The sequence below is a fragment of the Dendronephthya gigantea genome, unplaced genomic scaffold (assembly GCF_004324835.1).
Source record: "Dendronephthya gigantea isolate DGI-Jeju-01 unplaced genomic scaffold, DenGig_1.0 000352F, whole genome shotgun sequence".
Lineage (NCBI taxonomy): Eukaryota > Metazoa > Cnidaria > Anthozoa > Malacalcyonacea > Nephtheidae > Dendronephthya > Dendronephthya gigantea.
Window position 1 is genome coordinate 30,841 of NW_021163362.1, and position 72,089 is coordinate 102,929.

The 72,089-nt window shown below is 37.4% G+C and overlaps 1 protein-coding gene and 3 long non-coding RNA genes across 4 annotated transcripts; 1 reads left to right on the forward strand and 3 right to left on the reverse strand.

Moving 5' to 3' along the window:
- Positions 1–21,728: 21,728 nt before the first annotated feature.
- On the reverse strand, positions 21,729–28,671 carry LOC114542453. The gene is made up of 4 exons (XR_003689646.1): positions 28,612–28,671; positions 28,136–28,188; positions 22,812–22,887; positions 21,729–22,047 (listed from the first exon to the last, which is right to left on the reverse strand). It is a non-coding gene; the product is annotated as an uncharacterized LOC114542453 (long non-coding RNA).
- Positions 28,672–29,034: 363 nt separating this feature from the next.
- On the forward strand, positions 29,035–33,134 carry LOC114542452. Its single transcript, XM_028561994.1, has 3 exons — positions 29,035–29,080; positions 32,037–32,146; positions 32,772–33,134. Exons 1-3 carry the CDS (start codon positions 29,050–29,052, stop codon positions 33,132–33,134), a joined length of 504 nt encoding a protein of 167 aa, XP_028417795.1. The 5' UTR covers positions 29,035–29,049.
- Positions 33,135–62,680: 29,546 nt separating this feature from the next.
- LOC114542454 lies at positions 62,681–63,932 on the reverse strand. Its single transcript, XR_003689647.1, has 3 exons — positions 63,893–63,932; positions 63,343–63,476; positions 62,681–62,692 (listed from the first exon to the last, which is right to left on the reverse strand). It is a non-coding gene; the product is annotated as an uncharacterized LOC114542454 (long non-coding RNA).
- A 5,615-nt stretch (positions 63,933–69,547) lies between these two features.
- Positions 69,548–70,039, reverse strand: LOC114542451. The gene is made up of 3 exons (XR_003689645.1): positions 69,997–70,039; positions 69,764–69,924; positions 69,548–69,605 (listed from the first exon to the last, which is right to left on the reverse strand). It is a non-coding gene; the product is annotated as an uncharacterized LOC114542451 (long non-coding RNA).
- Positions 70,040–72,089: the final 2,050 nt, after the last annotated feature.

The window sequence follows — 72,089 nt, forward strand, 5'->3', positions numbered from 1 at the left end:
CAGACTAGTGGCTAAGACAACTGTCTCCTAAGTAGTAAATCGATGTTTCGAATCCTGCCAAAACCATTTTTCATTATGAACTTCATGAAAAGAATGAAGTAAACTAAATAACCATGGGCATCCAGCACAAGACCTTTTGGTCTAGTGGCGAAGACGATGGTCTCCCATGTGTTAAATCGATGGTTCGAATCCTACCATAACCGTTTTTTCATTATGATCTTCGTGAAAACGATAAAGTAGATCAAATAAACATAGCTGTTCCCCGAAGAACTTGTGGTCTAGTGGCCAAGACAATTTTCTCCAAAGTTTTAAATCGATGTTTGGAATCCTGCCAAAACTATTTTTTATTGTGAACTTCGTAAAAGGATAAAGTAAACTAAATAACCATGGCCATCCAGCACAAGATCTTGCAGTCTAGTGGCGAGGACAATGGTCTCAGAAGTGGTAAATCGATGGTTCGAAACCTACCACAACCGTTTTTCATTATGAACTTCGTACAAAGGGTAAGGTAAACTAAATAACCATAGCCATCCAGCACAAGACCTTTTGGTCTAATGGCGAAGGCGATGGTCTCCCAACTGTTAAATCGATGGTTCGAATCCTACCATAATCTTTTTTCATTATGAATTTCGTGAAAGCGATAAAGATCAAATAAACATAGCCGTTCACGCAAAGAACTCGTGGTCTGGTGGCTAAGACAATTTTCTCCCAAGTGCATGTTAAATCGATGTTTTGAATCCTGCCAAAACTATTTTTTATTATGAACTTCGTGAAAGGATAAAGCAGACTAAATAACCAGGGTCATCCAGCACAAGACCTTACGGTCTAGTGGCGAAGACGATGGTCTCCCAAGTGTTAAATCGATGGGACGAATCCTACCATAACCGTTTTTCATTATGAACTTCGTGAAAAGGATAAAGTAAATTAAATAACCATAACCGTGCAGCACAAGACCTTGTGGCCTAGTGGCGAAGACGATTTTCTCCCAAGAGTTAAATCGATAGTTCGAATCCTACCATAACCGTTTTTCATTATGAACTTCGTAAGAACGGTAAAATAGATCAAATAAACATAGCCGTTCACCCGAAGAACTTGTGGTCTTGTGGCAAAGACAATTTCTCCCAAGTGTTAAATCGATGTTTCGAATCCCGCCAAAATATTTTTTATGATGAACTTCGTGAAAGGATAAAGTAGACTAAATAACCAGGGTCATCCAGCACAAGACCTTGCGGTCTAGTGGCGAAGACGATGGTCTCCCAAGTGTTAAATCGATGGTTCGAATCCTACCATAACCGTTTTCATTATGAACTTCGTTAAAAGGATAAAGTAAATAAATAACCATAACCGTTCAGCACAAGATCTTGCTGTCTAGTGGCGAGGGCGATGGTCTCCCAAGTGGTAAATCGATGGTTCGAATCCTACCATAACCGTTTTTCATTATGAACTTCGTGGAAAGGGTAAAGTAAACTAAATAACCATGGTCATCTAGCACAAGACCTTGCGGTCTAGAGGCGAAGACGATGGTCTCCCAAGTGTTAAATCGATGGTTCGAATCGTACCATAACCGTTTTCATTATGAACTTCGTAAAAGGATAAAGTAAACTAAATAACCATGGCCATCCAGCACAAGATCTTGCGTCTAGTGGCGAGGACAATGGTGTCATAAGTGGTAAATCGATGGTTCGAATCCTACCATAACCGTTTTTCATTATGAACTTCGTAAGAACGGTAAAATAGATCAAATAAACATAGCCGTTCACCCGAAGAACTTGTGGTCTTGTGGCAAAGACAATTTCTCCCAAGTGTTAAATCGATGTTTCGAATCCCGCCAAAATATTTTTATTATGAACTTCGTGAAAGGATAAAGTAGACTAAATAACCAGGGTCATCCAGCACAAGACTTGCGTCTAGTGGCGAAGACATGGTCTCCCAAGTGTTAAATCGATGGTTCGAATCCTACCATAACCGTTTTCATTATGAACTTCGTAAAAGGATAAAGTAAATAAATAACCATACCGTTCAGCACAAGACTTGCTGTCTAGTGGCGAGCAATGGTCCCAAGTGTAAATCGATGGTTCGAATCCTACCATAACCGTTTTTCATTATGAACTTCGTGAAAGGTAAAGTAAACTAAATAACCATGGTCATCAGCACAAGACCTTGCGTCTAAGGCGAAGACGATGGTCTCCCAAGTGTTAAATCGATGGTTCGAATCCTACCATAACCGTTTTCATTATGAACTTCGTAAAAGGATAAAGTAAACTAAATAACCATGGCCATCCAACACAAGATTTGCGTCTAGTGGCGAACAGGTGTCAAAGTGTAAATCGATGGTTCGAATCCTACCATAACCGTTTTCATTATGAACTTCGTAAGAAGGTAAAGTAAATAAATAACCATGCCGTTACCCAAACTTGTGTCTAGTGGCAAAGACAATTCTCCCAAGTGTTAAATCGATGGTTCGAATCGCCACCAAACTTTTTTATTATGAACTTCGTGAAAAGGAAAAGTAGACTAAATAACCAGGCATCAGCACAAGACCTTGCGTCTAGTGGCGAAGACGATGTCTCCCAAGTGTTAAATCGATGGTTCGAATCCTACCATAACCGTTTTCATTATGAACTTCGTGAAAAGGATAAAGTAAACTAAATAACCATGCCATCCAGCACAAGATTTGCGTCTAGTGGCGAGACAATGGTCTCATAAGTGGTTAAATCGATGTTCGAATCCTACCATAACCTTTTTCATTATGAACTTCGTGAAAGGTAAATAGATCAAATAACATAGCAGTTCACGCAAGACTTGTGGTAGTGGCAAGACAATGGTCTCCCAAGTGTTAAATCGATGTTTCGAATCCCCAAACCGTTTTTTTATGAACTTCGTGAAAGGATAAAGTAAACTAAATAACCAGGTCAACCAGCACAAGACTTGTGGTCTAGTGGCGAAGACGATGGTCTCCCAAGTGTTAAATCGATGGTTCGAATCCTACCATAACCGTTTTTCATTATGAACTTCGTGAAAAGAATAAAGTAAGTAAATAACCATGGCCGTTCAGCACAAGATCTTGCATCTAGTGGCAAGACAATGTCTCCCAAGTGGTAAATCGATGGTTCGAATCCTGCCATACCTTTTTCATTATGAACTTCGTGAAAAGGAATAAAGTAGATAAATAACCATGGCCATCAGCACAAGACTTGTGTCTAGTGCGAAGACATTGTCTCCCAAGTGTAAATCGATGGTTCGAATCTGACACGACCTTTTCATTATGAACTTCGTGAAAAGAATAAAGTAAATAAATAACCATACCATTCAGCAGAAGACTTGCAGTCTAGTGGCGAACAATGTCTAAGTGGTAAATCGATGGTTCGAATCCTACCAAACCTTTTTATTATGAACTTCGTGAAAGGGTAAAGTAAACTAAATAACCATGGCCATCAGCACAAGACCTTTTGGTCTAGTGGCGAAGGCGATGGTCTCCCAACTGTTAAATCGATGGTTCGAATCCTACCATAACCGTTTTCATTATGAACTTCGTGAAAAGGATAAAGTAAATTAAATAACCATAACCGTTCAGCACAAGAACTTGCAGTCTAGTGCGAAGACAATTCTCCCAAGTGTAAATCGATGGTTCGAATCTGCCATGACCTTTTCATTATGAACTTCGTGAAAAGAATAAAGTAATTAAATAACCATACCGTTCAGCACAAGACCTTGCAGTCTAATGGTAAGACAACTGTCTCCCAAGTGGTAAATCGATGTTTCGAATCCTGCCAAAACTATTTTTATTATGAACTTCGTGAAAGGATAAAGTAGACTAATAACAAGGGTCATCCAGCACAAGACCTTGTGGTCTAGTGGCGAAGACGATTCTCCCAAGTGTTAAATCGATGGTTCGAATCGTGCCATAACCTTTTTCATTATGAACTTCGTGAAAAGATAAAGTAGATTAAATAACCATGGCCATTCAGCACAAGACTTGCGTTAGTGGCGAGACAATGGTCTCAAAGTGGTAAATCGATGGTTCGAATCCTACCATAACCGTTTTTCATTATGAACTTCGTGAAAGGTAAAGTAAACTAAATAACCATAGCCATCCAGCACAAGACCTTGTGGTCTAGTGGCGAAGACGATGGTCTCCCAAGTGTTAAATCGATGGTTCAATCCTACCATAACCGTTTTCATTATGAACTTCGTGAAAAGGATAAAGTAAATTAAATAACCATACTCTTCAGCAGAAGACCTTGTGTCTAGTGGCGAAGACAATGGTCTCCCAAGTGTTAAATCGATGGTTCGAATCCTACGATAACAGTTTTCATTATGAACTTCTTGAAAAGATAAAGTAGAAAAATAACCATAGCCGTTCTCCAAGAACTTGTGGTCTAGTGGCTAAGGAAATTTCTCCCAAGTGTTAAATCGATGTTTCGAATCCTGCCAAAACCATTTTTATTATGAACTTCGTGAAAGGATAAAGTAAATTAAATAACCATGGTCATCCAGCAAAGACCTTGCGGTCTAGTGGTGAAGACGATGGTCTCCCAAGTGTTAAATCGATGGAGAATCCTACCATAACCGTTTTTCATTATGAACTTCGTGAAAAGGATAAAGTAAATTAAATAACCATAACCGTGCAGCACAAGACTTGTGGCTAGTGGCGAGACAATGGTCTCCCAAGTGTTAAATCGATGTTCGAATCCTGCTAAAAGCTTTCTTTTTTATTATGAACTTCGTAAAAGGAGAAGTAAACTAAATAACCATGGCCATCCAGCACAAGACCTTGTAGTCGAGTGGCGAGGAGGATGGTCTCCCAAGTGGTAAATCGATAGTTCGAATCCTACCATAACTGTTTTTCATTATGAACTTCGTGAAAGGAATAAAGTAAATAAATAACCATGGCTGTTCAGCACAAGATCTTGCATTCTAGTGGCTAAGTCAATGTCTCCCAAGTGTTAAATCGATGATTCGAATCCTACCATAACCTTTTTCATTATGAACTTCGTGAAAAGGATAAAGCAAATTAAATAACCATAACCGCTCAGCAAAAGATCTTGCAGCTACTGGCGAAGACAATCGTCTCCCAAGTGTAAATTGATGGTTAGAATCCTGCCATGACTTTTTCATTATGAACTTCGTAAAAAGAATAAAGTAAATTAAATAGCCATCGCCGTTCAGCACAAGACCTTGCAGTCTAATGGCTAATACAACTGTCTTTTAAGTGGAAAATCGATGTCTCGAATCCTGCCAAAACCATTTTTTATTATGAACTTCGTAAAAGGGTAAAGTAAACTAAATTACAATGGCCGTCAAGTACAAGACCTTGTGGTCTAGTGGCGAAGACGATGGTCTCCCAAGTGTTAAATAAATGGCTCGAATCCTACCATAACCGTTTTCATTATGAACTTCGTGAAAAGGATAAATAAATTAAATAACCATAACCGTTCAGCACAAGACCTTGCAGTCTATGGTTAAGACAACTGTCTCTTAAGTGGTAAATCGATGTTTCGAATCCTGCTAAAACTATTTTTATTATGAACTTCGTGAAAGGATAAAGTAGACTAAATAACCATGGTCATCCAGCACAAGACCTTGCGGTCTAGTGGCGAAGACGAAGGTCTCCCAAGTGTTAAATCGATGGTTCGAATCGTACCATAACCGTTTTCATTATGAACTTCGTAAAAGGTTAAGGTAAACTAAATAACCATGGCCATCCAGCACAAGATCTTGCGTCTAGTGGCGAGGACAATGGTCTCATAAGTGGCAAATCGATGGTTCGAATCCTACCATAACCGTTTTTCATTATGAACTTCGTGAGAACGGTAAAATAGATCAAATAAACATAGCCGTTCACCCGAAGAACTTGTGGTCTTGTGGCTAAGAAAATTTTCCCCTAAGTGTTAAATCGATGTTTCGGATCCTGCCAAAACCATTTTTTATTATGAACTTCGTGAAAGGATAAAGTAAACTAAATAACCATGGTCATCCAGCACAAGACCTTGCAGTCTAGAGGCGAAGATGATGGTCTCCCAAGTCTTAAATCGATGGTTCGAATCCTACCATAACCGTTTTCATTATGAACTTCGTTAAAAGGATAAAGTAATTAAATAATTATAACCGTTCAGCACAAGATCTTGCTGTCTAGTGGCGAGGGCGATGGTCTCCCAAGTGGTAAATCGATGGTTCGAATCCTACATAACAGTTTTCATTATGAACTTCGTGGAAAGGGTAAAGTAAACTAAATAACCATGGTCATCTAGCACAAGACCTTGCGGTCTAGAGGCGAAGACGATGGTCTCCCAAGTGTTAAATCGATGGTTCGAATCGTACCATAACCGTTTTCATTATGAACTTCGTAAAAGGATAAAGTAAACTAAATAACCATGGCCATCCAGCACAAGATCTTGCGTCTAGTGGCGAGGACAATGGTGTCATAGTGGTAAATCGATGGTTCGAATCCTACCATAACCGTTTTTCATTATGAACTTCGTAAGAACGGTAAAATAGATCAAATAAACATAGCCGTTCACCAAGAACTTGTGGTCTTGTGGCAAAGACAAATTTCTCCCAAGTGTTAAATCAATGTTTCGAATCCCGCCAAAATTATTTTTTATGATGAACTTCGTGAAAGGATAAAGTAGACTAAATAACCAGGGTCATCCAGCACAAGACCTTGCGGTCTAGTAGCGAAGACGATGGTCTCCCAAGTGTTAAATCGATGGTTCGAATCCTACCATAACCGTTTTCATTATGAACTTCGTTAAAAGGATAAAGTAAATTAAATAACCATAACCGTTCAGCACAAGATCTTGCTGTCTAGTGGCGAGGGCGATGGTCTCCCAAGTAGTAAATCGATGGTTCGAATCCTACCATAACCGTTTTTCATTATGAACTTCGTGGAAAGGGTAAAGTAAAATAAATAACCATGGTCATCTAGCACAAGACCTTGCGGTCTAGAAGCGAAGACGATGGTCTCCCAAGTGTTAAATCGATGGTTCGAATCGTACCATAACCGTTTTCATTACGAACTTCGTAAAAGGATAAAGTAAACTAAATAACCATGCCATCCAGCACAAGATCTTGCGTCTAGTGGGCAGGACAATGGTCATAAGTGGTAAATCGATGGTTCGAATCCACCATAACCGTTTTCATAATGAACTTCGTAAGAACGGTAAAATAGATCAAATAAACATAGCCGTTCACCCGAAGAACTTGTGGTCTTGTGGCAAAGACAATTTTCTCCCAAGTGTTAAATCGATGGTTCGAATCCTACCATAACCGTTTTTCATTATGAACTTCGTGAAAAGAATAAAGTAAGTTAAATAACCATGGCCGTTCAGCACAAGATCTTGCAATCTAGTGGGTAAGACAATTGTCTCCCAAGTGGTAAATCGATGGTTCGAATCGTGCCATGACCTTTTTCATTATGAACTTCGTGAAAAGAATAAAGTAGATTAAATAACCATGGCCATTCAGCACAAAATCTTGTAGTCTAGTGGCTAAGACAATTGTCTCCTAAGTGCTAAATCGATGGTTCGAATCCTGACATGACCTTCTTCATTATGAACTTCGTGAAAAGAATAAAGTAAACTAAATAACCATGGCCATTCAGCAGAAGACCTTGCAGTCTAATGGCTAATACAACTGTCTTTTAAGTGGTAAATCGATGTTTCGAATCCTGCCAAAACCATTTTTTATTATGAACTTCGTAAAAGGATAAAGTAAACTAAATAACCATGGCCATCAAGCACAAGATCTTGCAGTCTAGTGGCGAGGACAATGGTCTCAGAAGTGGTAAATCGATGGTTCGAATCCTACCATAACCATTTTTTATTATGAGCTTCGTGAAAGGATGAAGTAAACTAAATAACCATGGTCATCCAGCACAAGACCTTGCGGTCTAGAGGCGAAGACGATGGTCTCCCAAGCGTTAAATCGATGGTTCGAACCCTACCTTAACCTTTTCTCATTATGAACTTCGTGAAAACGATAAAGTAGATCAAATAAACATAGCCGTTCCCCCGAAGAACTTGTGGTCTAGTAGCTAAGAAAATTTTCCCCCAAGTGTTAAATCGATGTTTCCCAAGTGCGATGGTCTCCAAAGTGGTAAATCGTTGGTTCTAATCCTACCATAACCGTTTTTCATTATGAACTTCGTGGAAAGGGTAAAGTAAACTAAATAACCATGGTCATCCAGCAAAAGACCTTGCGGTCTAGAGGCGAAGATGATGGTCTCCCAAGTGTTAAATCGATGGTTCGAATCGTTTTCATTATGAACTTCGTAAAAGGATAAAGTAAACTAAATAACCATGGCCATCCAGCAAAAGATCTTGCAGTCTAGTGGCGAGGACAATGGTCTCCGAAGTGGTAAATCGATGGTTTGAATCCTACCATAACCATTTTTTATTATGAGCTTCGTGAAAGGATAAAGTAAACTAAATAACCATGGTCATCCAGCACAAGACTTTGCGGTCTAGAGGCGAAGACGATGGTCTCCCAAGTGTTAAATCAATGGTTCGAATCCTACCTTAACAGTTTTCATTATGAACTTCGTTAAAAGGATAAAATAAATTAAATGACCATTACCGTTCAGCACAAGATCTTGCTGTCTAGTGGCGAGGGAGATGGTCTCCCAAGTGGTAAATCGATGGTTCGAATCCTCCATAACCTTTTTCATTATGAACTCGTTAAAACAGTAAAGTAGATCAAATAAACATAGCCGTTCACCCAAAGAACTTGTGGTCAAGTGGCTAAGACAATTTTCTCCCAAGTGTTAAAATGATGTTTCGAATCCTGCCAAAACTATTTTTTATTATGAACTTCGTGAAAGGATAAGGTAGACTAAATAACCAGGGTCATTCAGCACAAGACCTTGCGGTCTAGTGGCGAAGACGATGGTCTCCCAAGTGTTAAATTGATGGGTCGAATCCTGCCAAAAGCTTTTTTTATTATGAACTTCGTAAAAGGATAAAGAAAACTAAATAACCAAAGGCATCCAGCACAAGACCTTGTAGTCGAGTGGCGAGGAGGATGGTCTTCCAAGTGGTAAATCGATGGTGCGAATCCTAACCATAACCGTTTTTCAATATGAACTTCGTGAAAAGGATAAAGTAAATTAAATAACCATAACCGTTCAGCACAAGACCTTGTGGTCTAGTGGCGAAAACAATGGTCTCCGATGTGTTAAATCGATGGTTCGAATCCTACCACAACCGTTTTTCATTATGAACTTTGTGAAAAGAATAAAGTAAATTAAATGACCATGGGCGTTCAGCTCCAGATCTTGTAGTCTATGTGATATATATATTGAATATTTAATTAGGCTGTAAGGTATAAATATGCATGCGTAATAGCAGCGTTGTTGGCTTGCTGGATGATGCTGTAACATAGAATAAAACAGAGAATAAAACATTTTTATGAAGACTAGATCAATCTGTATCATCCGTATCAGAGACAAGGCATATACACTACAATTGGGCTCACTGAGGAGAAAGTCAGGGCTGTGGTGAATGCTACGGAGCCGAAAACAGCCTCTGAAGTTCGGAGTTTTATTGGCCGGTAAATTTTCTGTAGTCTGTTCATTCCAGATTTAGCTATAACGGCTGAACCCTGCGGAAGTTAACCAGGACAACTACACCTTTAGTTTGTGGAAATGAACAGAATAAGGTGTTTCAAGAGCTTAAGAATACGATGTCTACCGCTGATTCATGGCTTTTTTTGATAAAGATGCAGAAACGTCGAAATCTCAGATGCTAGTCCTGTTGGTCTTGGTGCAGTGCTTGTGCAAAAGCAACAAAACGTAATGAAGGTTGTGGCATATGCTAGTAGATGTCTTCTGACATGGAAAGGCGGTATTCTCAGACGCAGAAAGAAAGCATTAAGTATAGTATGGGCTTGTGAGCGTTTTCATGTGTATTTGTTCGGGATTCACTTTGAGGTTTTGACAGACCATAAACCATTAGAAGTGATTTATTCCAAAACCCATAGGCCCTCTGCACGAGTCGAAACGTGGGTTCTGAAGATTGCAGAATTATGATTTTACTGTTAAGTATCTTCCGGGTCAAGAAAACATGCGGACACGTTGTCTCGGAAACAGTTGTTGAAGAAATCGAGTCCAGCGGTCGTGACTGTGAAGTTTCGCGTCAAACGGATAGCTATGGCCTAAACCAAGAAGGCAGTGTTGGCCTCCTAAACGTTTGGTGATATTTACTATATAAGTAATTCGTAGTACTTTATGATACCTTATAGTACTATATAATAATATAAATATATATATGAAGTTTTAGAAACAGTAGAATTAAGCGAACATTATCATGTATAAAAAGTGCGAAAACTATGGAAAAATCATTTAAAATCTGTTTCTAAAAAGTGTTTGCAACATTTCTCCATAGCATGTTACTAGCCCTATTGTGCCACTGGTTATATGTAAATGTTAAATATGAACTGATTTAATGAATATTTAAACAGTAAACATATACTCTATAGATATGTAAATATATAATCTAGTAAAGGTAATCAAAAAAACAACTTATCTCCAATATTAAACATACAACGAGTAAATCCTCTTGGCATAAATTTAAGTTCCAAAAACAACAATGGTATGTGCAGTTGCAAGCAAACTGCGTGTTGCACCGACTATAACCATCATGTGAATGATTGTACAGTTAATATAAAACAAATATTTACGAAGGAAATAAGAAATTATGTAATGTGATTTATAAATAGACTATTAAGGCAAGGTGTTCCCCCAAGGGGATACGCCTTGCCGACGATAATTAAAAATCCTTATATTATGGGCTTTGCGTCCTATCTAAAAGACCGACAGGTAATGGATGGCACGCAATATGGGAAAGGTGTCAATGGCCAGCAGCAAATCGAAAACTAACAAAGACCGAATACCCAAACCATAAACGGTCAGTTTAAGCGTGACATCGCGAAAGACAGATCTCCTTTAAAGTTGAAAGGTATTTACAGAAGTGTTCTACTTGTTTTTCTATATATTTATATATTGATATACATATAGATAGTAGCTACGAATACACAATGGTACCCCCAAAAGTTTTGGTCCTGGGAAACTCATTTGTTCGTCGCCTACAGTGCGACCTGAAACATAAACGGGATATTCGCATGTGCCCAACCTTTAAACTCAATGGCACAGCGAGAGTTTCTCTACACGGTATAGGGGTAGAACAGTGAAGAAGATTCGCAAATTTGATTTAGGCGTAGTTTCTCGGTGTGCCCCAGATATTGTTATTCTGGAGATAGGCACGAACGATTTGTCCTCCTTAAGGCCCGAAACAGTCGGGTCACGCATTGACGACTTGGTTGCTTTATTGCTGGATCAATATCACGTAAAATTGGTATGCGCATGCATGATTTCCCGCGAAAGAACAACCCTCTTTTGAAAAGCAGCGTTTAATGCTGAAACAATTAACTACAGGTAGTTTTAGAGAAAGTCCCGAGAGTGTTTTATGGACACACCATGGCTTTATTGACCTTCCGTGACGCCATTTCTACCTGACGGGGTCCATTTTAATCGAATCGGGCAATATAAATTATACCGAAGTTATCGGGGGGCCATTCTTCAAGAAATTAAAATGTTATAAAATTCTCTATCTATATATATATATATAAGCTGTCGTACATTACATTTACTTTTATAATATAACCTTGACATTTGACAAACTTTACTCGTGATTACTTCTTAAATACCGCTTTAGCGCCTTTATCTATTATATCTTTATCTTTTATCCATATGAGAGTTCTCACACTGTTTGTGAGTTTTGTTGGCCATATGATGAACGGTGCGGCGATCTTCTGATCTGCCATGTTCATCCTGCTGACGTTTGATTTTGTCTTTATCTCTCATCTATATGAGAGGTCTCAAACTTTTTGTGAGTTTTTTGTTGGCCATAGGGTGAATGGTGCGGCGATCTTCGGATCTGCCATGTTCATCCTGCTGACGTTTGATTTTGTCTTTATCTCTCATCTGTATGAGAGTTCTCACACTTTTTGTGAGTTTTGTTGGCCACAGGGTGAACGGTGCGGCGATCTTCGGATCTGCCATGTTCATCCTGCTGACGTTTGATTTTCTAATCATTCTTTCACAAGTTCCAATTTTCAATTACGACAAATAACGGACGAATCCTCACTATTGAATGTTCGCCATTACGGGGGATAGTTTTATTTCTCGCACAACGACAAAATTTGGGTGCGGTTGCTTTACTATCTAAAAACTCATTACGCCATAAGTATCTATTTCTGCTTTTAAAGTTTTGTTTCTTAGAATGCCACCCGTACGTCGTTCTAAGCGTGTCGCCGCTCCATCAGCCTTTTTTGCGAGAGTCTGTTCAGAACCAACCAACAACATCTCGTCGAACTCGAAGTTCGTCCAATGCTGTATCTGTTGGTGCCGCCCCGTCAACGCCAACTGTGCCCGTGAGTCAAGTGACTTTGCCCTCTCTTTCGAGTGAGCTTGTCTCAACGCAGGTGTCTTTGGTTACCGAGGCAGTCACGCAAAAGCTAGCTGGTTTCTTACCAACCTCTGCGTCTTCCACATCCACAATGGCGTCGCCCCAACGGATTCTACCTCCGGAATCAAAATCTCAAACCAGGGTCCCAATGCAGATTCTCTGGTCAACGACGCGCACACGTCCATACAAGAAAACCTTACAGGTCAGACCACTCCTTTTTCTCTTCAATGTTCAAGTGCCCCGGGTCCACGGGAATCGTTCCACTCTGCCGCTTTGCCTCTTGATTCGCGGATTCCGGATAAATAAAGCTTAAAATATGGAATGAGGAGTTTGTCGATATAAGTACTTTGTCAGGTGGCCCAGACGCGGCCGCTAAATACGAGATTAGTGTACGTACCTCTGACAACGGTCAACCTGCCTCTCTTCTCCTTGAGTTGACTGCGAAATCCAAAAGGGTCAAAACTATTAGCGATTGTCTTCGTTCGTTTCATATTTTTGTTTCCATTTATACACAACGGTACCCCCATAAGTCCCCCGCGCTCATGAAATATTGTCAAATTGTTATAAGTTTCTTTAATTGATACGCGAGGTAGGAGATCTTTACAATGGTTTTAACTAAAGTTCGCTAATGTTCTCTTCTTTCTCCGTTGTTCTCTTCTCTTCTGATTATTCGTCCTTTCGGATCTCGTTGTTTTCTGTTCTTGTCTTCTTCGTCAGTTCTGTCGTTGAGCTTCCTAACGTTTCATCAGTTAATCTTTACTCCGTCAGTCCACTGAAGGTTCAGGTGCTGTGCACGCCCTTTTATAATGAGGGTTCAGTGACTCTTGCATACGTCATCAACCATAGTGGGCTGATCCTTATCCAGCCAATCAGCGTTGTACATGTAACCAGTGGGTTGAGCTTAGAAGCTCGTTCCAGCTCTCATATCTTGTTTATTTAAGGTGTTGTCGCACTAGTCGAGTTGGTCTTCTGCTCAATCGATCAATACTTAAAATGTTCACAACTTAAAATATTCATCATCAACAACTAGTAAAATATACCAACAATACGTCTGTGAACAATATCTTTCAACTTAAACTATTTTCACTCTTATTTTATCGAACTGAACTTTTGATGACGTAATCTATTACATGCTTGACCGAGCAACATTTTTACCACAATTGATTGACATAAGAACTTGAATGGCCTACAGCACGCACACTTTTTTAAAGAATGCGACCATTTAGATAAGTGAAGACTTAAGACTGTTTATCCAGGTATTAGTTCTGAGAGGATTATAAATATTTTCACCTTATTACTTATTTAATCGAACGATATGTCATACATGAAAGAGAAAGGTGATTAATGTTTGCTAATGGCCGAAAATTATATTTACTCAGGCGTCTTGTGGCAAAAATCATTCACTAATCCCTGTCATGCTCTTGACATTCCTATTTTTGCAGCTATTTTTATACTATTTTTGTATGCATATAACTAAACATAATAAAGCCTTGCGTAACAAAATCATCCAGGATTTGGCCAATAGGGGTCATAATTGGTTTTACTACGATGAGAATTTTCGATTTTTGCGCCAAACACAAGCCACGCGCGTTCCCTGGGCGACTGTTCACTGGGAGTTATGGTTGAAATGTCAATATCCCACTACTTCTAAGCCGAACACGCAAGGCAGCAATCATACGCGCCACCCTTCAAAAGTGTCTGTTCCTCGGGGATATTGTTTTAAGTTTCATCGCGGAACGTTTTGTGCCGGTTGTGATTTCAAGCACATTTGTTTTAAATGCAACGGATCGCACCAGGCCGTGAATTGTAATTTTCGTGCCAACAACAGACCATCTCCCACTGATCGATCGCCTAGGCCTATTTCAACAACGTCCGTTGCCAACACCCGTAAAACTTCATAATTTACAAATATTGTTAGAAGGTTATAATCCAAGTATTGTTGATACACTAATTTCCGGATTTACTTCGGTTTTCGCATTCATTTCTCTGGCACAGAACAGTCGTTTGAAGCAATAAATTTACGGTCTGCTCTTGACAAACCAGAAGCGGTTGACCAAAAATTAACGAAAGAGTTAGAGGCATCTCGCATTGCTGGGCCATTTAATTATCCGCCCTTTCCAAATTTTCGTGTTTCGCCTTTGGGCCTGGTTCCTAAAAAACAACCGGGTGATTTTCGCATGATTCATCATTTATCGTTTCCAAAGGGAGCATCGGTTAATGATGGTATACCCGATTTCGAAACATCTGTGCGGTACGCTATCGTTGACGACGCTATTCAACTTATTAAAAAAGCGGCCGGGGTTGTTTCCTGGCGAAAACAGATATAAAAATGCTTTTCGAATCATTCCTATCAGCCCAGCGGATTATCACCTCTTAGGCATAAAATGGCGGAGTTTGTATTATTACGACCGGGCAATGCCAATGGGTTGCTCCAGTTCGTGTCGCACTTTTGAGATTTTTAGTACGGCTATCGAATGGATCGCTAGGGAAAGGCTTAACATCGGCAAACTCCTTCATTTGCTCGACGACTTCCTGTTTGTTGCACCGGATTATTCTGCTTGTAAAACAAACTTACAAGTATTCATTGCTCTTTGTGATTTCATTGGCGTGCCTATAGCACCGGGAAAAACCATGGGTCCCTCAACAACCTTAACGTTCGCTGGGATTGAATTAGATACAATACAATTCCAGGCCCGACTGCCGATGGATAAAATCGAGAAATGTGTTCAATCTATCGCAGGCTTTTTAATTCGTAAAAAGGTTACACTCAAAGAACTTCAGTCCTTAATTGGATTACTTAATTTCGCATGTTCCGTCATTATGCCAGGTCGCGCATTCCTGCGACGCTTAATTGATCTAACGCGTGGCATTTCACACCCTCATTTCTTTATTCGCTTAGCGCAAAGTGTGAAACATGATCTTCGTGTCTGGCAAACGTTTCTGTCGAATTTCAACGGCAAATCATTCTTTTTGCACAACCATTGGCGTAATAACTCCCATTTGAATTTATATACTGACGCTTCGGGTAGTATTGGTTTTGGTGCCCTGTTTGGTTGCGACTGGTGCTATGGCGCATGGCCAACTGATTGGCGGAGTTAAAATATTGCCGTTCTAGAGCTATATCCGATTGTCCTCAGCCTGTGTTTATGGGGATCAAAAATGCGCAATCATTGTATTTTGTTTCTCACGGATAATGAAGCTTTGGTGTCTGTTATTAATAAGCAAACATCAAAGGATTCTTATATCATGACACTCGTTCGCCGGATCGTTTTAGTCTGTTTAGAATACAATATTTTATTCAAAGCAAAGCATATACCGGGTAAACAAAAAGTCCTAGCTGATTGTTTGTCTCGTTTACAGCTCCAAAAATTTTCACAATTGGCTTATTAGAAAAGTACATGATTTTGCGAGGTACCCAGCCCGGAGCTATTTTTCTATCACAACTGGGCATTCCAGTCTCGTGTGACGAGTTTGCCAATCTTCTTAAAAAGGCTTTCCGCTTCTGTGGACTCGATACTTCCAAGTATAAGTCTCATTCATTTCGAATAGGCGCCGCTTCCCACGCAGCTGAACACGGGCACTCTAATGCCCAAATTCGAACTATGGGGCGTTGGAAATCGAACGCATTCCTCAAATATATACGTTTTTTTTCCCTATCAACATAGTTTGGATGAATTTTTGAGCGTAAAACGTGCGGGGAGTTTTCTGCTCGAATTATGCGGTTATTTTATTTCTTCCTCAGCTTGCACATGGTCAGCAAGGGCGATCGTTTGCATTCCGGGGGGGGAAATAAAGTGCTTATAACAGGGTGATGGAGAAGCTTCTTCTGGGCGCGGTAATATTGTGACTCTGCTAAACTAATATCAGTTAAGTGTAGATTATCAGCAAGGGCGATAATCTATGCCTTTTAACGGGCTTTGTAAGTGCCTTTTTGCCCATGTTCGTTTATACGGTCGCGCAGACCGCTGATCCTGTATTAATGTATTACGAAACTTTCTGAAACTTTCTGCATGCATCCCTTTTCTTGGGGTGGGGTCAACTTGCTTTGCTTCGTTGTTTTGGCGGTAATTTGCCTCCACCCTTTTCTGAGCGTAACTATTTGGAATTTTAATGCAATGTATTAATAAATATCTTTTGTTTAACAGAAATAAAGCAGCTAGGAGAACCATTACTCCTAGCCAAAATTATCCAAAAACGGCGTAAAATTTAATGTGTCATTATTGATGCTCAGAAAACTGAGCTGCGGAAAGAGTATGCAAAATTCATGCCTGGCAATATATCTATGCGTAAATAAATCACATTACATAAAACAAAATATTTACGAAGGAAATAAGAAATTTATGTAATGTGATTTTATAAATAGACTATTAAAGCAAGGTGTACCCCCAAGGGGATACGCCTTGCCGACGATAATTAAAAATCTTATATTATGGGCTTGCGTCCTATCTAAAATACCGACAGGTAATGGATGGCACGCAAAATGGGAAAGGTGGTCAATGGCCAGCAGCAAATCGAAAACTAACAAAGACCGAATACCCAAACCATAAACGGTCAGTTTAAGCGTGACATCGCGAAAGACAGATCTCCTTTAAAGTTGAACCCACCTCCTCCCCAAAGCCTCCGCTAACAATTATGTACATTGGACGATTTACCGTAGCTGATATATATAGAGAGAGGAACGTTATATCTCAATTAGTGATGGTCGTAGGCCGTATCTACAGGTGCTGGCGGTAATTTGCCTCCACCCTTTTCTGAGCGTAACTATTTGGAATTTTAATGCAATGTATTAATAAATATCGTTTTGTTTAACAGAAATAAAGCGGCTAGGAGAACCATTACTCCTAGCCAAAATTATCCCAAAACGGCGTAAAATTTAATGTGTCATTATTGATGCTCAGAAAAACTGAGCTGCGGAAAGGGTATGCAAAATTCATGCCTGGCATATATCTATGCGTAAATAAATCACATTACATAAAGGCCTAGAGTTGGAAGTGGAAGCACTGCATGTTTACGCTTTTTAGTCCCTGTAAAATTTATAACCTACTTTCATGTAAATCAAGACAAATCCATAATACATGCACACAGCAAAATCGTGAGTCTTATTTTAAGAAAAAAAATACAAACAAGTAAAATTGTTCTTGTCAGTATAGTAAGAATATTATTCTTGGCAAGAATCCAGGCAAGAATATTATTCTTACCTGGAATCTCATTTTAAGAAAAACAATTCTTGCAACAAGAATTTTCTAAAGAAAAAATACTCGTTTTAAGTAACAGATTGCTTGAAACAAGCAAAATTATTAATGTATATTAAGGAACCTACTCACACAATTCTTACCTAGAATGTTACAAATAAGAAAAAAACTACTTAAAACAAGAATAATTTTACTTATAATAAGTACAAAATTTTTAGACAAAAGAAAACATTTCTAGTAAGAAGTTTATTAGCAGGCTTTGAAACATCACAGATACATTATTCTTATACATTATTTTAGTTCAAAATATTAAAACTACTTATTTAGTGGCCATACTAAATATATAAATGCCATACATTTACATCTGACAGAAAAAGTTTTTTCAAAGTACTGCTAGGTTTGTGCAATACCTTGCTCAAATAAACAAGGACTTAATTAAAAATTGCCAATAAAAATTGCCAATTGGCAAGTTTAGGAAAGTATCCGATAGAGCTCAGATAATGAAATTAAGCCCTTGTATGAACCCAGAAGTAGTTGAATAAAAATATTCATGCAATAAGACAAACACATCTATGCAAACTCACTGCATGTCTTCAATTATTACACATAAGCTAAAGTCATTCTTTCCTGAGCAATGTTTCCCTTTGATTATTGACCAGCTGTTCTTAAATTTTGTATATCATCCCAAACATGAAAATATTTATAAGATCACCTGGAGTATTTTTTTCCTTGAAAATTAAGTGCTGAAACACTGTGGGTCCAATTAACCATTGGTATAGCAAATTTTCCACTGAATTTCTTGCTCACTACCTCAATCCATGTTCCTAATAAAACAAAAAAGCAAGCATACTTGAGAAATCAGAGTTAAGATAACAAATGTTAAAGAAACTAAGCAGTGCATAATATGTGTGAAATATATGATTGGGGATGCTATGCACAGTTTTGCATGCTCTGACAGATATAAAATTAGGCATAAAGGGTAGTCATCTGGTAAGCTGTCAATGATTTTTCCTTTTATCTATTACATGATAAATAAGTATATAATCAATTGGTCAATAAGTATATAATTACCGGTATATTATATTATACATTAAAAACTAAGCCATATGCTTAGGTGAATAATCTAACAGCATTGCACAATTCCTTATAATGCATTACTTACCAAGATATTACTTTCCAATGAGACCTCTTTCATTACAGGTTTAGACATAAACATCACCACTTGTTAATCCACCATCTAAGAATGCATATAAAAAAATTTAAAAGGCAATATAACAGTTATTTCATCCTAATTCTTAATCAAAACTTATGTATCTCCAGTAACCAGGATTCAGTATATCATGATCCTAAGATTGAGTACAAATGTTTCAGCTAAAATTTGACCATGGTTTTATAGCTAACGTCAATATCACGTACACTTTTTATGGCATAGTGCCTATAGTATAACCACGTTATAATATATTTATATAAACGTCGTTCATTTATCGGGAATGATGAGTATTAAAACTGTGAATATATCTGTTTATTGTTTATAAATACGTTTACTGTTTACGCGGCAAATTCAAAAATAGCTTTCGTCTGTTTGCGCGTATAATTTTAAATCCTTACCTCTTAGAAGACTGAGATTCCCAGCCACTTTTAAAACAATCTGCGCAATCTTCTCCAGGAAATTTTGCGACATAATGTCCAGTAAAACCTATTCACAGTAATCCACAATAATCCACAGTTCTTTCCGCCAGTTGGCAGTTAGCGAAGTTTAAAATATATATTTTCATAAGAAACGAACTACGTCTATTCAGAATGCTTAAATAGGCATTAAAACCTTCATTTCGTCTGCATATGAAACGAAACTTGCGAATCTTTGCTCGGTTATTAAATGTTACTTAGTAAGAATGTAAAAATATTCTTGGTTGTTTGAAATAAATTGGTTGTTTGAAATTAGTATTCTTGGCAAGTGAATTGGCAACAAGCGTTTTTGATTGCCGGTTTTAAGTTAACAATGTTTCTTGCCAAGAATCCACAAAGACGCCTTCCTTGTTTTAAGAATACCAAAATTCTTAGTTAGAATACAAGCTAGAACATTTACTTGTTTTAAGAAACGGTTATTCTTGCTTAAAAAAAGTTTACTTATTCAAGTAAAATTCATTCTTGATAAGAATAATTTATCCCCTTTTACTTATTTTGAGCAAAATTTTGCTTAAAATAAGAATTTCTCAAGAACATTATTCTAGGTAAGAATTCTCGATTTCGCTGTGCATGTGCATGATTATATAAATACTGTATAACTGTTTGCCTCAGTGAAATTGAAAATTATTGCCGTGTGTGATCACTGATCAGTGTGATTGGGCGCAACCAGTATATCAACAAAACAACGTTTGCATAATTATAAATTAGACGAAACGGTAATTTTCGTAGTTCGGTTACTCTTTGCAATTAGAGTCAAATTGACTCCTTCGAAGAGTAACATTACCTTTTGGTAGAGTAACAAGACTCTATTGTAGAGTCGTTTTGACCCCAGTCGAAACTACCTTAGAGTTGAAACAACTATATATATATATATATATATATATATATATATATATATATATATATATATATATATATATATTATATATATATATATATATATATATATATATATATATATATACAGACTGTACTGAACAACTTTTGGGAAACAAACTTATGCGTATTTTGGTAAACAAACCCGCATTCGATAAACATTGCTAGAGACCAGACTGAAGTGCATCGACGCTGTTCTCGACAATCTGGGTGGTATGTTGCACTATTGAATTGACAATCGTTTGGGGTACCTTGCCTTCCTCTTTGACCTTGATTAAGCCCAATACATTTGATCGTTGATTACTCTCGACTTCGCAAACAAAGACGAAAAAATCATCGTCATCGTTTTTACCATTATAAACGTCAAGTTCATCTCCCTCGTTGTTGGCACGTGGATCTCGTTCAACAACTTCCTCTGCTTTAAGTACTTGACTATGCTTGTTGACAAAATGGTTTCGCAGAGAGAAATAGTTTGTGTACGTACGTGGACATTCATTAATGCCACATAGCGCATGGAAATCCCGATCACTCTTGTGAACCCGACCGAGATGATTGATCAACGAGCGAAGAGTTTGACATGTAAAGTTAATGCATAGGTTACAGTGATAGTGCATTCCGGACATCGTCGAAGCTATAGGAGTAATATTGGAGACGTATTTCAGTTCATGTACTACTCTACTTCAACTAACTGTGGGACTTGTTGACCTTGGATGTTCCCACATATATCTGCAGTAAGAACTTTGGGAGCAAAACACTGAGCTATATTATAATTCCTGGAGGACTGGTTTGTCATTTTTCGGTAACTTCGCCGCCATCTTTTCGAAGCAATAAACATGGCGGACTTCACCTTTTGCGCAGTGCGCAGTGTTCCTCTGCGCTCATACCGTGTACTTGGTCGAGATGATTTGCTAACCTTGCTAAATTTATACTACCACAGTTAAATACAGGACAGTTCCTACGCGTGCGACGCATATTAAGATGATTGCTCAACAAATTCCTAATAATAATTGGCTCATTTTTTCGTGGGTCAGGTATTTTATTAGCCCCGTATTAGCCCCGGAAAAGTCCGGGCTTGTCAACGCAAACTCTTGCTTAAGGAACACAAACTCCTCTCGTTAAAACCTTTTTTATAGTTGTCGATTAATTTGAATTAGATTGTAAACCTCTGGGTATCGGTGGCGTGAGTATTAGAGCGCAAGTGTGCGGGGGCGGATTAGCGTTATGAGTGTAACCGGGCGATAGGGATAAAAGGAACCCCCTGGTGACATCATTGAAGGAAGACAATCTACTTTACTTGATAAGTTTGAGCATATTAAATACTGGTATTATCGATACATATCGATACAGTCGCGATATAAATTTATATAGCGATATAGATTTATATAAAGAGCGCGAAATATTGATAAAAGATCAGAGTTTGCGAAATATCACATTAGAAACCGAAAAATTTACTTTTCGTTATATAAAAAAGCTTAACTGCTCAAAGGAATTGGATGGGTGTTTAGTATCGAAATGTATGAAATCTCTGTGTCAAATTAACCGAATTAAACATATCCTAGATGACCATACCCTTGTGACAATAATAAACTAACGCTTTAGTATCCAGCAGATTACGTACATTACTCTTCTTCTGTTTAGGCGAATACACGAAACAAGAATGTCGCCAAACTGCAACGTGTACACAACTTTCCTGCAAGAATAGTGACTGCGAAAGGCAAATATGACCATTTAACACCAGTGTTACGTCAAGTAAATTGGCTTCCCGTCAGTTACGTTTCAAAGATGCAGTGATGACTTTCACGTGCTTAAAAGGACTGGCTCCTTCATACCTATTAAGCAGATTTTCATATCGATCAGAGGCACATAATCGTGGCACAATTAAGGGGAAAATATTTTAATATCTAATGTTATTTCCTCATGACTTGTTCTAAATTAATAAAACTATTCTTTATGCAAACTAAGTTTAGAAATTCTCGGGATTTTGGCAAGTTTTACTGTGCAATTTTGTTAGATTTATATATTTTATTAGGTTTTTGGACTATATGATCTCGGAAAGTAAACAGTTAACAGTTATATTATTACGGGTCTAGATCCTGGAAACAGGTTGCGGTTGTAAGTGACAGCGTCCGCTATGATCTCGCACCTTTGTTTCTGACTATTGGAAGTAAACCTAGAGCTCCTTACATCCTGTTTACCCATGCTTTTTAAAGACCCGAGTTATTTCCTTTGAAAGAATAAGCTATTCAAAAAAACTTCGCATCGACGATATCCTTCAAACGCAATCAGTTTAAAAATATCAAAATCGTTCCTTAGCACTATAATTATGTAATAAAGTACATGCTGCTTTCAAACGAGGATTTTTATCATTTTTAACTAAAATCTTCGAGCAGAACCAGTGCAGTCGTTCAAAAACGTCAGTAAAAGCCGAAACCTATACATAGGGTTACGCAGGCCTGGTTTTCGGCGCCTAGCAGTAAACAGAGCAGCCTCTCTATACCCTACTACAAAGCTTTTTGGTTTAAAAACAAAACAGCTGAAAAATAAAGTTTACTCAACTACGTTAAAATTACTCCACCCATTGGACTTTCCTTACCCGTTTCTTCATCTGAAGTTTGACCACGACCCTTAATTAATCGAGGCAGTATCAAGGCTGATGATTTGTATGATTTCTAAAGGGCGTCAGAATCAAAGATCAGGAAAAGTAATACAACGTTAATCACGTTTAAATAGTTTAAAATGCATTAAATAGAACGCTATATGAACAAATGTACCTAAACATACAAGGCGTTTGATTATATTTTTAAAAAAAACGTTGAATAACTTTGGATTCAACGTCTTAAACCTAATGTTGACAAAACACCCTGGATCCAGTTTACGGGTAGCGTTTCGAGACTTCTCTAGAAAAGCATCAACTAGAATTTTATTCACTTTCAAAAAGTGAGAGCCTTTCGAAAAGGGGAAATCTCTAAATGAATCCGTTTAAAAACTGAAAAATTAATCGAATGGGAACATATTGTTATTATCATTACTGATTTCTTTAAACATCAAAATACGAGAATAGCAGGACTAAGTTGGCAGGCTGGCCTAACCACTGAAAAACGTTCAACCAATATGTACCATAAACCGGAACCAGGATATATTAAACTTTAAAACTTAGAATATAATTAAGTAACAAAAGTCCTAGCCCCTAACCAAAAACCCGGTTTTCGGTGGCTGACAAAACAACTGCTTAGAAGCAACGCGGGCAATACGGTCTCTTGCTAGTATAAGGTGGTATTGTATACCAAGAAAGCAAATTCGGATAGCATATATAGTATAAACAGAGTGCTTAAATTACCTAATTGATAATATCTTTGTTCCAGTGAGAACTAAATTTAAGTCTACATTAAGTAAATCAATTTTTTATCGTGCGTTTGGAGAAATATCGCGTGAATATAATTTTGCAGATCAGGGACCAGGGGTCGGTTGTATAAAAATGTAGTAAACTCTTAATCATAGTTAGTAACAGAATTGACCAATCAGAGTCATGTATTTCTGAGTTAACTACGATTTAACTATGCAAAATATAGTTAAGAGCTTTATACAACCGGCTCCAGATGTATAAAACTCTTTAACTACATTTTGCATAATTAAATGAGCAATACACGACTCTGATTGGCCAATTCTGTCGTTAACTACAGTACATGCAGTTATACAACCGGCCCCAGAGGATTGCAAAATTAAATTTTTCACGCGGTATTTCCACAAACGTACGATAAAATACTGTTTTCAACATGCAAGCTTTCAAGGAACCTATAAATTAATATTGTTCAGTATCCATTAGGGCTTACACGAATTAATAACGCGATAATACAAATAGCGGTTATAATCTAGGGCATATGGTTATATAGCGTGCATGCATGGATGCATTCATGTATTAAACCACTTAACGCCGTTAATTATGTGTTACTTTAACCCTGATCTGCCCCCATTTCTGGGTATTAAATACGTCACAGTTCTGTCAGCACGGTATTACGAACTTTAAAGCACTACGAAGAACCATGATCAAGGGCATTGATTTGAATGTGCTATAGTCAGACTTAAACTAGTTAGCCTCCAAATTCCATCTGAATCACAGAAGAATTCGCCTTTCCTATGGCATAACAAACAAGACGGTTTCGTCATCAACTTTATCATAACCGGGTATTAAATTTCGCGCTATGCGTTGAACGGGTATAAAGGACGCCGGACCAAAACTCTCGAACAAGTTTGAGCACCAAATCTCGGGCGTAACTCCATCATTACCATAATGAAATCGTTCAGGGTGCCGTTGAAACCAGCGAACGTGCGCAAAACAAAACGAATGTACCTTATCCCGATACGAAATCGACTGGCGTACGAAACAATCGATAATGCCCGGTCTTTCCTTTACACCTTCCATATCCACACTCCATGGAATCGTCCTGCCCACCTTGCTAAAATGTAAGCAAAACGACTTAGACGGGAAAACTCTGACCCGTATCGTTCCTCTGAAAATTCGATCGACGCGTATTTGTCGTAGAGGTAAGGAATGTTGTCGACTGGTATGTCAGGAAGAAATATTTTATAAACAGCACTCAGGTACTCGTGCTCATCACAATCTAACTGTTCAATAACGTGAGGTAAACCAAGGGAGTAACCATCCAGAGTAAACCATAACTCATCACGAATGTCAAGCCTACCATCACACAAATGAAGAATATCAATTGCAAGCTTGCTATCAACTACTTCGCTACAAGATTGATGGCCTTCGCGCTGTTGTAGTTTATCAGTCAAATCGCTAAAATGCTGCACACATTCTTTTGGGAATTCAAGTTCTCTCAAGTTCTGATCTCTCAAAAACTTTCTCATAATTTGCAATTCAATTGACTTATTATTGTTCGAATAGTTACCTAGTATGCCATTGTACCGTTCAAAGCTGAACAACCAAAAACTATACACTGGTCCATAGTCAAGAATACAATCGCCCAAATGTGTATGCATATGCATATTCGGTGTAATGCGTTGTGTTCCATATAACTTTTCGACATCACGACAGAACTTTACAAGCAGAGAATGCGCAAGACCCACGTCATGTATTTTAATCATTGGCCGTGACAGAATTTTACAAGCTTTAACAAAATTCAACCAGCATTTGTAATGTTTACCAGGTAGATGACCTAACAATGCAAACGGAGAGAAGACAGTTACCCAGGTTTTCCACTGTTCTGCCGTAAATCCAGAAAACGACTTGGCTATTTTGAACGGAAGTCGACCCATGTTTGAAGGTGTATTACATATGTCTACTTTCTGTTGAATAAGTTCCAAATCTGCACGTGTCAAAAGAGAAAGTTCCAACCACAATTCCATCATGCGTTTCGCAGTTCCCAGAAATAAATTATGCATCGGATCAACAATAGTAAACCTAATGCAGTCGAAGTATGGTAGTCGGAGAAGTTCGGAATATCTAGCGCCATATAGAGACTCCTTCGCATTACGCAATTCCTGCGTCAACTGCGCTAAAATCTCCTCAACATGCCTCCTATGGTCAACAATATTTCTCCCACTACTCGAATTGAATCCGGAATAATCAGTTGCATCACCGAATCCACCAGTAACGAACTCTTTGGTGCACTTATTGCAACCACGTTTAGAGTTGTGAGCAGTGAACCCGCAAACCTTCTTACTGGCTGGCATATCACAGGCTACGCACAACAAAGCAGCTCGAAAGCGTTCTGGTAAAATAAGTGAGCCAGAATGTCGTAGGGTCACGCCTTCCTCCCAAAGAACAACAAGCTCATCAACGAGTGGTTTAAGGTATGAGTTAATGTTATTCTGGGGCTCACTAGGTCCGGGAATGATTCCGACGAGAAAAATATTTTGTCGTTTAAAGCGCTCACTGCGCGGAAGGTTCATCAAAACAAGGTACAAAACTCCGACAGAATATGGTGTGTGATCATATGGTTGCATCCAATCAACATTGAGCATAAAGCTATAATTACGAGGAGATGCCAGAAAGGATGATCCATTGAACATCTGAAAATCTCTCCAGACTCGTCCTTCAAATACGTCACACATAACTTGATGAGCAGTTCGAATATCACGATTTCTCCACAACTCACATCGCTGGGTAAAACCAGCTCGCCTAACAAACTGTTGCAATGTTGCAATAACACTCTGGTAACAATATATTTTATGAGGATATAATCGCTTACCACCATCTTTAAGAGTTACCTCTTTCAACAGAGTTGAGCTGCATGGTTGACGCATGCGCAATTGTCTATAATTTTGGACAAATAACGTACTTAGTAAACTTGTCACCTACCAGGCCTACTTCTTTTCTAAAAAGGTACAGCGATCCAGGAAAAGCCAAGGAGAATGTGGCAAGCCAATTGTTGGAAAGAGATGCTGCTTGAAAGAATCGTTTCAACGACAAAAGCAAAAACTCCATTGCGTTGTCCGGTATGGGAAAGTAGGTCCAAAAAAACGCAAGTAAAATAACTAGACAATGAGCAACGTGCGGTTGGAAGGAGAATCTGACGTATTGACACTAACGGATGGAATTTTAGTGTCTTCGTCGATTTCATTATCTGAAATATCATCCCAGATCTCACGCTCAAGCAGTTCTTCGCGGAACAATTCATCAGCCGAGTCAGGTTCAGTATAATTGCTATCGCAATGATTTGATGGAAGAGGGAAACATGGAGTGACCTGGTCGATCTCAATAAAGTTGTCTTCATCATCACTACTGCCTTCTAAAATTGGATCTCTTTGCCACGAGTTTGAATTTTGGTCAAAATAAACTTCTCTATGTCGCCTGAAAGTTCTTGCAGGTAAATAGGTCTCGCAATGTGGACACAAGGTCATATAGTTGTTGTATTCAGCCATGATTGTTTTTAGATTTTTATAAGCGATGTTGATATAAAAACAAGAGTTTAAAAGAAACACAAAGGGCTAAACGGGGGTAGTAGATGCTATTCAGGGACACTATAAGTGTCCAGGTGACCTAAACCAACCAATTAGAAGCCTCATATTTATTTCGCGCTAAATCTAGAATTCAAGAGGGAAACTCGAAGGAAAAATTTTCAAGTTGTTTTGACAAGCCAGTTTTTATACACTTAACATTTAATTTTTTAACGAAAGCTACCAGTTTTTTAAAAAAATGGCAATCAATGGTCAGAATGAGGAACTCATGCGACGTATTTTGGCAAGTCAACGGACAATCATTGAACAAAATGAAAAAATATTACATCAACAAGAGCAGAATATAGCTAAAGAGCGCGGGGCACAGCTTGCTACCCGAGAGAAAATCCCCCTTATTTTAAAGGTAAATGCTTACTCATTCGAATTAAAGTAATTTAATCAATCATTTCTATATGGGGAAGAAAAACTGTGTATGTATTACGATCCACTAAGCCTTTTTCAACAGAATACAGTTTTTGCAAATGCTTAAATGTATACAACAATGGTGTCCCAAAGCAAACAATGCAATGTAGTACAGTATGATAACTTGAATTTGTAAGAAGAGGAGGGATTGGAAGGAAGGACTACAGTATCAACATATAATAATAATGGTGCATATAACCAAATCATTAATCAATGCAACAATGAAATCAAACATGAGCATGTCATGCAGGATATGGTTTGCTGCTGACCTTGAGTATTGGGTATAGTGATATAAAGCAAATTTCCCTTTTCAGATTTTCATTTTATTCTGTTTATAGTTTGTCTAGTCCATTTCCTATGATTTTCCCTTTAAAAGGGTGAAAATTAATTGCCCAGGGTCAGGGATGACAGTAGAAATTGTCAACAGCATGATAATTTAAATGTGAATATTCTGGTGATTAAACAGGGGTAGAACTCCATACATGCCACTGGAATATTGCATGCTTGTAAATTTCAATGATGATGAAAACTTACAGTAATTTCAGTGATTAATTAATACTTGTCACTTGGATTCCAATCCAAACTCCCTATAAAATAATGAAAGATTTTAGACAATATTAATATTATGTATGGTCAGATATATATAAATAATACAAGACAGTTTTAGTAAAGAAGTGTAGTAGCTAATATTTTATTATATTAACTTTGGTGGGCATTGCGGTGTACTTTGCGGGCTAAAATGATAAATTTGCCAGGCTAAAATCTATTTTAGCCCACCTTGATCTTAGCCAATCAGAAGATCGCCCTTTAAAAAGTTAATATAATAGTGATACAGTTGATGTTCTTGGGCATAAATGTGTTTTTGGCCCTCTTCAGAATACTGTTTAACCCTCGCTATGCTCGGGCTAAAATAAGTTCAGAGTCGGGCCAAAAACACATTTATGCCAGCAAACATCAACTCTATTGTTATATTGCATGCTATTATAATCTTCATGATGATGAATACTTACATCAATTTCATTGATTTATAATCATTTTCATTTGGATTTCAAGTAAAACTTCCTAAAAATAAAACAATTTCAGACAATATTGACATAATTATTATGCACATCAATATTTATATAGATTAAAGAAGAGAGCTTTATTAACTACCCAATAACCTATATGCAATTACATTTAATTTCTCAGCGTACTGTCCGTTTAGCAGTAAAAGGCTTAGAACAGGGATGGGACTTAACTCAGAGGTAGGTATATATTCCACATTTTGTGATGTAATAGGTTTTGTACATCATATAGCAAATGGTACATAAAATGAATTTAAAAAAGAATTAATAATTGCCTAGATACATGCAACACTTTAGTATTTAAATTTATAATGTAGTTTTAGAGCAACAGCTAATGAAGACACCAACAAACTCCTCTTGAGAAATATCAAGGCATTGACTGGCATGGAAAAGATGTCAGATCAGATAATTGAAAGTAAGTTGCAGTAAAGGAAAAGCATAGATTACAACAAGTCAACAACAATAGGCTGTGTTTTTCACCAATAAGTGATTATTGTAAGCACCATATATTTTTTTGGAATTCAGACTCATCCTCTGTCAAAGAGGCCAGTTTTAAGAGACATTTACATGGCATCCTCTAATGTATTAACTTATTAAGGGAACTTTTTAAAATCCATAAAAAAGATCTGCTAGATGTAGAACAGCAATTGCATTAGTTTGTAGCTAGGGGTTAATTAGCACTAAAGTCTGCCAAGCCCTTAGATGGTTCAATAGCATACAAACTAAAGGGTTGAATCAGGGTTTTTTTGTTCAAAATATTCAACATATATATAATGGCAAATTTTACTGGTCATAGAAATGATTTTTAACAGAGCTTGGATCATTGTATAGTACCAGAAATAGAATAACAAAATTATGAGGTGTTACTATGCCAATTAATGGTTAGGCATAGCACTTTTTATTGCCATTTTCTGGTAGGCAGTTAAAAGTGATTGAATTCTGTCTGGGTAATTCTGCATGGTACCCTCTATTGCCTTCTTCAATAACCTGTATACTCATCTGGCATACTGCATTACTATAAATTGTTTATATATGCATGCGTAAAAAGGAACCGGTGTGCATATTGAGCATTATAGCTAGTAAAGATGGGGTCTATTGTAGTTTATACAAGCAGTTTATTTGACAAGTAATTTTCACTTTCAGCCCTGGATGAAAAAATGCAAACAGGTATTGACAGGGTAAACAACGTGTGTAGGTCTCAGCATCCATGCATGAAAATATATTTGAGGTGATTCAAATGTTTGTAGAGTTTTCTATCCCGTCAGAAGAGACAGTTCAATTACGTTTGTTTCTGGGTTTTGCTGTAAAAATTTAATGAAAATATCCCCGGAATGTATATTGCGACTTAGGCAAACACAAAATCATGCGGTTTGAATACATTTTAATACATACTTACTTTGACATTAATATTCATACACAAAAGGAGTACGTTAAGCCCATTAATTCATAGGATAAAATATAGAATACAAGAGTCAATTTTCAAGCCATTAAATATTTTTTCAACACGAAAACATGGCAACGAAGATGACGAATCAGTCTGGCGCACGTGTTAAGCTTAACCGGGGGTGTAGTCACAAATTATTTTGATTGATACAACACGTGATAGGACTATCAATCTATCATTATTAATTTTCACATCAAAACTTAAGATAGCTAACGATTTTAAGGGCTTGTTCCTTGAAAAATAAAAATTGAATCCGATCAAACCTAGCCTCCGTTTCAATTTGTTCTTGCTTCAAGCATAGACCCAAACTGCTACCGCCGGTACACGGGTTGTTCGGAAGTAGGAAATTTTGAAAACTTCCCATAGCTTACGTTTGATTTTGACCCACGGCATAAAACAAGCTGCGGCGGAGTATCGTTAAGTGGAGATGCTGATATTCATACATTCATGTTAGCAGACCGTAAAAATAATCAATTTCGAAAGGAACTAAGGGCCTGTTCATATGAGGTGGGATAGCCCGGTTAGCCAGGAGAGCTCGGCTTGCTGAGATGAGTTTGAAGGTCGTTTCATATGCAATTCATACCGCCTATTATCCCACTTATTATCCTACCTTTGCAGGCAAGCGTGTGTGATCGTGTTTTAATACCGGCTTACCGGGAAAAATCGAGAATTTGCGTTCATATGGAAGCGAAGCCCTCGGGATATATTTTCCCTTCGGGGTAATATTTCATCGAATTCCCCTCGCTCCAGGGGCCGGTTGTTCTAAAGATGGATAACTTATCCAACGGATAAGTCCTATCCAACGGATAAATCTGCTATCCAGTGGATAGTTATCCATTGGATAAAAACGCGTTGCACGAAGCGTGGATAGTGAAGTGGATAGCTATCCAATAGATAAGTTAAAATTTACCCGAAGAAAACAGGATTATACTGAAATTTCGTACCACAACGTCAGCTGTTGCTAAGCATTTACAACATTGAATTCATAATCATTACGAATTCTCGAGTATAGTTACTGAATGGAAAAGACTTGAACAATAGTAAATTTACTGCCTGTTATAAATGCGAGGATGTCCAAAAAATCGCCGCTCGGAAAGGAATGTCTAGGCAACGTAAAACGCTGCTGCGAAAAATTGCACTTCGCGAAACCATTTTTAATAGTGAATACATGCAATCATGATGTGCATTAGTTTGTTGAAACACAGTAACAGGAATATTGCATTTTTGTCCTATTTTATATAAATGTTTACAATGTTACCTTGTATCTTTGAATTTATCCACTGGATAGTGGATTTAAACCACCTCCGGACCTTGGATAAATTTATCCGGTAGATAGCGATTTTTATCCGCTGGATAAAGTTATGCAAGCTTCGTGCAACGCAAATCACACGCTGGATAAAACTTATCCGTTGGATAGCGAGTTATCCGTTGGATAGCGACTTATCCACCTTTCGAACAACCGGCCCCTGGGGCCGGTTGTATGAAAGCCGGATAGCGCTATCCACCGGATAGTGGTTTTTTCAATTGCTTCAAAATCGCCCGTTATTTGCTACAACTTTGATTAAATCTTAGTATTCCTAATTGAAGATCCTCTTTAATAATTGTTGCTTTCAAGCTGAAATTTTATCCCCTTTCGAGCATTTTTGAACGGTTGAAAAAATCACTATTCGGTGGATAGCGCTATCCGGCTTTGATACAACCGGCCCCTGGTCTATAAATGATAAATATATGATTAGGTGATTGATTATATATATGCCGGAATAGTTGAGTTTATATTCCTCTGACTCTGGTGCCATAAACGAAAAACGTACCTCACCAATCTTCTCTTAGATGAGACAATTGCATGAATCCCACTTATCATGAGAACGTTGCCCTTTTTCGGACGAACTTTCAAGATTGAATCATGCAGTCTGATACCATTTTCTAGGAGCAATGAAGGCACATTTCTTGACAATGCGGAGGAGACGCAAGGAGGTCGATTCAGGGCAGAGAAGTAATATTTTGCAAAATGAACGACGTCGCCATCGCAAGGCAGATGTAAGAAATCAATGTAAAAACGTACCTCGTTTGCCTTTCCAACTTTCGCAGAGCATATGCCGTTGTTCAAAACCATGAGACGGATTTCACGTTTTGCTCTCACGAGCCAAATACAAAGATTAAATCATCAAACATAAAGATTAAATGGACCTTTTGCATTATAGGCAACTTTTTTATACATGCAAGATAACCCATTAAAATCACCACAGCTAAAAAGAGCGTACTGAAATTAGTAGAAATGCAACGTTTGGTTGCGAAATGTCATGAGATGCCAAAAATGTGGCTTTGCAAAGTTTGCAAATTTGTATACTTTAGTTTAATGCACGGAAATTACGAACCTGATTTACAAAACGTTTCCAACCTCTCGTTCGACACATATAACTTCATCTCAAATTCTCGCAATTTTTTGGGACATTCAAACATTGTTAATTTTTGGGACATCAATCCCTCTCTTTGCCATTTTTGGGCCTCAAAAAGAATAATACGCATTTCTTATTCAACTTAAATACAACTATAAGAATAACAAGAAATCTATGGGAGACATAATTATCATAAAATAATCTAGTTCAGATCAACATAGCTAATGATTACACAGCTAATGCACTGTTTTCTCGTATATTTATAGAAACTTCGACGCCGGCTGGATGCACTATATAAAACTACCTCTTGGCCTGAGGCTGAAAAGGCAGAATTTAGAAAGGGGATGAAAATATCATGTATGTCTCCCGAGCACAGCGAGGAAGAGGTAATTGAAAGAGATGACGAGTCCGAATCCGACGATGACGCTTTGGGTACGAAGAAAATATTAAAAACCCGCCCATTGTCATGGCGTAGCGAGAGATTCCAAAGCGTGTTGGAAAGCTTGGACCGGAAATATACCAGGCGAATTTCGGAGAAGGCTCGCTCCATGTTCAAAGAAAGAATTATGGGCGAAAGAATGGTTTGTTTGCCACCAAGTGACATCCCTGATTGGATGATTAAAAATTAGATAAATATGGCATCCATTGATGATGGAAGAAAGTTAAATTTAAAAACAGGTTATTAAACTACACTTAATTACCGTTAAAATGTTTCCATTTTTGTGAACAACTAGTCTGTTGCATGATTAAACTATATGTATAAGAGTTCAGCGCTACCTATTTTTTGGATGTATGGAAAAACCAAATTTAATTACGTAAATTTTGTACACTTTACGTAAGAAAATGTGCAACTCATTAAGTCACATATGCTGACGACGTATGGTCCAGTATTTCTATGCTGTAGAGCCATACTGAGCAGTATGGAAAACAAATATAGCCATCAATCTGTCAAATTTGCATAGCTATTTTCCGTACTAGTACTGTTGAGGATTTCTCAACCCGGCAAACTTGCACCTTAGTCTACATACAGTTATTAGCTAGAATATAAATGGTTTGGATACTATAGATGGAAGTACAATAAAACTCATTATTTATGTTATTGCCCTGCAGGTTTATGCTGAAAATTGTTCTTTATCCGTCACATGCATGTCTTCTGTATTTTTGCCCAATTAACAAATAGTAATTATAGCTTGGTTTAGATCCTCTTGAACAACATGTTAATTCAGACCTTACTATTGGTTTATTTGTTCAAAATACGATAGACACGTGGCGAATAAGGAACAATTTTGCATAAATGTTTCCCGACGACATATATATATATATATATATATATATATATATATATATATATATATATATATATATATATATATATATATATATATTTATATATATATATTATATATATATATATATATATATATATATATATATCCAAATAATTGACTGTAACAAAAAGATCACAGAACTTGACAATGGTTGGAGAGCGCTCAATACCATTACTGGCAGAGCGATAATATATTATTGAAAGACTAGCTTAGCTACTCGGAGTTTCACGCTATAAAGCGATCATCAGGCTAATGGCAGGTCTGGTTGCTATTCTCTATATTTACATCGTGATATAAGGTGTCGAATTACGTGTCTACATTTCGTAAAGAGTTCGGAGCGTTTGTTCAGCAGTGCTCTAGTTTTGTCTTTCATGATATGGAGTTTCTCCTCAAGGCAGAGGTTGCATCTTCTTGAACCGGCTTTGTAGGCTGGGACAGTTTTCAGTAGGGACCATGAAATCGAAAAATCTTTCTTAGCTTCCTTCAGCTTCCATATGTGTTTCGACAGTTCCATCTCCTTGGCATACTTCTTATTCGCGAAAGATTTTGCGTGATTTCGGTAGCGTGTTTTGAAAACGTCCGCAGTGACTCCGATGTACCTGGCTGGTGGATCGTTGTTGCGCGTGGACACTTCGGCTTGGTAGACTACGTTTGATGTGAGGCATTTACCTTCAGCTGGGCATTTTTCCGGTAGTCTGCAGTTGCATTGTCGTTGTTTGCTTGTGTCGTTTGTGTTTGCGTTTGTCTGTTTTGTGTGTTTGTTCAGTATTTTCTTGTTGTGTTTGTTTATGAATGAGCGCATGTTGTCAAGACAGCCGTAGCTGATTCGTACGTTATGTCGATTGAAAATTTTATGGAGTTGATTGGAAGGTGGGAAGTGTTTGTCTAACAGATGTAGGAATTGTTGTCCGATGTTCGTTTTTACGTTTTTCGAATAAGGGGGGTTATACCAGATTATATGGCGATGCCGTTTACGTTTTTGCGTTGTGTTGCTGCTGTCGATGTCTACGTTGTTGGTTGGTTGCTCGTACGTTAGTGTTGCGTCGTAGTTGCTTTGACGCAACACTAACGTACGAGCAACCAACCAACAACGTAGACATCGACAGCAGCAACACAACGCAAAAACGTAAACGGCATCGCCATATAATCTGGTATAACCCCCTTATTCGAAAACGTAAAAACGAACATCGGACAACAATTCCTACATCTGTTAGACAAACACTTCCCACCTTCCAATCAACTCCATAAAATTTTCAATCGACATAACGTACGAATCAGCTACGGCTGTCTTGACAACATGCGCTCATTCATAAACAAACACAACAAGAAAATACTGAACAAACACACAAAACAGACAAACGCAAACACAAACGACCCAAGCAAACAACGACAATGCAACTGCAGACTACCGGAAAAATGCCCAGCTGAAGGTAAATGCCTCACATCAAACGTAGTCTACCAAGCCGAAGTGTCCACGCGCAACAACGATCCACCAGCCAGGTACATCGGAGTCACTGCGGACGTTTTCAAAACACGCTACCGAAATCACGCAAAATCTTTCGCGAATAAGAAGTATGCCAAGGAGACGGAACTGTCGAAACACATATGGAAGCTGAAGGAAGCTAAGAAAGATTTTTCGATTTCATGGTCCCTACTGAAAACTGTCCCAGCCTACAAAGCCGGTTCAAGAGGATGCAACCTCTGCCTTGAGGAGAAACTCCATATCATGAAAGACAAAACTAGAACACTGCTGAACAAACGCTCTGAACTCTTTACGAAATGTAGACACGTAATTCGACACCTTATATCACGATGTAAATATAGAGAATAGCAACCAGACCTGCCATTAGCCTGATGATCGCTTTATAGCGTGAAACTCCGAGTAGCTAAGCTAGTCTTTCAATAAATATATATATATATATATATATATATATATATATATATATATATATATATATATATATAGTTAATGAGTTCTATTGTAACTACTTATATATATATATATATATATATATATATATATATATATATATATATATATATATATATATATATTTATATACCGTATATATAATTAATTATATGTAGTCTCTAAACCATGTATGTTCTATTAACTGTGGTCTACATGATGAAAAATTCCATGTTCATGTTTTATAAAAAAATATGAAGTATATATGACTGGAGAGTATGGAAAATAACAATCAATTTGAAAAATTTTATAAGATTTTAGAAGATACAATATAAGAACGATATGCGAAAAAAATAGGTTGCCGGCTTCGAATTCTGTTGTATAGACATTTTTTAACTAAATGTATATAAATTATATCGGTTTATAAATAGCATGTAGCTATATTATTGTACGCATTAGGATCTATTCAGGATATTTTTGAACATCTATAGGTTTATATTGAATCTATGACTCTACGTGTTTATATTATTGTCTTATATATATGTACGATTTCAATATATTTTTTAAAAATAATAAAAAAATCATTTTTTATTTACCTTCGTTTACACTTTAAAAAATTCAATTGCGCGACACAAAAATAGAAAGCACACGCAAACAAATCAAACCGACCAGCATAATTTGAACAAGTTTCATTTTGCATTTTCCACGAAAATGGCAACACGCGTGATACAAATCGCAAATTTTATGTTCACAACAAAATCACACTGCAATCGCAATATGTGCAATGTTATAAATTTACCATAAATTTGCACTAAATTTGCACCCGGTGGCATCGCGGCAATCACTGTATCGCACTATAGGTGCAAACACGAGGCAAATTTAAAAATTTGCAATGGTGCAAATGTGGTCATATACGATCGAATTTGAAATTGGCAATAAATTTGCCCATACATTTGCATACAGGCAAATCTATCTTTTCGTCCCGTGTTAGTTGCTAGTGACTTGCTACTGACAGTACTGTGTATAGGCGACATTCCGCGACAAGCTTGACCGCGGCTAAAGCTAGGCTACTGGTGTTGCTGCACGGAACATATTGTGTGCACTAGGTAAATATCCAAGCCTATATTTTAAATATTTTATTACCGCGCAATGCATTGCTGAAATTGAAATGTGGATTTCATGTGTATAAATGGTGTGGATATTTAATGTAGTATTTATACCAAATAAGTTTTGACAGCATGCAAGCACACGTTACTACGCTGTTCGCATACAAACGAACTTTGCGTATGCGATATTCTGTATTAATGTTTGGTTATCATCTGTAAACAACTTGATCCTTGCGCTAATTAATTTAATCGTTTGCGCGTCAAAGAGTATAAACAAAAGTGTACAATGGAATCTCTTGTGTTTAGTTTAACATAAAGTATGTATCCAGTAGCTGAAACTCAACCAAACTGAGACGGCAATTTTTGTTTACTGTCGGTTTACAGCCGTGTTAATAAAACGGATGCATGCTGTATCGCCTGTATGTCTTTGTTTATATGTCTTTAACCACTCATACATAGAGTTTGTTCGTGGAAAAATTTACAAAACCTGTAACGATGTTGCAAATGAACACGCGCTGAATATTTTGATGGGTATAGTTGCAGATGATGCATTAATTTGACATAACGATGATAATATATACTAATAACTGAAGGCTTTCTAACGATTAACCCGAATTTTGATGCAAAACGCCAATGTATATATGTATATAAAGTATAAAATAATGGGATTTAGGTAGTATAGCTAATAATTTTAGTTAAACATTCAAATGAAGGTATAGCTATTTATGTACACACATACTTGGAACAACACATGTTACTTGTTTGAAAATATTTCCTATTCTTTTAATTAGATAAATTAGTCAATAATATCTTGCGTCAATTATACGCGCAACACAGCCTCGTCCCCGGCGCGTGTTTTATTAATCGGTGTTTTATTTTAAAATATTAATCGCGTAGTAATGTTTGTCTCGCGGGAGGACACGCACGAAGCGACAGCGTGGGGGAGAACGCGCCTGGCAGAAAATGTTTCGAAAAGTGAAATTTGAGTCGAAAAGTGAAATTTGCATTGTTGATAATCTTTGATACCTTGAATAAGAACAGCATTACAGTATTAAATGGTTGAAGAACTTAACAAATCGTTTGAAAACGTGAATATCGAAGGTAAATTAATACATAATACATAATACATCTTCAAAATACATAATACATCTTCGGATTCTTCGAATGTTTCTTCCGCCATCTTGAAAACATTTTCTGCCAGGCGCGTTCTCCCCCACGCTGTCGCTACGCGATTATTAAAATTAATAAAACACGCGCCGGGGACGAGGCTGCGCGCAACAGGCGTTCAGACAAATTCGTTAAAACCGTTAATAAACATAAATCGTTCAAACGGCTTCAGATTGAACGTTTATTTATCCGTTCGTATTCTCGACTTTAAACGTTCCCATTTTTAGCTGAATTCGTCAAAACGTTTTCTGGGTTCGTTGAAACGTTATTACAGATCGTTCACTACCCGTTCGTTATCCGTTCGTTTTGCCGTTTCAACAAAATATCGTTAACGCACGTTTTCCCGTGGAAGGTCACATATCCTATGGGCGTTGTATTCGTATACATATAATAAAAAAATGTTTACGTATACGACGTATAGATTTGCAGTGTTGCAGAGGAATGTTCTAAGGGAACATTTATTCCCCAATGTTTAATCGAATATTTGTCCATATTCGGGTGTTAAGATGCCCATGCAGTCAGCAATCGGCCATCGTGCCTAATAGGGTCATATAAGGCCATATAAGTCCCAAACGGGCCTATGAGCACATGCTCATAAATGCTCATGAGCAGATGCTCATCCGCTCAATGAGATATTTCAGGCCCAAACTCCTCAAAGGGAGGAAAAAGGGGGGTATTGCGAATGCGAAAATGTGTGCATTTTTAGAGCGAATCGAAATATATATTGGTGTTATGGACAACGCGATGCTTGAAGCATAAATTAAGACACGTATTAACGCTTGTAACAATGTAATTAAGTAGAACAATTTTACAAATATTTTAAACATATTGTCCGGGCACTACACTGTTTTCTTGTTTAGATCGTTTGACTTTTTCTTCCGTAAGCAAGAGTTTGCATTGAAAAGCCCGGACTTGTCCGGGTTAGGACGCCTAGTCATGCAGCAATCGGGCCATCGGGCCTAATAGTGCCATATAAGGCCATATAGGGCCCAAACGGGCCTAATAAAATACCTGACTTACGAAAAAAATGAGCCAATTATTATTAGGAATTTGTTGAGCAATCATCTAAATATGCGTCGCACTCGTAGGAGCTGTCCTGTGTTTAGCTGTGGTAGTACAAATTTAGCAAGGTTAGCAAATCATCTCGACCAAGTACACGATATGGGCACAGAGGAACGCAAGAGATGGTTAAAGTGGAGTAAGAAAGGAATATGTGTACCTCGACAGAGTAAAGAACCAAAGGAATTCGATATGGAGGAGTGTCTGGAAAATTTATTAGAGCGCGATGGAGAGAAATTTATTATCAAGAAGAGATGGAGAGAAACTTTAATGTTTACCTAAGCACTGCAAACGAACAACCTCTATCTAGGGGGAAACGAAGAAAGTACATAAGGGATTGCTAACATTTTAGTTTGTGTGAATGTACTGGACTAGGAAAAAGTACCGTTGAGCAGATTAGCACATCCTCATAACTACACATGAGCAGACATCTGCTCATAAAACTGCGTTGCTGCTCGATAACAAGGCATTTACACACTTCTAGTGCTAAGGGGATGAGCTGCCAATTTTGCAGAAGATATTTCAGCCGCAGTTACAATCAGCGCAGACCCGAACGGGAGTATTGCCTACTACGAGAACAAGAAAGAAACATGTCTCAAACAGACTCGGACAGTCAAGAAAGTGATTTCCAAGATGATGTCTCGACCACTTCCACTCAGCAATCTGGAAGTTCGACGACAACGGACTCAGAATGTGAAGAAGAATTGGATCCCTGGATGCCGTTAATAGAAGAAGCATAACATAGAAGTAACACAGTATTCGAGGAAATGAAAGAAAGCCTTATAAACAGTGGTTTTGATGAGCACTATGCTAAAAAGAAAGCTTACTTCAATGCCATGCTAGACTCCAGGAAGAATTAGAAAATATCTATTTAAAGCGCCATTTGTGGATGAGACAACTGAAGAAAGATCCGGTACATAAGAAAATATGTTTATTACAAATGATGATTTTGACCAAGAAGAAGCAATAGAAGGTGCCGTTGATAAGCGAAAGTTTCTTATTAAGAAGTTTTTAAACGATGTGAACATGTGAAGGAAAACAAAGGCAGAGATGATGATGACGACGACGATGATATGTTCTAAGTATCCTGAACCAGCTTTGGTCATACCAAAATGACCCACTCGTGTCAGGTTTTATTGTCTCCTTTACCAAGCCGTCTACCCTTAAGTACACGGTTAAAACGGAGCTGTTGGAAGAACGCGATTGTATTATCAAGAATCAAATAGGTTAAAAGGTCTTAATTTCGAGTGGTATTATACACACTTCAAATTCAAGCCAGGAACAGTGGATGGAAAAATGAGTCAAATATACGTTCTCAATGGCAAGGGCATTTCACCGGCATCGCAAAAGCGTAGGTTCGATTCTTGCCATGATCTGTTCAAAAACAACACACGAGTCAGAACGCGAGTGAACACGAATGAACACCAGTGGACACGAGTCAGAATACGACTCAAGAAATATGAACGCTTGTGAACACCAGTTAAAAAATCATCAACACGAATGAACACGAGTGAACACGGGTCAAAAAATCATGAACACGAACCAAAGATCACGAACACGAGTGAACACGAATAAAAAAATTATGAACACGAATGAACACGAGTCAAAAAATCATGAACACGAACCAAAGATCACGAACACGAGTGAACAGGAATCAAAAAATTATGAACACGAACGAAAGCTCACGAACAGAAGTGGAAATCGCATGAAAACGTGGAAATCGCAAGAAACATGCCAGCCCCATCAACTCTAGGCTGGTTTCCACGAGGGGCGTGTTTAATTATTAAGACAGTAATAAGAATACAGTATAGGTTTCACACACAGGTAACTAGGACGCATTTCAGTGTGCAACAACAATTGATTTAAACTAACGAGCGACTCAGCTGATTTTGCTTCGTTTGTGAGCCGATTCCAAAGCATAGCGCGGCTATATTTGAAACTTTTTTAAGGTATTCTCGATTCGGCCTTGGGATCCTATTTCTCTTCTCACGAAAGACTCCCGAAGAGCGGGCGCAGTATGGTTATTAAGTATCTTGTACATTAATACTGACTTAGCACCAGACCGTCTAGTTTCAAGAGGTTCATAATTTGCACTGTTAAAACCCTCGCTGCACGAAACTGAACTCTTTGCAACTAAATTGAAATCTCTGAGCAGATTGCCACAAGTATCCCACAGGGGCGAGCAGTAATCGAAGTAGGGCTGCACAAGACTTTTTCCGGGGAACAGGGAACAGTGGAATGGGAGAACCGGGAGACAGGGGAATTCCCTCAGGATCTCACCAAATCCTTTTTTAGCAAATGTTTTATTTTAAATTGAGTGAAATATTCGCGAAACATTACCTTAATATATGACACGTTGTTTATGTAAATTGTAATGGAGAATTCTAGATTCACATGCACACGCCTTTAATTTTGGACAGTTTATTCCAATAGGTTATTTCAAGGTTTAATTTTTCCTATAATACTTTATACAATTACTCGATGAGGCTAGCATAATACGTAACAATTATTGAATGGAGTTGAACACAATATGAAAATATTATCAGCCGGTGAGCTAGTGTACTTCAAGTGACAAGGTATTATTATCTACTAACTAATTTGGTCATGGTAAGGGTCATGCAAGAATGTCAATCATCAGTAATCAAGATGACAATCCAAAACTAATATTTAACTGCATGCGTAACTGTTTTAAGGCATCTGACTAGAAAAAAGCAGAAACAGGAGCACTTACATAACAAAAATGACCCGCTTTTCTAGATGTCCAAAAGAAAAACTAATTTATCGGGAAACGACGAAAAGAAGAAAAAAGCGCGAGAGAACTAAACTGTGGATCTCACGGAGGACGATGAAATCTTTTTTCCAACAATAAAAAGAGGAAACAGCGAAGAAAATTATCACATTTTCCAGTGATCCCGAATCAGTCAACTCATGAGAACAGTGAAAATGATAATACGTCTTACTCATTTGACATTGATTTGCCTAATCTTGTCCATTACAGGGGTGATAAAAGGCTTCCAATTTACAGTCATTCCAGCCCTGACATTAAAAAAATATTCCAGATCTGTTTAAAAAAGGATATTCCTGCAGACCGAAAGGCAGAAATCAAGCCAACAAGCATTTCTACAACCTCAACCTTCGTTGTCGGCCAAAAACTTGCAAAAGTAAAGCATCCGTTTGATATCGAAACTTATGAAACACTTGGGTACTATGAGAAAAATAGCAAACTAGGTTTTATGAAGTTAAGGTTACGGACAGAGGTCAGTCAGAGGTGAACAAAGACGACAATGGCATTATCGTTGGTGGTACCTGCGACGTCCGCGATGCTCGAAATTGGGTTCGGCAGATCGTAGGCAAGGAGCTCTTGTACGCTGTAGTTAGAAAAAGAGCAGCGCATAAGAATACGATGAAAATGTATCAGACGGAATTTACAAGATATGTCATATTTATTATGCTAATAGCAGAATATAATGAATCTTATAGTCGTCTAAAGAATTTGAAGTCATATACTTTGAAATGTTCCACGATTATCATGCATTACTATTTTAACACCGGGAATGCCGTCCTCGTAGTCGCAACAGCGCATGGAAATACAACACGTCCGCACGCCAAATCCTTTATTTCAAGAGAGCACTCTCTCAACAAAGAAGTGAAAGAAACGGTTCATACAGATGTTCGTGCCCCAAGGGTTATTGAAGACGAAAAATCGAAGTATCTGAATTAACTTGATTCTCCATTACAGTCAACCACTATTCGGGATACCAAGCAGCTGTATAATTACCGTTATTTGTATGGGGAAACAAAAACCAGATCTAGTATCGATCAAATTCAGGAAGTTATCCTTAAACTCCTTGAGCAAAGACCCACTGCTGACGAAATGGACCCAGATTTGCTTGACAAGAATCAAGCATTCATCAGCAAATCCCAGGTTTACTACGCCTTTGGCTTGTGACACTACATTAAACATTGCAAATCATCTCGTGACACAAACGACCTACAAGCAGATGTCAGTAATTGGAAGAGAGAGTTTAAGGAATCCCTGGTTTCCAGGACCATTTCTGATCCATCGAAATCAATCAGCGCAGGATTTCGCATATTTTTGGCAAGCAGTGAAAAGAGGGAATCCGGCTCTTGCCAACATCCTTGCTTTTGGTACAGATGAAGACGAAGCACTTTCTAGCGGGATTCTTAAGGAAACGAGTGGAAAGACCATTTACCTTTTGGGCAAAGAGCATGCCCAAGCAAATGTAGATAAAAAATTGCAGTCGTTAAATTTTCCTTCAATCCAAAAAAAAATTATCCTGAGTGATATTTTCGGTGGTGCCACGTGCAAAGAAGAAGATACGGAAGCGAAAGTACTCATATTTACAACCGTAAGCTATTGCAACTGAAATCAAAATGGCTTCAAATAGAAAAGGAACACACCAGCAATCGTCCCGCGAGTCAGTTCGTGGATTATTTTGAAACTCATAAAGAGAAGCAAATGAGGGACAAAATGATTAAAAACGTTCGAAAGCAAGCTTCCATTGACGGAGTGTGCGGCCAAAATCCAATTGAGTGGCAAAACGTCTTGTCAAAAGATGAAATATCCGCCCACGTGCATTCAGAGGGTCGTAGTCATCGAGACGCGACACTTTCAGAGTGCCTAGATGCCTTGAAAGCATGCAGTATCCGTTTATTTAGCAATGTTGTCAAAGCCATATATGATGACGGTCCTTACGTCCTAGCACCAGCTTACCACATGTTTCGTAAAACATATGCCGATTGGAAAGGCATGTCATCAGACGAACGAAAGATGCACATCGCAGCATTCATGGCTTACATTCCTACCGACGATGTACTCTTGCGCTCCGGAGTTCGAAGTGCAGAAAACAAGGAATCCATTCCAACTATTTCCCTGTTAGATGACGAATCACCTGGTTTATCTACGTCAGCACCTAAACAAGATTATCTTCAAGTGTCACAACAAATCTCGAATTCTCCTCCACCAAATTTCTACCATCGGTCCAAGCCAGAGGTTAAAGGCCACGACGTTCTAGACAAACCACGACGCACGCTTTCGTATCGCTTCAAGAAGCTTCGGTTCTAAATGATGTTTTGCCTCCTCACCTTTTAGCAGATGCTTTTAATAAAGCCTTAATTTTTGGGTACAGTTAATAAGAAACGCGATACGACTTTAATTGTGACAAGTATACTCAGTTCAACACTTGGTTTATTATGGAATAAGGTCATAGCCTCGACGGCAGACAAACTGAAAGACGGCGAAATTCGTAAGATTGTCGTACGCGAGTTATAATGATATCAAGTCTAAAATCGATGGCCTTTCTAGATCAACTTCACTCGCCAGTTATAATTTTCTAGAAGAAGGAATAGAGTTACTCAGTGTTTCTCTCGATAAATCAAATCTTGCAGAAAGAGAGCGAAACTCAGGACGAACCAGGTGAACTTTCGAGCGTTATTCTGTCTGGTATCTTAAACCAAGCAATAGAGCTTCCTCCAGCCAGGAAAAAGCTTAAAATCAACTCGGACAGAGAGTTAGAAACTGCGAGAAAAAGATTCGAGGAAGCGCGCAAGGCAGCAACCACTGCTTTCTGGAATGAGGCATTTAGTATCGAAGATCGAATTTTTTGCAGCGAAGCTACGAATAGTTTCAAAAATAGTGGAACATCTCGATTATCCTGAGACCGCAATCACCGAATGTTTATCGTTTTGGAAGAAGCTGCATAGCTTACAAGCCATTCAACTGATTTCAAGAGATATTCTCAGTGTCTTTGAACGATGGAGTCAAATCGTTGTTGAATAAAACTCAACGGGTGGAGAACGTCTGTCGGTTATGTTAATCAACTATGTTTGTTTCAATATGTTTGCAAATTCAGTAATAAATGTTCATTTGAAGTGTCCGCCTGCATGCCAACGATTGAACTTCCCACTCGCAGTTTTCATCCAATAATAAGCTGGCACGAAATTTCAGCAAGAAATTCTATAAAAGAGGAATTGCCTCATCCTCCAAACGAACAGACCCTTCATGAAAAAAAAGAGCTTCTCCATATGCTGTGAACAGTCAGGGGGTGTTCTTACTTTCCCTCGTACTCCGCCTTATGAGAAAATTATGATTATCCAGGAGGAAGGAAAAATTAAACGGATTGAATTACCTGAATTTACAGGCAATATTTTAATGGCCCTTTCTGTTGATATCAATAACAATGTTTACGTGCTAAAAACATACTGGTGAAGGATTCCTGTTGACGATATTGAACGAGAATTACAATGTAAAAGCAGAAGACAAATTAGATTTGCTCGAGGACAAAATATCTTCTGTAGTTAGAATCGCAATATGCAAAGACGATGATATCATCATCATCCAACACAGAGGCCTGATGTGTATGTTTGTAACAAGATGTGTCAATTGAAATACAAATTTGACAACGACTCAAGTGAGGCATTTTCATTGAGTATTTCCCAGCAGAATGAAATCATGATACCAACAAACGATCATACGGCAGTTCAAATATACACCAAGGAAGGAAATCTGAAGACAACAATAAAAGTCCCAGACCATCATAAAGTTGTCAGAGTGGCATTTCACTAGGTTATTTGTAAAATATTGTTCTAACCGTGGTAGGGGAAAAAATTCCTATTTCTTTCTGCGCTACCCTGAAGCAGGCGGGAAGCTGGAAACTCTTACCTTCTTTTGTAAAGTTGTCGATGTGCAGTATCCATATCTGGTATCCCATAATGGCCCTATTGTTGTTGTAAGAGAAGGAAACTTCACTTACCTATGATGAGACTCAATTGTTATAAACAACCATTTTCTGCCTAAAACACAGTAAATATACTACCGCTACTTTCCTGAAACAGTAACAGGAACCTTTCAATAAACTAAAGTAAAGCAAACAATAGATGTTGCTAGATTTATAAAATTTGTGAGCTGTTTCATTCACGTGGTCTTGTTTCCGTTGTAAGGAACACAAGCGTAACTTATATTTAAATATTGATCCAAAAAACGTTCTTTGATCTTGAAATTAAATTAAAGATAATCATGTTTTTGTCTATCGTTTTATGCCAAATTTTTCCAGGCTTATTTTTTCGGTGAAGCCAAAAAACGACTTAATAATTATGACGAAGTTTCTATCCCATGTGCATGATGATACGATTTTAATTCAACGCCAATGTTTCTTCATATGAATTGATTTTTGTATCAAATAACCGAAGACATGCGGATCTCGTTCAAGTAAACTTTCCTATTCATAATGGAATATTGAGGGTACGTGACATTTTACTAAACCTTTGTGACGATTTGCTGACAAGTGCAATTTTCGTAATTCGGGTGTGTGTGTACATTGACATATTCCAACTTCGCAGGCCAGGCTATTCTACCTACGCTCCACGACCCACGCTGCGGCGAAAACCCTGGTTAAGGCTGGTCATGTGACAGCGCAAAAATTTTTAATTAGCGGTTAGTTCATATGCAAGGGAGGGGCGGAAAAGGGCTATCTTTAAAGGCTAGTTTCCACTCAGGAAAATTCTCCTTTGGATCGGAGGGGACGGAAAAGTTTCTTTTGTATAAACGCCGCCTGAGAACTCAGCGACAAAAGAAATTTTACTGTCCATTCCGATCCAAAGGAGATTTTTCCTGAGTGGAAACTAGCCTTAAAACCAGTTACGGGGAATCGAGGAAGGGAACGGGGGACGATAAAACAAGGAATAGGAAAAGCCAGAATCTTTAAAACAAGGAAAGGGAAAAGCCGGAATCTTTAAATCAAGGAATGAGAAAAGCCGGAATCTTAAAAACAACGGGAAGAGCCGGGATTTTAAACAGGAAGGAAAGCCGGATTTAAAACAAGGATAGAGAAAAGCCGGAATCTTACGGCTGGAAGTTTGTAACTAAATTAGTTACTCAATTTCCGCGCGAAATACAAAATATGGCAATTTGGCATGGCTATATTTCCGTATTTTACCAATTAAAGTTGTCAAAGATCTTTTCCGTCAGTTCACTCAATTGCTTTCAAAGAAGATGCTCGAAAATTTTGTCAACGGTTATCAGTATGGTAACCGGTGCTCAATTGGTTTTGGAAAGGCGATCGCCCTTTTTGTGCACTGAAATCCATTCATCCCGTTTCCAGTCCAACGGTCACACTCCATGTCGGATTACTTTATTGTATAATGCATTAAGCTTGCCTCCTCCGCAGGCATCTCTTATGTATTTATATTAGGCATTTATAATTGGCTTTGGTTAGCTTTGTCGGGAGCGAGAAAAAAAATTGCTGATCTCTCCCACTTTTTCCTCGCCTTCCCCGACACAGCTAACCCAAGCGAAATATAAATGCCTAATATTAATACATAAGATATGCTTGCGGAGGAGGCTAGCATTAAGCATAGTAGAGACTTCTTCTGCTATCTTTCGTTAAGCAATAGGATAATATCGGGTCCTGTAGCCTTGTTGGGATTTAGCTCTCGTAATGAACCCAAAACGTCAGAACATGTAATCTCTCTAAAGCTGAATAAATTATCGTATCTTAATTTATACTTTACGCTACTAGTTGTGTGTAGGGTATTGAGCGTTGCATTTCAATACATGAAATCGGTGCTGTTATCAGAAAAATCCATAACTTATCTACTCGTTCACATATATCAAAAGAAGAAGATGGCAGCAGCAATTGAAAATGTAAACATGTCTTAATATGTACCTCTCCAATACCGACATCTCTCTGATATGAACATATCAAGTCAAGTCCGGAATTGCAAAGTTAACCCATCCCCTGCTAATGATGTGATTTATTGCAAGTGCGTGAAGAGATAAACAATTGTGATATCAACAGCCCGTGTAACTCAGGTATATTTACTAGTCAAGGCCCTGTAAAGGAGTTTGTGTGCATTTCATGCAAACAGGTTATCTCAATTGTTTTAGGTAAAATGACCATGGCGGTCATAACCGCCATAGCTCTAAATCCTGAATTATCAAAGCTACAGTCTTTCTGAATTGCTTATATGGTTCAGAATGGTTGCTTTTAGGGGTGGTCACTGGAGGGTGAAATTATCATCAGTTTTATATTTTACAAGCAAATTATGTTTACCATTCCAGGTCAACTGCTAATTAGGCATAAAATTACTGATTCACCCGGAAAAGTCTAATTTTTTCTATTTTCTAAAAATGTTCGCCATATTATGAAAAAAATGCTTTTAATATATTTATTATAAATTTCCAAAAATAACGATGTTTTGTTGCGATACGACATATTTCATTTCACTTAACCCCCACTAAAACACAATTTCAGCCATATTTTGCAAATTTAATCGCTGTTTTTCGTCGTCCGTCGCAAGCGCCTTCTAAACATGGTACTCTAACACGACTCTAGTTGACTAAGAATTCTTTTCGCCATTGATTTCATCAATTATGTCGCCATTGCAATGGCATAATTCTCAACAACTCCACCAAGTCCACCTTCGTCACTCAAGCCATTTTCAATATTGTAGTAAATCACATCTGTAAGTCAAAAGCAATTGCTTGTCAATACAAAACAACTTTATACTGAAATATGTAAAGTAGAATGGATATTAGAATAAAAACAAATTAAAAAAAAATGTTCGTGATATTTGTAGCAATACAATCGACTTGCAAACTTCAACAAATGTTTTAATTCCCATCGACAACTCTGGTGACGGGTTGCAAATTTTAAGGTTGGGAAGGTTTGACTTGGCTTTCTTTGATAATTTTCAACTTGGTGAGTTTTTCTCTCCAAATGTTGCACTTTCTCTTCATGTCATAGATGTTTCAAATATAAAGTGATTTTTTTATAGAGATGAATGAAAGAGTGCAATGGAATAATGGTTTTCAGTCGAGGCCTAAAGAGAAGTCTTTCAGCACTTTTTGTAAATAGTATAGCTAGTAATGGATATTAGAATAAAAACAAATTAAAAAAAAATGTTCGTGATATTTGTAGCAATACAATCGACTTGCAAACTTCAACAAATGTTTTAATTCCCATCGACAACTCTGGTGACGGGTTGCAAATTTTAAGGTTGGGAAGGTTTGACTTGGCTTTCTTTGATAATTTTCCACTTGGTGAGTTTTTCTCTCCAAATGTTGCACTTTCTCTTCATGTCATAGATGTTTCAAAATATAAAGTGATTTTTTTTATAGAGATGAATGAAAGAGTGCAATGGAATAATGGTTTTCAGTCGAGGCCTAAAGAGAAGTCTTTCAGCACTTTTTGTAAATAGTATAGTTTTCAATAAGTGACCGTAAGTAAGAACGGGTTCAAACGGCTCACTCCTTTCACTTACTTGCGAATGCCACTACAGAGAGAAAGATACATAAATATATGCGAGTGAATAATACTGATTATTACTGAAAATGAAAAAAATGAGGAATGATCTAGCAACGGCTTCAGCCAGTGCTTCTTCTCTCAGCAATAAAAAACTCCATAATTCGAAACTCGCTAAAGTGCAAAATTAATGTTTCGAAGTTTTCTGAGCGTCATTTAGTAATACCAGCAAAGTGGTGTTGAAGGTTTTGAGGTATACGATACTTCATCAAATTTAAATTAAAATTTAAATTACAATTAATTTATCCTACCTTTCATTTTTGCTATCGGAAACTGCAGTAGAACGAGATTGAAGCTATAAACACAAATTGAAAATACCAGTTACGGATTTTTGTTAAGCGTTGCAAAGTATTCTACAAACATCGTGCTTATAAAATGTCTCAATATTTTGAACCATGTTTCATGGTATTTGTTTTCAAGAAATAATAGATGGACAGAAGAAAAAAAATGAGGCTCACATCAAATCTCATAGTTGGAGAAAGAATAAAATTAGACCTCTAGATGTCACCCAACCAGGTTGATCTTTTTTGTTATTTTCGGAATAATTTTATTCATAAAAATTTTATCATGTTCGCTCTCTGTTGTCATTTCCTACCATCTGTTGAGACCTCTGTGCCGCTAGGCAAGCTACAGCGAAAGAGCACTGGCTTCCACTGTGATATCTTATCTGTGAAGTCTTATCAGTGCCCGTTTCGTTGAAGAAACGATGAACCAAGATTCAACTTCGCGTCATAAAATCTTTGAAACATCAGCCCGACTTTCTTCATATTTCAACTGAAGGCATTTCCGTGAAGTACTTTAGATAAAAAAGTCATTTATATCCGGATTGGGTTCCTCCTCCAGGGCAAGAGTCGTGCATTGACCACGTGATAACGAAACATTCTGAGCTCATCAGTGAAGGATGAACAATTGTAAAGGTTTTATTGCAACTCATAAGAATTACCAAAGGATATATTTTGTAAAATCTATTATATTACGAGCGTCTTTCCTTAAGTCTAGCGACCTACATTGTTCCGGTACCGCATGAGAAACTCTAGCTCGAATCCTCTTGATCTGACGTATTCTTTGTAACCAATTACAGCCTAGGTATCTGTAGTTTTCTTCTGATTTTGGTGAATAACTGACGCAATCTTAAAAAGAAAAACATTCGTATACCGTCAATATCACATCCGGACATTTAAATTACCCTAAGTTACTGACCAAATTTATTTAACATGCATTGCAATATGACGAACCAACTTCGACAGGTTTTTATCGGAAATAACTCTAGGGCCATAATTTGTATTGTTTAGAATATCCCTGAGTTCATCTTTAACGTTCAAACACACGATATTACTGTCGTTATCAATGGAAATGTCAAATACGCTCCTAAGAGCTTTCACTAGAAGAATATTAAAACTTGGTCGCTCTTGCAAATATATTTTGTTGTTTAAGCATGAATACGCTGGGCAGACAGTGTATGCCAATTTAAACAATGATACTGAAAGAATTTTCCTTACCTGACTAATTGAGGCCTCGTTTTTGTTTCTCTTAAGCTCAACTTTTAAAACCTCAGGCTCCGTGCCCTTCTGCAGTGAATCATCTCACACAAACACTTTTCCTGCCGAAAAATATGCGCATGACATGTTCGAAGTTGCCCGCTTGTTGACTGTAACCGTGATCAACACATTGCCAAGCAACCAACTTCTTGACGCTCCATTGCGCAGGAGTCGTTCAACAACTGCAGCTCTATAAAAACAACAAAATAGTCATCTTCCCTGAAACACAGTGCAGAAAAATACGAAACCAACATACAGACCTTTTTGGTTGGGTCAAATAAGAAGAAAATGTATATTTGACCATCATATCACCCACGATTTCCATCATCTCTGAACTAAGTGTGTTGCTTGAGTCTTCCTTTGATTTCTCAAGGGAGTTTGGGAGTGAATGGAATTTGGTGGGGGGATTAGTGACTAAGGGTATGGGTTTGCAGCATCTGAAGATATATCTGCGTTGTTAAGACTCTAAAGGAATACAAGGACAAATGATTGAAAACGAGCTTGCATATAAGCAAAATTATGTAACATGAAATGGACAAGTTTATGTAACAACACTGCCTAAGCTGTATAAAGTTTAAACACCACTTCTTAATATCTATTGAAAATTTAGCAAGCAATCTCCGTGGCCATAGAATGACATGTGGACTTACTTTTGTAATCAATGGCACGAATTGTTTTCTTAACAACAGTGGACAGTTGACAAACCAGGATGAAATGACATTATCAGCAAGAGTTACCGTGTATTGAGAGTATCTAAGGTGAAACATATCAGTTCGTTTATATTTTATTCAATTTCACAAAACCAATAATAAAAAGTTTGAGATGTTATCGCGTTAAACAAACCTCGATGATGCTGTGTGAGGCAAACATATTCCAATGACTTGTTTCAAATGGATCGCTGTGAATTTTTTGTACTAATCACGAAGCTTTGACAATGCTATTTAAACGTTTTAAAAGAATGTTAGCAACTTTTCGTCGAATACGATTGAGTGTTTATTACACCTAGCTCTCCTTAGGGGGTACATTGATATTTCATAAAAGATTTCTTAATTTACGTAACTTCAAGAAACATACCAGAGAGAAATTCTAACAGTGGTATGACAACTTGAGGCGTTGGCGAAAGTTTAGTAAACTTTTCCAGATATGTTAGGAGCAGCCTAAGGACAAAATTTAGAAATTATTACCCAAATAATCTTGTGAAGGAGTATCTCGCATAACAAGAGACGTTACATTTAGGCTGGAGTTTATTGAAAAACATTTTTGTAAATTCACTGAGCACATTATCAAGGCACGATTTCAAATATCTCCAAAGTAATAAACTTCAAAAACGCTGCAATTACTTAAATCAACTTCATTTTTACAAAGTGCTAATGGACATAAAAAACGTCTCAAATTCCAGACAATCTTAAGTAGCCATACCTTGCCATAACTGAAGACATTTCTAACATACATATGGTGAGACAAGATACGCTTAACGTCGTGGAATGAGCAACCAAACCAATCTCCAAAGTACGCATCAGACAAAACTAGACGAAATATACAACAACGTTTAAGCGAGAACAGACAACCGCTGAAAATAAAGTGAAGCAGGTTCTTACCTGTTCATCTTGCCCAATAAAAATGTGGTACGTACACAGTTCTGTTAATACCTGCACATGTTACAATAAAATATCCAATTAAATCATTAGTATAGTATGATATAATTATGGTATAAATTGGTTATGCTATGGTATGGTGTGATATAATTATGGTATGATATGGTTATCGTATGGCATGATTTGGTCATGGTATGGTATGGTGTGATATAATTTTGGGATTATATGGTTATCGTATGGTATGATATGGTTATCGTATGGTATGATTTGGTTATGGTTAGTTATGGTATGATATGATTATATGATATGATTATATGATATGATTATATGATATGATGTGGTATGGTTATGGTTATGGTATGGTATGGTTTTGGTATAGTTATGGTAAGATATTATGATAGATGCAAAAAACTGAATGATAAGAACCGTACTGGAAAAATTCTAGCGTACAAATGAGGTCGGCGCATATCATGAGGAACGCGAAATAATCCAGGGAGAAAATCATAATTTCAAACCTGAATGCAAAGTAAAATTTTTAGTTCATGATTTTGGTGTGAAAAGTGCACAACTTTACATCCCTTACCATTTTAGATAACACTGTACATATTGAACGTAAGTAGTGCTTTCGAGAATGTATCAAGTTTTTATCTTGCAGTGCCTCCGGAAAGTTTCTCAGAACAACATCCAACACCTCCCATTCCAATTTCTAGAAAATGAAGAAAGTTGAACTTCAATCGAAACTTAATGCCAGATGATATATTATGATAGAAAAGTTTACCTGTTGTAAGCACACAGGAATAACATTCATCGCCTCGCTGTAAGGCAGTGAAACAATCCCGGTTGTCTTATCTTCTGCAGAACTAAAACAAAAATGAGAATGTATTACACTAACAAGAAAAGGAATTTTGGAAGCAGAATAGCTGACATGTCTTGCACTATCATCATTAACCAACGTTTTCCTTTCAGAACAATTAACATACGAAGTGAATTTGACTTTTCCACTTTTGTCTTGCACAAGGCCTTGACGTTGTCAGCTCGCAGACTGAGAAAACATTGAAGAATCTTTACAAAAAAACAATGTAAGACATCATAGAAAAATCGCAAGAAATAACATTGAATTTGGCTTACCACAAGTCGTATCTCCGATGCAATAGACGTCCGATAGCCATTGTCATAATGAGTTTTTATTTGGTACACTAATATATTGAATATTCGTTCTGCAATTACATAATAGGAAAGGGAGAATAAAAAAAATATTTTATATAACATCAGTGTAAAATGAATGATGGAACTGTACAGCAAAATATGGTGTAGGCATAACACGTGGCCCTGCGAAGTAGTTGGCACTAAGAACCATGCTGTCATGCCTGCCATCACCAGATATCATCAGATAATCTTGGTTTTTTAATGTTGAAAATAATCCGTTTTGATACTTTTTTCTATGAAGATATATCACAGGGAATATTTTTTTCCTACAATTATTATATACAAGTACTATAATATCTAATTCCCGTCTGGTCCCTATTAGGCTATTACTCCTGACAATATTGTCGCACAGAAGAAAAACATTAAATATCTCAGCAAGTATTTGGGCTAAAGACCCCGGAATACCAGTAAACGATAGCGGTTAAAACGATTCTTTGAATAGTATATTCCAACCAGCATATAGTTATAACCTGCACTTGTATTATACGTGAAAATAAGAATTAAAATAATAGCTTGCTTTGTTATCTGAAATTACTCACCCATTGCAAGATATATTTTGGAAATTCCATATTTTTTCGCTTTTTTGGTCTCTGTTGTCTTCAAAATGTCTAGAATTTGACATGTTATCATTCTGTTTTAATTCTGAGTAATTCTTGGTGTAGTATGTGCAAAATAATCAAAGAAAGAGCATTTTATAAGTTCTAAGCGATAATCATTGCTAATCACGTGCTTAAGGCAAGCTCGAATCGGACCTAGGTCAGATTTTCGGCTTTTGGCCCGAAATATTTATTATTGTGAAATATTATTGCCGGTGATGCGATATATCATATCATCAGGTATGTTTAAATAAAAAATGGGCAAAAATCTTCTAAAGGCTTGATTTTGACGCTAAAGATATCAAAATAATCCTGAATATGTGAGCTAAACCACTGCAACCGGTTTTCGTTTGCATTCGGGCAATATCCAAAGAATTAGGCCGCTTTGATGTGTAATATTGAATATATACAACACGTGAATATCGTAGCTGTGAATAGCTATGTATGCATAGCGGTAAAACGCCGTATTTCCACTGGAATTTGCAATATTTAGCCTTGAAATTTACTACATTTGCGAATTTGTCAGTTTGCTATATTTACTATTATTCCATGCCATGCCCAATTCTACAATATTCTGAAAGGTTCAGTAGTTAAATGTACCACAGAATTCAAATGCTACAACAGTTTGAAAAATTTACTTGCCTTTTAAATTCCGACTTTCCTGTTCGATGGGGTTCTAAAGCTGGTAGGGGAATAAAGCCTTTTAATAATGATTGAACTGTAATTTCTTGTGAACTTCATGAGAGAAATAATCGAACAAATACACTCATACTGTGATACATTGGCTTGGAATATGCTCCAAAACGTGTGAAATCGAACATTTGTTGTGCAATCACCTTGCAAATATCAAAGAAACGGTATCAAATTTTGAATATAGATTAACCAATCTGATTGGTTTTTATTGAACCAATCGTGGAGTACAAAAATTGACCAATGACAAATTGACCTGTGTACAGAAATAACCAATCAAGTTGTCTTAATTTCGCTGAATTATGCAAGAGCCTACAGGCTATAAAACAGAGCCGTCTGCGACCGTTTTTCTCAGGTAAGTGAGTTCTTTCTTTAGGTAGGATCAAGGTATGTATAATTAATTTTTTAAATAGAAGTAGACCCCGTGGCCCCGCTGTTAGCTAAGAATCTCTGTCCCCGTATCTGGAAACACGGCTCACTGCTTGTCTAACTGTGTTTTGCTTTTCGTTTTCTAGGGAGCTACTAATAATTTTTTTTGTGTTTTTCAGACAAAGACGATCGTAGTTTAGTTTCAGTATCCAACCCTAAGAAGCCACCCCATATCCATTCCGTCAGTTAAACCCCAGCCAGCAATTGCCTTCATGCTAATTGTGATGCTTCATTTTCTAGGAACAACTCACCATATTTTTTGTCGTTTCAGCTACAGAGTTAGTGGGTTGTGGGTTGTTGGATGTTGTGTCGTCGGTTGTGTGTTTTGTGTTGTGTTGTGTTGTACTGTCTTGTCCTCTACGTTTCGTATTGTCTGCCAGTCGGTTTGGGAGAAGCCCTGTAGCTCTCTCTTTTTCCTGGCCACACAAAGAACACATTTTGCGGATACTCCTTTTTAGGAGTTCATGGGTTCGAATCCCATGAATGTGTCAATTTTGCGCTGATATCTAATGTGGTCCGTCTCAAATACAAAAGCACAACATCCAACGGACAATCTGCATCCTTTCATCACACCAACTACAAGTGTTGTCCTCATACAACAGAATGGAACTTCCAACGGAGCAAAGAGTAACCAATACGCAAGACGAAGTTCTTGTACCTTCTCAAACAGGACAGAATGCGGCACTTGTTAATGAAGTATTCTCGATGTTTAAGGGATCCTCTCAGTTAGACGTCCGATCAGAGGATATTTCAAAGTGGTAAGCTCATTTAAACTTGTGATTACTCTGCGAATACTTCACCCATTTTAATAAATATGAGACCACTAAACTCATTGCTGTCCGGTCGTAAACGGCGCACACAGATAATTTCGGTTTTATCTGGAAGTGTTTTATCAATTCAACTAGAAATTGTATTATCTTAAAGAAAAAACATTTACCTATTTGTATAACTTTAGTTCATTTCAAAAGCTTTCCTATAAGCCAAGATATTTATTGCAGAACTTGTACTTTTTAAATTGAATGTTAGAGAAGCAAAAATACGCAAAGCCTTCCAAAAATCTCGCCTAAAAACCTCCAAATATTTGTAGCTTACATTGGGATCAATATTTTCATATATTTTACTCGAAATACAGTTGCTTTGGCGATTTGTAGTGATATTTCCAACTAATGTGTTTACAAACGGAAACCCGAAATGTACATATAATTATCACCATATTAGCGAAAATTTGACAATTATGACCTCTAGGGAAATTTTACCCAGAAATCGATTTCTGGGCTTATTTTACCCCCACGGGGTAGGCAACATTACGTTTTTGACACCTCTAACCTCACGCGACAACCACTTGTGCATGCGGCTGAGCAACGCCCGCTATACACAATAACAAATAAAAAAATCTATATTTTTCGAGTTTTTCTGCCCATCCTGACTTAAATCCTATCAGAAAAGATAACTAATGCCTTTACAGTTTATATGTAACGGTTAAAAGACGACAGGATAAAAAATAACGAAGAAAATAACGAAATTCCAAAGGCGAGTTATATTTCCATTTTGTAATCCTGTTAATTTGATATGATTTTTAGAGCTGCACTGCAGTGTCAGGTTAACAGCAATATTGATTAATTTCTTGATTAGAAATTTTCGAGCTATATTTTGGTGGTATTTTGTGCTTTTTAAATTAAACGGATTAATTCAACATTAAAAAACCAAGATGATTTCATGATATCTGGTGATGGAAGCATGACAGCATGGGTCATAGCGCTAAGTATTATGCGTACACAATATTTCACTGGTGTTATAAAAAATAGATTTTTTTTCCCTTTCCTATTATGTAATTGCATTTACCAATATATATGTAACTGTCAGGGGTTGGGGGTATTATAATATGAAAGAAAACAACCTGCATTTTGTTCTGTATATCTTGTGTTATAGAAGTCAAAAATACATGCTGTTACTATACTGTATAGGCCCTTGTGATTCATATACAATTATAGTTTCAATTGTGTGATAGTTATGTTCTTGTAATCTCAATTGTAGATTCTATGGCATATAGAGTCGAATTGGTACGGCAAAATATCTTTGAGAATTGAAGTTTATGGCGGTTCTTCAGGTATGTTCTGGCAATTCACTGAAATACTATTTGTTCGCTAAGGAATGTTGTCCCATGGTAGCGGTACGCATGAACCTGGGATATCACAATGCTGATAACCTCACAACCCTGGACAATAAAAAATTTACTTGTTCCTTGTGTTTCAATTTTAGATCAAATAAAGTATGGCAACCCAGGAGTTGCTAACAATTAACCTTTCTCTTATCACTGACTACACCTCCATCCATCGCTGTGCCATACATGGATTTGATGGACTGACATACCAAGCAAGGTAAATATTGCAGGCTACATGGTATATGTTCAGTTTATATTATGTCATATTAGGACTGTTGGACATTATTTTTTATTCAGTAATTCCCCTATATGGAATGTGATAAAATCGATGTTAACCCCCAAGTAAAGATTTCACAAAATCAATGGAAATAACGCTGTACCTCGACTGGTTCAATTCTGGAGGAGCCGTGTATGGCAAAATTATATGCATTATCATTTCATTTTGTTGATGATTGTTCGATGGTGTTTTGGTGCCAGAAGATAATGAACTAATTATTGGCCCACGTACTGAAGACACATAACATCCCAGATAATAGCAACAAGTGTTGGGAATGCGAAAGTCGACAGGACATGGTCGCTTAAATGAGGCAGCTTCCTGGTCTGCACGGAAAAATAACCAGGACCAAATGCATTCGGCAAGAAAGATGTTTGTCGGAGCGATTTCACTCAAAGTCGTCGTGATTATAATTAGTGGGTGAAGACCTATTCTGTGTCCTGTAGTTCCGACGGGCAAAAATTCGATCATTACAAAATAAATGGACTAGTCAGGGTTAGCTGGATAATAAGCAAGGCTTCTACAGATTACCCTGTCACGTTATATGCATCACATCATTTCCATGCGGTCATAATAACTTTAATGTGTGATTAAGATTAATTGTTTAACAAATTATTCATTTCATTAGAGACTCGCTGGTGGAAAATGTCCTATCACCAACTGTAACCGCGCTTACATCCGCATTCATCCAAAGACATGGTACGCAACATATCTTTGAGAATTGAAGTTTATAGCTGTTTTTCAGGTATGTTCTAGCAATTCACTGAAATACTATTTGTTCACTAAGGAATGAGAAATGACTGAGAGATCCATCTGACTGAAATATATAGCGAAAATTTTCAATAAATGGCTTATGTAAGAGCGAGTTTTGATTTAGAAATAAATTCTTTACACCCTACCAGCGGGTTGTCAGGTTTTTACTAACTTAGGTGCATTGGAATACAAGTAAAAATAAGGCGTGTTTTAGAAGTTATACCTGGACGAGGAATCCAGCATATCATTATGAGGAACAAAGCTATTATAGCGGTATACTCAGGGCTATCACAATCAAGTTTAGTGTTATCGCTTTATTTCAATGTTGCTGCACGGTCGGATTCTCACAATTAAAAGAAAATCAAGCGAAAAGTTTCACACGTACAAAAGTATAGGTAGGAACTGGGGCCGGTTGTTCGAAAGATGGATAACTTATCCAACGGATAAGTCCTATCCAACGGATAAATCTGGATAGTTATCCATTGGATAAAAACGCGTTGCAGGAAGCGTGGATAGTGAAGTGATAGCTACCAATAGATAAGTTAAAATTTACCAGAAGAAAACAGTATTATTCTGAAATTTCGTACCACAACGTCAGCTGTTGCTAAGCATTTACAACATTGAATTCATAATCATTACGAATGCTCGAGTATAGTTACTGAATGGAAAAGCTTGAACAAGTGATTTGCTCGAACTTTGCACTTCACATCATAGTGATTTAATTAAACACATTGCAATTTATTCCTTGACCTGCAACGCTTTGCCTTCGGTCCAATAGCAAATTTAGAAACACTATTTAATGTTCGTGAATGAAATTACTTAGATATTAGCAAGTTTCCTTGGAATAGGTGAATCTTTCTTTGCATATTCGCGTTTATAAACTGATTAGAAGCGTATAGTAAATTTACCACCTGTTATAAATGCGAGGATGTCCAAAAATCGCCGGTCGAACGGAATGTGTAGGCAACGTGAAACGCTGCTGCGACAAATTGCACTTCGAAAACATTTTAATATAGTGAATACAATCATGATGTGTATTAGTTGTTGAAACACAGTAAGAGGAAATGCATTTTGTCCTATTTTATAAATGTTACAGTGTTACCTTGTATCTTGAATTTACCACTGATAGTGGATTAAACCACCTCCGGACCTTGGATAAATTTACCGGTAGATAGCGATTTTTATCCTCTGGATAAAGTTATACAAGCTTCGTGCAACCCAAATCACACGCTGGATAAAACTATCCGTTGGATAGTGAGTTATCCGTGGATAGCGACTTTCCACCTTCGAACAACCGGCCCCTGTTCTTTATTTATCGGAATAACTAGTGATGTGATCTTACATGAAGCATTTCAGTCATGCTGCTAAATGTCGTGCTGCTACGCCACTGAGTAATTTATTTGCTCGCAGAGCCTCGTCTGCTGAACGTGACCGTCGGCCAGTCTTCACCATGTACGTGACAGTTATTTTCTGCCTTTTAACTTGCCGACATGCAATGTTCATTGCACGGTGAGTTTCAACTTTACTGAAGGCGCTACATACAATATGCAATTTTCCTTACAACTTGCAAGCAATTATAATTCCGAAGGATGTTAATTGTAAAGAGTGTTCGAAATACTAAGGAAACGTTAGCAGATCGAATAGATGTTCGTATTTGACAACTTTAGATGCCTCAGGAGTAGAATGGTTTGCAATTGCAAGGAAAGTGCGTAGTGTAACAGCGCCTGAGATGTCGGAAAGCTGGTTCAAATTTCGATGTAACTGCAAACATGTAATGTTTCAATTGCGAGTTGAAAAAAGGGCATTGGACGGAAGAACGGGACAAGTACGTAGTTTCAACATACCTTTATAAGGGCGGACACGACTTCCATCCACGGTCGGTTTATCATTTTCTGCTTTTCTCATTTCTTTATCCTACAAAAGACAAAAAAAACTTGTTAAATCGTGGATCAATCTAACACTTTTAAAAGCTTCTCTCCTAACTGAACTAATTTATTCATACCGTATAGTTCTATCAGTTCTAAATTGTCCTTCATGGAGGTCCAGTAGGGGTCATCCCGTATTGATGCAGTGTTACTACAGGAGGAAACCTGAACTAAACTGACTTTATTTATGCTGGATAGCTGTATCAGTTCTAAACTTCAACCAAACTAATTCTAACAATTCGAAAAAGCTGGGACTTCAGACGAAAAAGGTCAGCCGATTTGAAAAATCTTAGATGCGGGTGTTATAAGGCGGTTAGTAATTTCATCATCACCTTCATCCAAGGATGTTCCAGAGCTTCTGAAACCGTGATGCATTTCTGTGACCAACAGTAAGCAGTTTGTTATAAGATCCTTAGCTTCACTGCTAACATTCTTCCAGAGGTTGTTCGGAAATTTATACGACCCTTTTTGACTTGTTCTCCAATGGGTTATTTGCCTGCTTGAAAATAAAGAAGATCCGGAAAGTCTAAAAGACGTTAACTTTCATTGACGTACTCCAATTTTGAAATGAGGTTAAGCTACCTCCAGCTTCATTACAAATCGTGTTCACTACGTGAATTTGAGTAAACTGAAGTATATGGCATACCAAACATATAGTATAACTCCCAGGCTCCAGCAGTCACACGATTCTTGTAGGATCGTTAGGGCGTGCTTACCTTCCAATCCCTGTTAGTGATGCCATTTTCATGTAAATGCTAAAAAACGAAACAGTAGAATAAAGTTAGTTTAGTTCAGGCTCCTGCAGTAACACTGGATCAATAACAGATGATCCTTAGCTTGGTGTCATTAAAAGCTCCAAACTCTTCGTGATATTTCCATAAACTTAGTCATCGCCTGTGAATGAAATATTCCAATTTGTTTAATTCATTCTTCGAAGGCTACACATGGCTACATTCCCGCTAAACGACATCCTCACCTGAAGGCACATTGCTTCATAGTTGGTTTAGTTGTCAATAGGAATCAGTGATACAGATCGTTAGACAACTCGAGCCTGAAAACAAAATAGAAAAGTCGATCGAATCTTGAATGGTTCATCCATGATTCATACTTCTCTACTACATTCTGCAGGACAAATAACATTGCGTGAACTGTGCAGCAATATAGAGAATAGGGGGAAGCCAGACAGAAAAGCACATGGAAAGTAGTTTGAATATTTGCAAACCCTGATAGATAAATGTCGTGGACTCACACATTTGTTATCGGCGTCTCCTCGTCGTTTGTTCCAACAAGACTCTCAAAATAGTCACCTGATAGCAGAGATACGTTACTGAGTTTGATTCCTATCGAGGAAAAGGGGGGACGCTTTATGAAGAACTGTTAAAAAGCTAGAGCAGTTAGGCTTATCACTAACCTATTTCAGTTCATCAGCTAAACATTCATACAGGACTTCAAACTAAAGGTGATTCCAAAAGACAACGTAGTTTCCACTCAGATCTTTTTCCATTGCAAATGCGTGCAAATCAGATTCGAGTGCCCCAGAAGTTCCTCTCGCGTCTGTCACATTGAAAACATAAGAAATTGTTTCATACTCTTTACGAGAACAGTTTAGAGAAAGAAGTCAGGACTATTGAATTTGTCTTGTTATACCATAGCGACAGGAAACCCTCCATTAAATTTCCATATCCTATATTTCAACGGAAACTAACCTTAACTTCGAGACTCACCTTGTAATTCCAAATCAGGTTGTACGCTGTCAGATCTTGACTGAATCTGTAAAAAAGATCCGCTTAAATATCATTGTTTTTTCATCTTTCAAACGACTAGAACATTTCCCATTTCTTAATATGAACACTTACTGTATAAAAAAACTGGATTTAAATTCTCACATCTTTCCTGGATTTGAATCCTATTTTGTCCTCCAATGCGAGAGATATCCTTCAAGTTGATTCCTCAACGTTCCCCTCGTTTTCCAGAGCTCTAAGACACAAGTATAGCACGTGAAATAACAGGCTTATACGTACATGCAAGCATGCATTATGAAATTTGGAACACGATTGTTGATTTAAAACGTACTTCTGCAAGCTTTACATGTCACGAATTGATAAACGATCTTCTTCAGTCTCTGGTGGCTGAAGGAAAGATAAAAACTTTCCAACAAAATTGTTTCTTTACAAAAAGGTTTACACTTCTGAATGAATTACCATTTAATTATTTCGTCAGTGGGGCAGTTGGCACAGTTTAAGGATGAATGATGGAGTTTAGTTACCAAAGCAGTTGATATCACTTAGTCATGAACACGATTGGTTAGTCAGAATCACCTCAATGGGTTTATGTAAATAATGGCCCTCGCAAAAAAGTTTTCAAAGATTTCTTACTTCGTCAGGGCTTCAAGGTGACAGAGCAAACCAGCAGGCTGTGAAAATCGTATTCAAATTATTACATAATTGTTTATGAACCAAAAATTATGAACAGGAAATCTCGCATTTAAACTTCTTGTATATTTAGACATTAAAAACTATAACTACTTTAATACGAACATTATTCTCGCAAGTAATGCCATTGCTGTTGGATGCTATGCCAACAATAATGATTATAAATTACTTATGGAGTAGCTTGTTAGTCTCAATTGAACTATTTACAGATGGCTAGTAATAGAGGATTATGAAATCACAAGTTTAAGATGGATCTGAGAATGTTGCTAAAATACAACTCAGGTCCTGCGGATGGAATAGAGGCTATACCTCTGCAACAATTGTTAATTTATCACACTAATTCGCACCTGTTCAATAGCGAACGTCTATCAGTGCTTTGCGTAAACATGGCCATGCGTAAGCGTTTTGGTAGAGCGCCCTCGGCAAGCGCCAGAACTTGTATTTTGCCGCGGTTTCTTCATCAGCTTCCTAAAGTGAAGTTCTAACTAAATATTAACAGATGATTTAGGCACTTCACACGATGCAGGAATATTCTTGAGGTTTTAAAGGGTCTTAATTTCGAGTGGTATATACGCACTTCAAATTCAAGCAGGGAACAGTTGATGGAAAAATGAGTCAACTGTACGTCCTCAGTGACAAGAGCATTGCACCGGCATCGCAAAAGCGTAGGTTCGATTCCTGCCGGAGGATCTATAGTTCACTCATTTTCCGTCATCTGTTCCTGGCTTGATTTGAAGTGTGTATAATACCTCTCAAAATTAAGACCCTTTAAAACCTCTTAAATATCAACTGAACTAATATGTACATTCATCACGGCTAAAAAAATGCAGAGCGTTATAAATGACGTTCGTCAAAGGCAGAAAATTCTCAATGGATGAATGAATGAATAAAACGTACCTCGATTATCGCCTTCAGAACCATGCCAGCACCTTTCACAATTGTTGTCGACGGATGCTGAAATGTTGAGGAACGAATTCAAAACCACGATTGGTAAGAACCATTAGCGGGGCAATAGTAAGACATACATAAGCGAAGAAATGGTAAAATTGGTACTATTATTTAGTTTGTCGTAAACCTACCTGGAACAATCGATAAATGCAATGACCCATTTCTAGACAAACAAATAACAGACTTCATGAGTTGCTCCTATGCATGGGTCAAGCTAGTGGACGTGGTAAACTTCACCAAAAAGGTAAAGAGAGAAAGGCTATTTAATCAACTCTCAACCTCAGTCAAAGAGCCATAAACTACCAAGAAGACAAGTTGAATGAAAAGCTCCTGAAATTTCTTTGTAGCATACCTGCAACTTCTCCAGTAATTTCCCAAACTGTTCATCATCTGTTGTCTCACTAAGAGGAATATGCAATAGTCGATTATTGTAACAGACTACATGAGTTGATTCAAAATATGGAAGCAATCACACCTTACTATTAGTTTAACATGAATGTCCAACTTCACCCCCGTATTATTTAATATATGCAAAGCAACTAGAACAAACCTGTAAGGAGGACACAGAGCAAACGTCAGAAAATCAAGCAATCCACTTATAACTAAAACCCCAGTAGAACGAATATAGAAGAAAAGTTTTCATGGTTAATCTATTTCTTGTGTTTAGTTAGAAAGGTAGTTCAAATTAGAAAGGCAGTTGCTACGAATCACTTGCTGGGTTTTGCAAGGGAATTCTCTTCCAAAACAAAGCTATATACATACAAGAGGGATGGAAAAAAAAATGCAAGGGTTCAGCATAGATTATAGGCAACCAACACCGCACATCTTACAACATTTATCGTGAGAATTTCCAACAAACTGCTTAGAAATTTTCAGAGGATAACAAAGAGCTTTGTTTATCTGTTCTTGTCGAATGTCATAGTTATCGTGCGTTGGCTATATAAAAAAACAGAATTGGTTTCGATAAAATTGGATCCTGTTAACATTCAGATTTCAAAGTTGGCTGAGTTTATGTGGATGCAAGTTAAAGGGGTAACACTAATGACAGTGACAGATTTGGCAACATATACCAGGAAATTCATCGTTAAAGTGTTGGCGCTTTCCTTTATACGGAAAAAACGGCCAGACCGGTCCTATTGTTGATCTCGGTACAGACAGATTACTGGTATTTAGAGTGTTTCAAGAACTCTGCGTTCAAGTATATCGTTACTTGCATCTGTCTAGCTCGGAAATTTCGCAACTATATTCTTAACGAAATACTCTATTTAAATTTAAATATGACCGGTCTGACCATTTGGCCGCTTAAAGGAAAGCCCTCTCTTTACCTGCATCAGAGCACACAGTATGTCGACAGCGGCGTGAGTCACGGCTTCATTATTCCTCTTCAAACTTTCACAGTTTCACACCAACCTTCTCATAGAAGCTGTAAAAACAAAACAGAAACACGGTCTAGAGAAAGTGAGCTGGTTGAGTAAACAGCGTGTGTTGTGGTTAAAGATAAACGTTCTCACCTAGTGAGCGTTGTGAAACCTGCTTTGGATCCAACCTAATGTCTCAAAGCGTGAAACAGTGCTTCGAGATCTTTATCTGATATTTGTTTTGGTCTCCTGCAAATAGACGAAACATTTTAACTATTTATGTATATATGAATACCTGTGAAGGTAATAGCAGTCAGAATATGTATATTTAGGGGTGAACACTAAATATATTATGGCAAAGATATACAATACCTTCGTGAGCAATGAGCATTGTGATGGCATTAATGATAAGTCTTTCTTTATTCTCCGGGAAAAGTCCTTACAAAATATTTAAAATCGTTTGAAATATATATGGAGTTTAAAAGACTTAATATTCCAGCCGTACTTCTGGCGAGAAAAATTCAAATCTACCATTTCATGGATTCGGACCCAGTCAACTCAGCAACCAGAGTTACCGCAGCGTAGTCCCTAGGCCTCTTAACGTTCCTTATACGCGCGAGGCGGGAACTGAGAGGCCTAGAACAAAATGTTTTGTATTTTGGCTATTTGTCCCCACTTTCTGTATTGAGGTCAGTTTACGATCCACGACGCGGTTAACTGGCCTTGTTCGACGTCGCTAGTCAAATATTTTGAAATAACCTACGGGATATTAATTACTGTCAGGACTTCGAAATATCCATACAAACGTTTCAATGTCATTTGCTGTCGACGCTATCGACTATCAAGTAAACTCGAGTCCGTGCGTACATGGTTATGATTATAATAAGCTTCAATCTGCCAATTTAAAATTCTCGCTTCCTTATAACGATTATGTTGTAAATCTAGGACAACTAATGCATACTAAAATAAGCAGAAAACTAACGTGCGTATGAAAAACACGTGAGTGGAAAACAGCTTAATCCAGATTTGACAGAACATTAAAACTCAGTAAAAATGCAATAATATCTCTACACAGGATTGTCTGCAGAAAAGTACAAAATAAGAAATTGTCAACTTACGTCTTTGGTGACTGCATGAAGTAGACCGCTGTAGGAAATATTGCAGTTAAATCTCTACACATCTTCGGTTAATTTCCTGCAAGGAACCAGTAATAAGACAATATAAGCTTTGGAGATATTTCAAAAATTTAAAGTGAAATAAAAAGAGAAATATTCACCAGGAGACGCAGCGAGGAATTTAAATGACTGCTTTCTACTTCTTCGTCAACAACGTTATACAATGGACCCCAACGATAACCTTGAAAAATATATCATCTTAAAAAAACAATTCTTCTTTGCTGTATGTGATGTATTGGACTGACTAATAGGAATACCTGACGAGAAGTGTAATTGTTGTGTGTTATATGAGATCCCATACGTCAGGAGGAGAATGAAATGAGGGTTCGTATTTACGGCAATCATAGCAGTGCGAGATTTTCATCAGGAAAATTTTGACCATAATTTCGCTCAATCATCTATGAAAAAGCGTACAGTACCGTCTCTTCGTTGGGGTCGTTTTTACACAAACATCTCCATTTCCACTGCCTCTAACCCCGTGTAGCTAACCAGCTAATGATATATCCCTAGATTGAGTGAAATACACATATTCAGAACAAGAAATATTTATATAGCTTCATACAAAATCTGCTTTTTAAACTACCTGTCGGAAGACGAGTAATTTCTCAGCTGACCGCTTGTGTATTCCAGCCCGAACAACTGAGGATGGTCTCGATAGCTAATTATTGAAAATATCTGACAGAAAAAGAAGTTTTAAAACTATGATACTATAATACACAAGTCTTAACCAAACGGTATCTGGAAAGTAACTGCAAAAATAAAACTATTTAAGTCGGCTGGATACTTTTTGCAATTGGACATGTTCAAAATGGAAACGTGAAATAAAAAAGATGATAAAAGCAGTAAACTTGAATCCAGGTCAGAAGACATGGAGTGTTTGGAGTGTTGGAGTGTTTGGAATGTTTGTTTTTTCTTTCAAGGTCTGAGATGAACAATTACTGGAACTGACATGGAATGTCGCATGACTTACTGAGCTAAGGGGATGAAGGCTGACGATGTTGAACATATATATAGTAATAATAGTTTATAGTTTATTAATATATAGTAATAGAGTTGATGTTCGCGGGCATAAATGTGTTTTGGCCCCTCGCGGAACACATTTAACCCTCGCTACGCTCGGGCTAAAATGAGTTCGAAGTCGGGCCAAAAACACATTTATGACCGCGAACATCAACTCTATTGTTATATTATCACTATAACATACACATGAGTATACAAAATTAGTAAAATACAATAATTAGTAAATACAATAATTAGTAAATACAAAATTAGTAAAATACAATAATTAGTAAATAGATTTGAATAAATATAGTTCACCTGGTGCAAGGCACTTTTAATGATAACTCCAAGCTTATACTTCTGGATAATTAATACATGCTATAGGGTTAATGATCAATATAGGGATAAGTATCATAAAATTCTTTGGCTGTTGGGGTGTATAAACTATCAAAACTACAAAAATATGCTGTCAAAATTTCGAATTCTAAAATAATGCCGGGTTTATGGTCATTGAATTTGCTTGCTACTTTATAATATGCAAAAAAGTAGACGGTAGACACTGATTTAAGTTCAAATTATAATATTTCGAAAATATATTAGCATTAAATTATATAACATACCTTGAATAAATTTGAAGTTTTACATGATCAAGAACATTTCATTTGTAACCGAACTGTTTCGCCTTTGGATTTGATTCCGTTCATTAGTCAAAGTACACTTCAAGATGTCGGGCTTCCCTTCAAAATTGTCGAGGCCAGGGATATGACGGTGCTAGTGCTGTGTCCAGCCAGGTAAAAGGTATTCTGGGAGAATATTAGAGAAAAACCCGAAGGCGTGCATGTTCATTACTCCAGTCATCGTTTAAACCTTATGTTGCCAAAGCGTGTTCAATTCTTCCAGTGAAAAATATTTGAGTCAGGCACAAAAATCGCCAGCTTTTTATCAGTTTCCCTATCCGCTCACAGTATCTAAGTAAAAAGATGAAAGAGTTTGGTTTAACCTGTAACAAGCTCGCAAAGCCCCACGACACGATGGGTAGAACGAATAAGATCCCGCGATGGTTGTTTGGATGCATTCAAAGTTATCTACGAAACACTCAATTTATGCAGTTTGAGGATCGCAGGAAGTGCCATTCCTAGATTAGCTAGTGACGCACAGTCCATTTCGCAACGTGGAGAAATTGAATTTGGCTGCTCTCATTATCACCCAACATGTTCTGGATCATACTTTGTCATTGACGGTCCAATTAAAGAAGAAAAAAAAATCGATATTGCGGAATCAATAAAACAGATTAATCTTTAAAGGATGAAATGGCAAAACTACGTGCCTCTGTAGATTTATTCCACAATGAATACTACGACAAGCTGTTGGAATTAGCTAATAACCCGACGTGGCTGAGTGTTTTCCCCGGGTAGTAAAGCTCAAACAAAATGTGATAATAATCGTACCAGTACAGCAGGTGGTTACAACAGATTAACAGTAACCATTAAGAGTCGTGCATAGGCCACGTGATAACGAAACATTCTGAGCTCATCAATGAACAATTGTAAAGGTTTATTGTAACTCATAGGAAAAGCTAGGGATATTTGTAAAATCTATTATTACGAGTGTCTTTCCCTAAGTCTACCGACCACTGAATTCCCCACGCTATCGTCACCCTGTAGTAAATAAGTAACGTTGCAAGTCCTCACCTTCAACCACAAGGATTAAATTACGTAATTCGAAGTGCAAAATTGAGATACCGGTTCTGAGTTTACCGGTTTAAAGCTCAGTATTAATAATCCGTATAAGACCAATTTATCATTATTATACTTGACTTACGGATTCATTAAGTTTATCCTCGTCTTAACTCAAAAAAGTTTCAAAGGACTGCATCCAGAAGGGATTACCAGGAACAGGCTAAAATTAAACAGATGTTGAGATTAATGCACGATGATGATCGTGATCTTAAAATTGCTACCTTTTGAAACTCTTCACGAGTTAATAAGCCTTGACTGTTCCCTGTGAAAGAAAAATAGGTAAATATAGTCATATATAATATATATTCCTCCATATTGCAAAGGTAATTTCGCTTGCCTTCAGTTTCTTCCTTGTGTAAAACAGTGTCTTGGAATCTGGTACGACATCAATCTGAAACGATTGTAAAATGAAAAAGCTAGTCTAAATCAAAGATCTCTTTCTTTTCTGCTTCCCCTGCCAGTCATGTTAGTAGCAATATAAGGGATGGATAGTGAATGTTCTTGCACGAAATAAATTTCATGCAAAGCGAGTTGAAGAGAAATTCTTACCATAAAAGCGCTTGGTCCATATCTCGGACTACGACTCAAATATCGAGTTCGTTGAACAAATGCCGAACCAAGATTCAACTTTTGACCGGAATCTTGTAATAAAATCGACGAGGGTGAAGATCTGCCGTGTTCTGTAAGCAGCATCTTTTGTTCTGCGCTGTCTAAAATGTTGGCAGATAATTGTTCATTTCGTAAATGCGCGAACAATGGCCGATCTGTTTAACATTACAAACCTGACTCCTTGAGTTCGGTTTCTTCATTTCGAAACTTAATGCCAGATGATATATTATGATAGAAAAGTTTACCTGTTGTAAGCACACAAGAATAACATTCATCGCCTCGCTGTAAGGCAGTGAAACAATCCCGTTTGTCTTACTTCTGCAGAACTAAAACAAAAATGAGAAGTATACGCAAACAAGAAAAGGATTTGGAAGCAGAATACCTGACATACGTGGCACTATCGTCATTAACCAACCTTTTCTTTCAGAACAAACAAAATACGAAGTGAATTAAACTTTCTACTTTTGTCTTGCACAAGGCCTAGACGTTGTCAGCTCGCAGACTGAGGAAACATGAAGAATCTTTAAGAAAACACAATGTGAGACATCATAGAAAAATCGCGAGAAATAAAATTGAATTGCCTTACCGAAAGCCGTATTTCCGATGCACTATACGTCCGATAGCCATTGTCATAATGCGTTTTATGTGGTACACTAATATATTGAATATTCGTTCGGCTCGTTCTTGAGGTTTACGAAACAATTTCATCTGCAAAAATAGAATGAAATTACTGAAAGAGAAGCAAGTGTGGCATTAAATTACACTTATTTTGTTCACGAAAATAACTTCATCACAATGAACGAATATGTGTGGACAATCTCTGCATGTCCTTCATTACCTTGAACAAGCGTACTAATCCTAATACAGCCTCCTTGATGTCTTCTACGCTGTTTCATCCTTAGGCTGCAGAAACAAAGACAAATTACAGTGATTAGATGTAATTTTATGTCTCTAGATGTTCCTACATATACCTTGCAGTCTCTAAATTACCTTACATGTTCTTTACATGACGGCTTAACGTATCGCTTGAGAGGATCAACTGGACAGTGGCAATCTGGAATTGATAAATGAAATATATATCCTTTACTTCACTGATGCGTTTGCATTCACGACCCCCGTGTAAAACGATCCAATTTGCGGATATATAGTTAGGTTCAGGTCAGGAAGCTTTCACTGATAAGAAAGAGTTTCTATTGAAGTACAGTATCAGCTCATCACGAAGAAGAGGGAAATTGGAGTGGAGAAATGAAACCGTCTGAAAATGATTGTATGAGTACCTTCTCGATTATATGCAAAACATCGCAAACTTTCGGTGAATCAGAGGATTCAATAACATCGACCAGAAGCTGGACAGCTCGGATCCGCACAGAAATATCCCGATCTTTGACAATGTGGTCTAAATGTGGCAACACTGAATTCTCAAGTATTTCTTCCTGTAAAAAACAAGGAGTTATAAAACTAGAAAAAGATTCATAATATCGCTAATGTCTAGAAAAATGGACTAAAATTTATTCAAAGTACTAAAATTTATACCTCATATAGTGGAGATAACGTTCCTAAGTTCACATCTAAAAAAAAAATTCCCATTAGGAAAGACTGAGGCTACATAGAAATACATCACGAACTTAAACAAAAATCAACATACCAAAATATTACATTTTACATAACAAAATATAAAGAAAAAAGAAGACCACACACTTGAAGTATTTCTCCACCAAATCTTTAATATTTCAAACAGTTTTTGCAGTAAGGATGAAGAGACTGGGAACGATGAGAAACCAGGAGAATAACTGAGGATTACTGCAAACAACGACATTTCATTAGCTGCAAACAACGACATTTTATTAGCTAAGTGGATTCCGTTAGATCTTCCTATATTTATTAATTTTGTCCTCAAAGAAAGTCATAAAATTGTTAGCTAGATTCTCATCAGATTGGCACACAGGATATGAGAATCAGGGCTATAATGTAGTAACTTTCCAACGGTTTAAATAATTTCTTTTGGTCACTCCCATTATCTCTAACAATTTCAGAATAAAACGAGTACGACTTTCCTATAATAGCTCACTGACACGGCGACATTGCTGACTGTATTAGACGATCACAGGATTGTCTTGACTTACGCCATACCCGCTCGAGTTTCCTTCTGATACGTTTTTCGTTTTTAATTCGTTCAGTGTACCAAGGTGCAGCTGGACGAATAATTATCTCTCTGGAAATAAGTGGTGCATGATGATCCAGAATTTGGGCAGCTCCGAGTTGTATT

Excerpts from the sequence above, each read along its gene's own strand:
- LOC114542452 (XM_028561994.1), top strand. The coding sequence starts at position 29,050 with ATGGAAAAGATGTCAGATCAGATAATTGAAA. Across the intron at positions 29,081-32,036 it reads GTCAGATCAGATAATTGAAA|GAGCAATGAAGGCACATTTC; the intron begins GTAAGTTGCAGT and ends ACCATTTTCTAG. Across the intron at positions 32,147-32,771 it reads GTCGCCATCGCAAGGCAGAT|AAACTTCGACGCCGGCTGGA; the intron begins GTAAGAAATCAA and ends GTATATTTATAG.